General features: G+C 34.5%; 4 protein-coding genes and 1 long non-coding RNA gene across 5 annotated transcripts; 4 read left to right on the plus strand and 1 right to left on the minus strand.

Annotated features, from left to right (window-relative positions):
* The first annotated feature begins 7,966 nt into the window (after positions 1–7,966).
* Positions 7,967–9,733, plus strand: LOC125232102. Its single transcript, XR_007177706.1, has 2 exons — positions 7,967–8,277; positions 9,587–9,733. It is a non-coding gene; the product is annotated as an uncharacterized LOC125232102 (long non-coding RNA).
* Positions 9,734–10,635: 902 nt separating this feature from the next.
* On the plus strand, positions 10,636–30,317 carry LOC125231818 (methanethiol oxidase). Its single transcript, XM_048137397.1, has 12 exons — positions 10,636–10,774; positions 14,124–14,275; positions 18,435–18,620; positions 23,967–24,126; positions 24,250–24,358; positions 24,611–24,808; positions 25,546–25,643; positions 26,531–26,715; positions 27,817–27,966; positions 29,140–29,258; positions 29,640–29,785; positions 30,209–30,317. The coding sequence occupies exons 1-11, from the start codon at positions 10,765–10,767 to the stop codon at positions 29,686–29,688; spliced, it is 1,416 nt and encodes a 471-aa protein (XP_047993354.1). The 5' UTR covers positions 10,636–10,764; the 3' UTR covers positions 29,689–29,785; positions 30,209–30,317.
* Positions 30,318–35,039: 4,722 nt separating this feature from the next.
* On the plus strand, positions 35,040–36,281 carry LOC125232011. The gene has a single exon (XM_048137621.1). The coding sequence runs from the start codon at positions 35,040–35,042 to the stop codon at positions 36,279–36,281; it is 1,242 nt and encodes a 413-aa protein (XP_047993578.1).
* Positions 36,282–50,072: 13,791 nt separating this feature from the next.
* Positions 50,073–51,248, minus strand: LOC125231805. Its single transcript, XM_048137384.1, has 3 exons — positions 51,108–51,248; positions 50,824–50,902; positions 50,073–50,504 (listed from the first exon to the last, which is right to left on the minus strand). Exons 2-3 carry the CDS (start codon positions 50,827–50,829, stop codon positions 50,139–50,141), a joined length of 372 nt encoding a protein of 123 aa, XP_047993341.1. The 5' UTR covers positions 50,830–50,902; positions 51,108–51,248; the 3' UTR covers positions 50,073–50,138.
* LOC125232012 lies at positions 51,243–52,231 on the plus strand. Its single transcript, XM_048137622.1, has 3 exons — positions 51,243–51,376; positions 51,747–51,896; positions 52,021–52,231. Coding segments are annotated over exons 1-3 (363 nt in total). The 5' UTR covers positions 51,243–51,374.
* The last annotated feature ends 19,858 nt before the right edge of the window (positions 52,232–72,089 follow it).

The raw sequence follows: 72,089 nt of genomic DNA on the forward strand, positions 1-72,089 counted from the left end.
ATCTTTGCAGGAAATGTCGAAGACATGTAAATATGCCTTGATGTTAGTGTAAAGCAAATACTTTTGTGAGAAGATTGCTATTTAACATAAATACTTGTATAATACTGCACGTTTATCTATTAAAAAGCTATAGAAAACTCAGTTGTAGAATAAGAAAGTATAATATTCAGAAGCCGTTTTAAAAAAAACTATGGCTAAAACCGTGTCTACAATCTCTTCAGTTGCTTCTCTTTCTTTAATTTGTTATTACTCGTATTCACTGTGGAAGGATTAAAAATCAGCTTTTCAAAGTACGTGTTCAAATGTCCTTGTGGCAGTCTTTTCAACCAACAGTTTTGATTAAAACCGAAATAAATTACACATATGAAAGAAAAAGTGACCAAGGCCTCCAGTGCCTGAGGCACAAGATAGATACTTTAAGATAGTACAAGTTGAAATACTTATTTTCAATAGAATATAATTTGACTTGTGTTAATTAGAATCAAAGAATTTTGAAGTACTATTTCTCTATTTTACCTTTTTTTTTCAAAAAACAATGCAAAAATATAAACTGATACCGCAAGGAGACCACATTTTCTGATCTCCTCGTGACATGTCGACTTTCCCATGTCCTCGGCCGCATCGCAAATGTGACGCGGAACCATGATTTATCCTTATTTATGGGTCCCGACTTTGAACTTACAAGTTTCTGTAACTGTAGTGCCTTCACGTAAATTCGTTCGTTCGTGTAAATTGTCTCTTCTTTCTTGAACTTTGTAAAAACGATACATGAGCGAAAATTCTAAAATGTAAAGGAGCCCCCCTTTCAATTTGAGAATTTTAGTTAAATATACTAGTGTTATTAACTAGATTTATCGAAAAAAAATGTCCATTCAGAACAACTCAGTTAAAAGATATTACGTTTTTTTTTTAATCGAGGTTCCGCTCTCGACTGTTTCCTCCTTCAAAACTTAATCAATCGTAACGAAATTTGAAAATCTGAATAACAATGAAATAATCTGTGTCGGACCGTTTAGTTTTTTTGGATAATTGGTTACCAATTTTGAATACCACACCTTTTTTTGCGCCATAATCAATAAGGCCGTTTTTGGAATTTTTTGGTGGGATCTAGCGTCTATAAAAATAAGAATTTCAAAAAAATCAAAACGGTCCGACACAGATAAAAATAATGATAATCTGTGTTGAAAAAATCATTACTCTATCTTCAAAAACCAGCCGGTCTATCATGCTTCCAATTTTATCACTTATCCACGCGGATAAGACAACTGTCACTTTCACACTGACATACTTGCCAAAGCGTGACGGATGCTTTATCCACGTGGATAAGTGATAAAATTGGAAGCATGATACGCCGGCAGGGAGGAAGTAGGCGAGAGCGTTTGTATGGAGAATTGACCCCTCCTGTATCGTCTTAAGAAAGAAGCTGACGCCTTTATTTTCCGTACTTGAGCAAATAGTCACTGAAGTTGGGAGTTCAAGATTTTATTTGCTGTTATTGTAAGTATCTTAGATTTTGTAACGAAACGTAAACAATGTAAAGATTTGCTTTGAGTTTATATCCCGTAAAATGGTCAACGGCAATAGATGCTTTTAGTGTTAAAGAAAAGGTATTTCCCCCGCAATACGTTTTTTGTCCATTTTAGCTTTTAAACTATCATCTGACAGAGTATGAAATGGGAGGCGATGACTGAAATTACAATTTCTTTTTACGTATTTCGGTGGCTGCCATTCCTCAACCTACCAACAAAGTGCCAGCTGACTACCGCTGCTGCTAATTATTCATGGCCGTTAATCACTATACGAAGTATCGCGCGGAAGGCGATTGGTCATGGGAAACTATTTGTGACTCGGAGCTCGGGGTGTAAATGTGTTTACTGGTAATACCTATGTAAAATAATATATAGAGTTGTAGAGAGTAATCCCTACAGTACAATATGGTTTGTAAATATATCGCGCACTTCGAACAGCAGCGAACCCATTGCGAGGCATTTCTTCAGTACCCGCTAAAAGCACTCCTAATGTACCTCAGTATCGATCACCCTAATGGAGTTACCCGGAAAACTATAAATTCCAACCGCCCCTTTCTAAAAGGATAATCACACAGACAACTCCGAGGCAAATGGGAATTTAGCGCCCCTGAGAGGAGGCCTAATTGACAAAACATACTCGATTACAACGCCCTCTTGTGAGGACTAATCACTTCGGGAACGATTTGCCGGGTGATAAGTAATAGGTGCTAACCTGAGAGAAAATCTTTTTTATTTTTTATATCGGGTCTAATATACGATTTTTTTTTATTATATACTTACATTTACTCTCGTTTATATTCCCAAAGGGGGGTAGACAGAGTATATTATGAAACTGTTCAAGTTTAAGACCCACTTTTAGCAGTGAAGGGGTTGAAAGAAAACGAAATTGTGATATTTTATAGTAACATCGTTCATACCACAGTCCACAATCGAACCCATATATCCCACAGTCGACTTCTACGACAGCCATACACAGACTTATACTTTTAAACGAGCAATTCTTGTATATTTATTTATTTATTTATTTATTTATTTATATATACCGACGATCTCGCCGATACACAGAAATGGGCAGTTGTAAAATAAGATAAGTACTATTTATTGAAAGACATTTTTATAATTTTCACGGGACAATTTTATAATTTGATTTATAAACGTAGCCATGTTGTATCTTGGCAATCCTAGGCAATATTCATAAAATTACACAGAGCCGGATTAAGGACCGAAAGATTTCTCCAAAAATACCGAAGAAGCCGATACAACATCAACAGCTCAACGATAATAGCGTAATCTATATACGCTATTGTCAAATATTATTTCCAAAGACCCAAAATCAATTTAAAGGAAGAAACTTAAAAGAAGGGGTCCCTTATCTCAGTTTAGCAGTTGGGCTGAGACAACAGAACCAATGAGCCGGACTGGGAGGGTCGATAAGTTTGATAAAATAATATTTTAAGCCTTCTTTTGTCTTTGTAAATATTTGACATCTCTACCTTCACTTGTTTTATATTTTATTTTATAAACACTGTAGGTGTTTGTGTGCGAAATGAAAATTGGAATAATTGGATGATTTCATTACATTGATGGATGGTCCACCCACGGATTATTAGTTCGCTATATTACCATATTTTTATTAAGTAAACTTTTTTCTAGTAAGGCTCGTAAATATTCCATGTATATTTGTCAGTGACTTTTATATTAATATTTGTAAAAAAAACATTTGCAGTTGTAAATTTTATGAAAGGTTTTTTGAAATTTTAAAATATTTAACATTTCGTGAAACAATATTAATCATTGTTAGATATTGTTATGTAACATCGTGTGACATCGTAAGAGTATTCAATAATTATTTGTTTTACAAGGGAGCAAAGTTGTTGTTTAACCGCGCGTGCTAATTTTGATACCCGACCAAGCGAAAGTAGAGTCATGAGCGTTGCGAGGGTTTCAAGGTAGGCACCTAAGTTAAACAAACTTTGCCACCGAGTGAAACACAAAATTGTTCACCACACCAACATGAACAAAGTGCTGACTACAAAAACATCAAACTAAATCAAATCCAGCAATATATTCAATATTTATGTTTAAAAATTCTTATTTGTAGGTAAATTCTACCAGCCAGCTCAAGGCAACAAGTATGAAAATACTTTGCACTCTTGTTTTTTTTCCCTTTTTTTTTAGTATGAATAGGTAGACGTTTGACCACGATCACACCTGATGGTGGTAGGTGATGATGCGGTCTACGGTGGGGCACGCTTACCTATGGGATACCTATTTACTCTTGCTTTAAAGAGACCTGGATTGTACTCATGTGGAAACACAGACTCAGGCAGGGCATTCTTGGCGGTTCGCAAAATAAATGTTGAAGCGAAACGTTTAGTGCGTATTTTTGGAATACTAACCGTGAAGCGATGCCGATTGTCTGGTGGTCCTAAGGTAAAATGGGGACGGAGGAACAATGTTATACAGTTCCTCAGCGCACTCTCCGAAATGTATCCTGTAAAATACTGATAAGCTGGTAACCTTCCGACGATGCTCCAGGCTATGTAGTCGAGAATTGGTTAGCTCGTCGTCATTGATGATTCTCTTGGCCCTCCTCTCGACTGACTCGAGCGCCGCAAGCTTGTGGATAAAATGCAATTTTGCTGTCCGTTTCCGAATAAAATTGATCTTTACCAGTTGGTGTGGTGAAAAGTGTTTTATTGCGTGATCCACCAAATGACTGGCTGGTAGAGTAACATTTTGTAACAGCTTAATTATGTAAGTGTAAGAATAAAACTTACTTACATATTTTTAGAGCTTTTTGTTATCTTTTTTATTTAGTATCTTTATTAAGGTTCGTCAGGTAACTACTGTAACTAGGCAGTGATAATGAGAAGCTTCTATCGCGGACGCCGCACCCCTTCTCCACTTACGCACCTCCGAGGACAAGAAGTGCAGGAAAATGGACATTCCATTTATATTTTATTTTCTATTAGTAGTAGTAATATATTGTTACTGTACAAAAGCACAAAAAATAACACGCAGTGAGAAGTGAAATACAAAGGCGTCGTAGGTCTATTCAAAGACTGTTAAGGATTTCTTCAAGTAAAACTTATACTCAAAGGTTTACTCTTTGAACTCCTCATATAGTCTTAGAAACGTTTGTCAGGTATCTCAGGTGATAATGTCAATACCGCATTTCTTCCTAGTCCATGTGCCCTAATAATTAGCAATACGTGTACTTATCTGCATTAATTTTGTGTGACATGACGTGTATCTTCACTTCAGCTAAAACAATTTTAATTTATTTAATGTAAACGATGTACCTTTTCTGCAAATACTTCCCAAACTTCTCGATATATTATATTAAAATTCAACGACCGTATCCAAATAGAATGCCTTCTCACATCTCTAAAGAAAAGTCATTGGGGAAATTCGTGGGGAGAGACGCAACGGCGTGTTTTCAGTCGCGGCAGTGCCGTCCCCGCCCGAGCCGCGAGAGGGCGCCGCGCGCGCCAGCCGACTCTACCCGACTTGTTGCTCACCTGACATGCAGCCCGATGCGACCTGATCAGTGAACTATGTACCACCCTAATCTGTCATGAATTTTATAACCAAACCACTCTACAACCATGCGAAACTACTCATGCTTCTAAGTTTCGCGCTCATCATCCTCTTAGCAGGCATCCTTCTCAAAAACAAAACTCAACAATTACAAACCGATGATTACGTCGAGGACGATCTCCCCACAAATGCAACAGAGCCCGGGAAAACGAGGAGAAAAGAATACCTGTACCGTCTTTTGACAAATACGACCCGTTCGCTCATACAAATGGAAATAAAAGCTAGGAGACTGGAGGAAAATATGCGTAGGATTAAGGAAAAGACTGCAGATTTATTGTGGAAGAACAAGGATAAAGCGCTGTGGCATATTCTGTTTAAAAATATAAGCAGACATATTTCCATTCGACACGAGTTCCATCAGCATTCTAGTTTGCGAAGAATAATGCAAGACGCTCACACTAGCCTACACAAGGGGAAAAGAAAAGTTTTCCACCAACTAAGGCCTGATTCGTAACGGATTTGTCAAATTCAGAGTGCTTTTTCTTGTATAATTTCTAGCTTACTTTATATATACATTACACCATTCAAATTGCCAGATTCACAAAATTATTATGTTAGAATCATGTTTAAAAGCAATTCTCAACTAACTAGATAGATAAAATTAAAGTGATCGCTGAAAATAATTCGGCGACAAATTGCTGTCAAAAACTTGATTCCTGTTGACGAAACTTGCATTTAAATCATTTTCAACACTACCAGGCAACCAACATTATACCTTATCTGAAAGGCAATTTCTTTACGATTCCTATGAAACAATGATAATGTAGATGAGTCTCCAAATATCCACTTTACTAGGAATTCAGTCGATGCAGTGTCCGTTACTAAGCATTTAAAGCAAAGTAACCACTTTTCGATAAAAAATCTACAACAAAAACTGCTGAACGAAGCTGTTCGCAGATTTTATTTAATAATATGATCTTTCAACTTTATTCTGACAATAGCTGGATATCATCCACCACAGCTATGAAGCCAGCAGCCTGCTAAAGCCAACGCTCTTCAAATCGGGTAAAAAACTTAATTTAACGAAGTCTCATAGTATTCACCTATTAACCGGAATAGGATGGAGTGTCTAAGAAATTCATTCATTTAAATGACACCAACCATAAGCCACCAAAATATTTAAAAAAAGATAGTCCTTGATAGGACTAAAACTAAGAATGTGTCGAAAAACACTGTCGGATGTACGATGGAGGGCATACAACAAAACTTACAACATGAGCGAGGAGAAATGGAGAATGATGAATTTACTAATAAATAATAAATTTTAAATACATTTTAAACACATTATAGAAAAACATACTTTGATTCGGCCGGCTCTGGTACCGTTAAAACAGTTTTGAATTTGACAAATCCGTTACGAGTCAGGCCTTAATTTTAATAAACAAATATCTACCCTTATTGTCTTCGGTTACCGCGATAGTTACTCATGAAATAAAACTATGGAAACGGATTAAATCGCGTATAATGAATTTAAACCCTTATTTAATAAAGGTTGAAGAGCTATTGTGTTTTCCAGGTTTGAAACTAATTATTTTAACAAACAAACATCTACCTAATTCTATTGTAACGTTCATCTGACAGTCAAAGTAAACAATGAAAAAAAAATATTTAGGTTACAAACGTTATTTAGGTTACCTACTTAGCCTTTGCTCGCGGCTTCGCTCGCGTTAGAAAGAGACAAATAGTAGCCTATGTCACTCTCCATCCCTTCAACTATCTCCACTTAAAAAATCACGACAATTCGTCGCTCCGTTTTGCCGTGAAGGACGGACAAAGAAACAGACACACAAACTTTCCCATTTATAATATTAGTATGGATAATTTGAAATTCTGGCATTAATTTGTAGCTTCATATTCTAATTTCGTGCTACGTAAATATAAGTATCTGCCGTAAATTTATTGGGAAACTGAGCAAAATACTTAATAACTATAAATATCTACAATACTTTTACTTATAAAAAATAATCTCTCCACCTAGGCCTCTATTATTAGACCTTCAATATGTTATGAAAGAGCCCGGCCCTATAGTAAGAATATTTTATGCCTGCTAGTAACTTACTATTACGCGAATAGGCAGCTTCAGCGAAACTAAATTAGGTAGGAGCTACTGAATAGGGCAGAGTTAAGTAAGAAATAGTACCGTCGGTAAAGAAATAAGTTAAACTGTTCTATAGAATAGCAAATTTAATACACTGGAGGAACATCTCCAGCGTAACAATATGGATGTGGTAACATTATGAAGTATACTAACTGTAAATATGCAAACGCAAATACAACTTTGACAATAAAACTTACTACTTATTAAATGAAATAATTTAAGATAAGTGAGATAAAAAATTATACATCCTTACATTGATTCTGTGGACAGCCATAAAAATGAAAATAATGTCTCGAGTTTTATATTACTTACCACTTATTACAAACCATAATTTTCATAATAAATGACTAGAACTATTTTTGCTTAAATAATTATTGCGTAATGTTTAACATGCGTTAAATTCGGCTTTAAAAAGGATTCGAGCAATTTATTTCTTTTTATATATTCGAGGTTCCAATTTAGATTGAAATAGTGCTTAGACGCAACTTTGGACGTTTGATGTGTTTACGTTAATATACGAGTATACAGAATCCAAATAAGTCTTTTAATTCAATAAAATTTAATAACAAAGTTCAAAACTAAGGAGCGTCCATGAAAAACATAATATAAATGTAAAATAAGTTTTATATTATGTTGTTCAAACAACGAAATTAATAAGCTTGCACATTATATATCATTTAAAATCTTAAATTTTTGTAGTTAGGGTATAAATATTGTGCTCGAAGTTATGTTCCTTTCCTCCATTATGAGTCCAGCCATTGAAGAAACATTGAAACGTACTTTTAGGTACGTCGCGCATTAGCTCAAATACAATATGAATTGGATATATCAATGTCAAAACTTGTTTTTTTACAGACCGGTACATCAATTATTTCGAGCTAATATTTGACGTATCTCAAAGTTCGAATCGACCAGTAAATCACCTACATAATTGATGAAATTTTTTTATTTCTTTCAGAAAGGTGAAGTGAACAAGGACGCTTACGGCTTGACCCCGATTCTCCCGGACTTATTGGAAATGGGCCCGGATTGAAATTAGGTAACGAAGTACGTATTGTTTTGATAGATCTTATAAAAAAAACGTGAGTTTTAATTTCTCTGTTTTGATTTTTGTCATGGCCTTATACAAGAGTTATAGGTATTTCTGCTCAGTCTATTTGTTTTAGGAAATTTAGCAAAACCTTTCCGAGCTCATATAACCCGGCAACCTTCAAATCAAGAGTGAACAGGCATCTTCTGGGCGAGCTCACTCCATCGTAGGCCACGTCTTTGACTTTGGCTAGTCTGTGGTCAAGAGTAAGCCCATTTATAATAAAAAAAAAAAAAACTTATTAAAAATCGGTATGTCTAACGTGGCACGTCTAGTTAATACCTACCAAACGAATATCCGTTTGTATGCCAAGAAGTGATTTGGCCGAGGTTTCTACAGACTCTAACAGCGTTTTTCTACTCGTCGACTTTAATCTGTCAATTAGGACACCACAGACTAAACTATAAGTGCTGACTTTTCAGTGTTGGATAGTCTTTGACACTTAGTCAACTATAATATTTCATTACACTTCACTTTAGTTAACTGAAAAAAATTCTAAAATAGAACTTCATACAAAGTCTATACTAATTTGCTTTACCTGGTAAATTTGTCTGCATCTGAAATACATTTTTTTTATCTATCGCGTTATAGACCAATCACAGACGGTTATTACAGACAATTGGTTGCCAAGTAATTCGATGTTGATACAACGGTCAACGACGCCATTAACATTAATTTTAACTTGAATGATGATATTTTTCGTCCATTGATGATGAAGATGATGACTCATAGAAAATGCAAATCCACTCAGCAAACTTCGTGGCCTAAACATGTTACTCGACTGAAAAGCTTTGTATTATATCACGATTGTATAAAATACTATTTCACATTATCCGATGGTAGATCGAATGTATAAATACTTAGGTCAGGTCAGGCACAAAATAAATCCATAGCGCTGGCTTCATTATAACATGTTAATGTTTTTCAAGTGCAAATCCATTATATTACAAATATATTATTAACTAGCTTTTGCCCGCGACTTCGATCGCGTTAAATTCGAAAATTGCGGAATGCTCCATATAAACTTCCACCTCCCATTTTAGCGAAGTGGGGGGTTAGAAAGAGACAAAAAGTAGCCTATGTCACTCTCCATCCCTTCAACTATCTCCACTTAAAAAAACACGCCAATTGTCGCTCCGCTTTGCCGTGAAAGACGGACAAACAAACAGACACACACACTTTCCCATTTATAATATTAGTATGGATGGATTTACTTGTCTTGTAAGTATGTACGTATGTGCTAAGTTTCGCCTTCCTTTGTTTCAGGGGTGTTTATCTATAAAGAAATATATCTACGGACTTCATCAATAAAACAAAACACTGTATAAGTAAATATTTTTGTATCCATGAAGTGTCAAATAACAGTATCTAAAATGTAATACAAATAAATAAATAATAAAGAAACATTAAATATGTATTCCACTTTATTTTATACCTTGCATCCTCTATAACAGTACCCTGATTAAAAAAATAGATCATATAATTTTGACATAACTACATATTATACATTTTTATTTTATATAACTAAACGTTCGTATAAAAAGTTTTTTTTTTTATCTACTTTTTATTCTCAGTACTAGTGGTACATTTAGCATCAAAATGTATTACAATAGTTAATGTGACCGAATCATCACACCGTATATTTGGTAATGTTATTAATTATATTGTTAACTATTTCACTAATCTATATGCATATATATTGACTGCAATTATGATTTGAAATAAATGTCATATTTCACGACAATCAGCTAACAGCGGCTATATGACAATGCCATACATTACTATGTTAAATAAATTGCAAGCAAAATTTTTTACGCATAAAAATTTTCAACGAAAAAATATGATTTTTTCCAATGAACTCATTCACTCACAAGGTAAATAATTGCCTTTTAATTTATTTTTCTCAAACATGCAATGAAATATTATCTTTACGTTCCTTAAAATGGGCTGGGAAGTATCGCTTTTTGGGCGCAACAACTCGAGAGGATTGTAAAGGGATTTCATATTATTTTTCAGGCCTAGGCCTGCAAAGTAACTTTTTTTTATAAAATATTGTCCTTTAGAGCATTTTTTTTTATTTCATTGTATGTTTGAGAAAAGCACTATACATGCCTCGGCGTGAAAACGGATTCCCGGCCTCGTATCCCTATCCGTATATACCCACTTGGCCGGAAATCCTCATTTTCCCGGCCTCTGATGTAATGTACTATTTGTGAACAATCTTCATTCAAACATTAACATGCAAAGGTTGTTTGACCAGTATCAGTCCATACGCTAATAGAGCGAGTGCGAAAAGGACAGAAATATATGTGTAGTCGTTCTAGCATTTGATTGTTTACTTGCTCACTTAGAGAGAGTTTATCAACGTTGTAGGTGTTCGATTGTGTATTATCATCGAAAAGTAAACTACACTGTGACATTTTGTGAAAATACGTCCAGAGATAATGGCGTGCTGTAAGTACACTTTTAATTTTTATACAAATAATTCTAAATTCCGTCCATTACCTATGCGAGAGTTAAAGACATAATATTAAATTATATAGGTTTGAGGTTAGGTCAATTTAATGCGAATACCGGTAATAATAGAAGCTAGCATTGTTGTGTTATATATAGGTATTTAAACAAACACGTACCTACATTTTATTCGTTTGTTAAAAATATATGATTATGTTAATGTTATAGCTAACAGTATTTTGTTGGATTAGCCGATTGAGACGTAGATTCGCATCAAATTATTGTGACTAGAATACTAAATTAGTGAATTAAATACTAATGTATTCAAACACTAGAATGTTAAAGCCATTCTTCCTTTGTGGCGTAGGTAATACGTATAAGAAAAAAAATGTAGCATTTATTTTAGAGATATTTTACAATCTGGGTGTATTCAAGTCAAGAGTGAATAGGCTATTCCTGAACCAGTGAGCTGCAACTTCGGCCTTGTCATCACTTTCCATCAGGTGCGACCAGGTGCGACTTAAGTCAATCACTGGCCAGTTTACTTATAATAAAAAAAAATATCGCTATGTTTAAATCAGTTGTCCATTAATGTTAACTATGAGGAGAAGAGTGTAGCAATAATAAATACTTCCTCTTTTAATATAACAGTAATAGTTTATTTTCTTTTTGACTTGCTGTCAAGGTGTCAGTTTGCGAAAAAAAAGAAAATGGAGTATTAATTAATTAAATACCCTTGTGATGTTAATACATAATATAAGACTGATTAATAATACTAGATTATCTAAATCTGTTTTATCCAATTACTTATTTCATTGGAAAAGCAAATCATTAATGAAAATAATCTAGTTTACCTTTGTGAAATTCATAATCCTATCAAGTCTTACTTATGACATTTATATAGTCATAAGATTTGACGATTATTAATGTTTCCATGAAATCAGTTCTTATAAAAATCTGTCATATTTTGTTAGCATTATATAAGTACATATAATTAGGAATGTAACATGTCAGTTTGTGCGAGTAGTAATTATTTGCGGTCTCACAAGATTTCAAATCCACAAACAACATAAACCACATTTAATCTCAGCCCAAATAAAGAAAACTTTTTTTTTTTCATTATGATTGCTCAAAGACGAAGTTAACAATATTTTCCATGTAAGAATTTTTGTAGTGAACCTTTGAAAGTGGAGGTTTTGTAATACAGCCCGGGGGAAATGAATACAGAATACTGGCTTTGAGGGCAAAAATGAAACGTATTTTTACTTGATATTTGCGTGAAAATACAAGTAATGCTCGATTTCAGCATTCAAATCGTATTTCAATTTCTTGGTAAATTTTGAAAATGTTTATAACAGGTATTTCATTGAAGCTTTTATGAGCTTAAGGCCCACTTGCACCAATCACTTAACTCAGGGTTAGTGGGCTGTCACCTGTCAAATTCCATATAAAATGATGTGTTAACCCTCGGGTTGGTGGTGGTATCAATGCTATTCATTCTTGTTTCATTTTTAATTAGTCGTATCTGTGGTTTAAGTGTGATACATACAAGGTTTTGCAGGCGATAACAAATATTTACGTTTTAAAACTTAATATAGCTAAGCTGTCAAATACTTCTAAAGTTCTTACTGACAGAACAAACTTCAGATAAAAAGTATTTTTAAGTGATCACTGTCAGTTAACCGTCAACCAGCAGTTATAGTGTTTTTTACGATATCTAAACCTACGAGTGAAAATATTACTTATCAAGCAAAACATTATTTATTAAAACCTCATAACATTTGATTTTACGCGCAACAAAATCGCAGTACTTCATATTTTCTCCTCTCAATCTCGGGCTAGGTAAAATAAACTCAATTTTCGTCGATGATTGCATTATTTTCTCATAAAAAGAACTGTAAGTCCCAATAAATAGTGGATAGGCATCTAAACATTTATTTTCCCCGTTGCATAAACAAGGGTGAACAGTGAGGGGTGCCACAGGGGTGTCATTCCAACTACTTACCTAGATTTAGATTCTCAGTACAAAGGGAACTAATATAAGTACGTTTTCCGACTAAGTAATAATCACAACGAACCTTGAGGCCAAACTACACTGGTTTTGACACAATCGTCTAGCTCGAATCCGCACATACGACGGGAACGTATGACAGGTTCACTAATCGCGTCAGGTACCCTGCATATAAATTACTCCTTTGTCGCTGTAATTCCATCAATAGCACATTGTTTGTTTACCAAATATCCAAACGCTCCCCTAATTAACCGAAAAGGTATTTTGAGGCGTAAAATGATTGATGATTTAATTCTGGGTGTTAACAACGCATCATTTTTATTATTTAACGCGCACATGTCAACTGTAATTCAGAGTAATGTTTGTTTCAGGTTAATTTCTTTTATTTTAAATGCTCTTGCAATTTACAGTACTGTAATATTTTACTTCGATTATTTCAAATATTTTAAATCCTATTAATGATGTCTCAATTTAAGATTTACCAACTTCATCAGGCTTCTCTCGTCACCTACTTACAAAATTATAATATTATTCGTATTTTTATATCTTCAATCCCCTGATTTTTGCTCCCCTTCTTACTTCATCGCAATGATCATTTTTACTTTCAACAACGCAGCACTAAGTTAATTAAAGTGCGGCTTAAGGTGGTATACGCAAAGAATTTTTCTGTGTTAGAGAGTGATTTTGTATGAGGCCCCTGGAAAAATCGTAGTTTATATCCGTGAGGTCTCGCAGCGGGGAAAATGGACCACTTATTTGGATATTCATTTCTCAGCAAGACTTTTATTGACCAGGATAATGTTCATTTAGACCGCGATTTGCTTGTTTATTATTTTCGAGATTCTCCGATGATATCTCTATGTAGTTACCCGTGGCCAAGGTGCATGTTAAATATGAGTTGAAAAACATTAAAATGATCTGTATCTCAGTGATTATAAGCCTAGTGCAACTAAAGGGCTGATTTGTGTGCGAGACCTTGCATAGGAGTTTCATTACAATGCAGCATTTAATAGTCCGGCTAAATTAGATGTAATTTCAATAGTCCGTAATGTGGCTACCTGAAACCATGCCTGTTTGCGCGCCGTCTAAATGAATCTTAACCGTGGATCATTAAACAAACTGTTAATTCTTGACAAATTAGTCATTAACCTTAAAGTCGTAATTAACATAATATAGTCCTCCACATCGATTTCGATGACGGCGACCTCAGCAGTCAAGAGTTTTCTTGTGAGCTCTTATGTGGCTAGCCAGGCCAAACTTGCTCTTAAAAATTCGACCACACTCACGGCAGTACAGTTGACCACCCGTGTAATTAACATAATAAATGTATTTTCAAAGGCAAAGGTCCCGGTTATTCGTCGCCACTGGACGCGTTCAGGAACGGGCCGCGTGAGGAGCTCCTGTATGTCGTGTGTGTCCAGCCTGACAAGACTAAAGAGGACTACTTAGCCACCGTCGACGTTGACCCTAAGTCGCCTACGTATAGCCAGGTTTGTATTTTATTATACACGGTGTAACATTTGGGAACAGAAAGATTTTAACTACGCATTTCTGAGGGCAAAATAGAGATAAAATGTTATATGACGAATCGATGACATCAAGCAAATTTCGCCAAAAAAATTTTTTTTGTGTAATTTTTTGTTTTTTTTGGATGTATTTTCACATAAAAGGTAAATGTTATTCGTATAACTGGCACTTAAAATAAAAATTTATATTCTTTTTCTAAGATTTTTTTTATTGCGATGAGTTACTAGTTAGTTTTTGACATTTATCAACGAGGATTGTTAGATTATGTCCGATAACGGCATCAATGCCATCAAAATAGCGTTTTGTTCAGAGAAATATAAGTAATTGTTATTTCTTTTAATGCTTAAGCGACATTTAGAAAAGTTTATATGACATTTAACTCTTCTAATATGATGAGGAATACGCTGTTAAAATTATTCGATTTCCTCATGCTACACCGTGTATAGAAGGTCTATGAAGGACTATGATTGAGAATACAGCGCGTAAACCTAATAAGGGCGATAAATAAAACCAGGCATATAATTCAATATTGTTATTTATCATTAATTAGAAAATTTTTTGAGTTACTTTTAATTTTCACCTCATAATGAATTTTTGAAAAACAAAATTTCCAATAGCAATGTACTGTAAACGTGGTTGCGATGACAATCAATGACAACTGTTAACGAGCGGTTAACGCGAGTGTGTTTATTGATTACGTTGCGGGCCGAATTTTTTGTATGGATAAAAAAAAAGAGTTCAATTTTCAAGTAAAATTTATCTAATTCCATTTTTTATGTCCTATACTCACCACCACCGTTAAGAGGTTCGCTCGTATTAGGTTTACACCCTGTAGTGAGAATTTTTGTACTAGTCTAGATGATGAACCTACATGCTACATCCAAGAGTATAGTCTTTGACGCTCCATTTGCGTACGATACGAAACTGGCTTTTTCGTAGAGCCAGATGCATATCTATTCTAACGTAGCATCACACAGAGCGTCAAAGATTATACTCATCATGGCACAGGCCCTGTTCAAATTATTTTAAATAGGTACTTAATACTTTTATACAGGACAAAAGGGCTATAAACACGATACATGTTTATATTATAGCTTGGTTTCCGCAACTCGACATCATAAGTATTTATGACTGCGCCTATTTTCTGTGATATGCGGCAGGACTGTACGAATAATAGGATAAATCCACACATGAATAGTCTCATAATGAGCGTGAAGCTCAATTGTTCCATCACGAGTGATTCAGAGGACATGCATAAAACATACTCGGTACGCATTGCATCCATTTATGCTAATGTAGAATAGTATGTAGACATGTCATACGCGTGCGCCCGGCCGGGACTAAACATACGCAATGCGTCGAAAAAAAAAACATGTTTTAGGACTAGTAGGCTACGTATTTTTATCAGATTAATTGTTGCCATACATACTTGAATTATTATTCTACCTCAATGGTTCCACGCATAGCCGCTAGCGCAATAAGCTATATTTTAGTGAATATGTATTTACAAATACTAATATCGCAATGAAATTAAAATAATATTGTTATCAGGACCAAAGTTTAATTCATAATTATGTGACATGATTGTACAGTACCTGATGACATTGGGATATTGTAATGTATTTTTTGTTTACTTCTTATCGATATAATTATCATTAAGAACCACTTATAATCTACGTATATATTATGCAAAATGTATATTTAATAAGTAACCTTCGGGATGTATTGTAAATAATTTTACGAGATATAATCCGTTTCCATAGTTTTAATTCATATAATATGTGTAATTATGTATTTTCAGGTCAATTGAGGTAATTTGAGAAAATTGTTTAGATTTAGGCTGAACAAACAATTTGTAAACTATTACTTTAATTAAATTATAGACTGTATTGATACTTAACGCGTTATATTATACAGGTCATTTATTAGTATTGATTTTGTACCGCAAATTAACATGTTGTCCATATATACTTCATAATTCTATGTTTCTATGTTTATTTCAATTATTTTCCCTCCTATCGAGTATTTGATTTAGCGGGAAAATAAATAAGGCACAAAATGATTGTGGCATATTTTCGCGTACGCACGAGTAAATCTCTCAGATCATTCACTGTCAGGATTATTCTTCGTTTCTCGCCTTCGTAGATAACTAAACTTGACAGTACAATACATAAATAACCTTCGTTAGACCTTTCAAAGAAAGTTCTTCGAGCACTTGAAGACTTTTAGATTCATGTTTTTTTTCGGTTTACTGACAAACATTATAACGGATGACCAGTCTAAGTAAAAATACAGACGTAGTGCGAAAAGATTTGCCTTCGTATTGTTAAGGAAACGTACGAACGTGTCATACTATTTCAGTCAGTCTCTGTACAAGATGTAGGTGACATTGCCTGAACTAGCATGACAAAATTTGTCATGCTAGTTCAGGCAATGTATAAAAAGGTTTCCGGAAAAATACGAAGGAAACCCTTTTCACACTAGAATAGTTGATTGTGATACCTAGTGCCTGTGAAGTCGATAGTGGTAATACAAAACCCGATAAGAACACTTATAAATATTTATGTGATGGGCAAAGATATTTTTTGCTGAGCTGTGAGTGTTTGAAATTGACCAGTGTTACAGATAAAGTATGAAAATATTATATGTAAGTGCCTTAATCAGATTATTTACTAGCGCTTGTATAATTTGTGTAGGAATGTCTAATAGTTATTTGTTTATGCCGTAGCCAAGCACTTCACAACCAGATATTATTATAATTTGGTACTTGAAATGAAATAATACAAGTTTCGGTCTAAAACACCCTGTTTTCGGTCAACTATCTAGTTCACCGTTTGGCGAACGTAAAGGGACATTAGTTCAGAGCGATGTCGCACCGAGGCAATAACGTCGAGGTAATCCTGCAGGATTCCAAGCTTCAGCTGGTAGGTATTACTGTATACTTTGGTGCAATACGGGCCGGGAAGTAAATTAACAAACGGAATGTAATATATACGTCCGAGATTTGTTGTGGGGATTAAGGGGCATGTTTCGGTAATTTTGTAGTTTTATTAATGTTTCCTAGGACTTAGGGATCAGTTACTAGAGTGATGTGAATGGAAAAGAAGCGGGTTGTTTTTATGATACTACGGCTGTAGTAAAGCCGCCTGATTTGAAGCGGTCACGATAGCATATAGGTGCATACGACTCTAGTGAATTTTATCATGAGCAAACCAACTAAGATGTGTGTGAAAGAGACACGTAGCTAAAGGTTGTTTTTTTAAATCATAATTTTAAAATTGTACAAGCATGTTAGACGCACTAAAAGTCATGATTTCTAAGTCATAACCTTAGGTAAAAAAAATTCGTGAATAAGTTGTAGTTTGCCACTGTGTGTATTAATGATGTCGATTTAGCCCCAATACATATCCTAAGTTCAACCTCGGTACATAATTATTGAAATCGGTACATAAGATAAGTAGTGAAAACATATTGCAAGTACATTCAGCGCATATTGCAAGTATTATGACTGTGAGTAAAAAGTCATGGAACACGTTGTTTGCGCTCCACATTCGAACCAAGAGCGTGTCATTATGCTTAACTGGGCAGTGGAAATCACATTAACCAGATTAAAGTATAAATGGAAACTTAATTTTAACCGAACAGAACTTCATCGACTGTTTCCTTTTTTGTAGCATATCCATGTAGGCATGCATGTGTACACCAGAAAATAAAAACAGCAGAAAATATTACGAGAATGTCTAAATTGTAGCAAAACTCTTAGCTGGAAAAGAAGCCTATTCTAGATTGCACACTACCCGGCTAAAATAAAACCCTAGGATCGTTTGAACGCTTTTCCCGAGATCTTTACATGTCAATCCACTCATATATATTTTACTTTTTTTACTGGTTGGCGTTATACTTATTTTAATGTTGAAACATTCACCTAGACTCGCGCACGAGAACGAACTTGCTAGATGATCAGAAAGATTTTACTCACTAATTTCCTTAACTTAATCACATCGAGTCACTTGTAATTAGATCTCATAAAAAAAAACTAGATCCAGTCCCCCATTTCAGAATTTATACATACTTATATAGTTATATTGTATAGACAATTCTAAAAAATGCGGTATATTCCAGGTCATCCATCGCACCTACACCGGCCATGTGGGTGACGAGTTACACCACAGCGGGTGGAATGTCTGCTCCAGTTGCCATGACAACGCGAGCCTGAAGAGGAACCTGCTGATTCTGCCTGCATTGGTGTCCAGCAATGTGTATGTGGTAGATGTAGGCACTGATCCACGCAAACCGAAGCTGCATAAGGTATGCTTATTTTTTTATTACAACTGTAGCAATACTTTTTGAAGTGAAACTTCTAATGCGACTTTGGGTGAAATGCTGCACACTCAACGCGTAACATTCGGTCATCGCGTAACATTCTGTCCCAACGCGACTCGCTCATTCCATTCATTCACTTATTCACTCAGTCATTGACAGAACAGAATGCCCAGAACGGTTTTGAATGGTGGAATGGTTGGGTGGAATGTGTGTTATATATTTAATTCGAGTCCAAAATGAGTTAATGTTTGTTTTTTCAATAATTTGAGCAAACAGAAATGTAAAATGTTTAAAATAGTAAAAAGATGGACGTAACTAAACACAAAAAAGGCGTGGTCATTAGATAAAATGTTTTTGAGGTTATGTCAGAAAGTTTCACTTCTTCTGCGCGGAGGGACTCCACGTACTGTTTTTAATGTAGTCTTGCACTAAGGTCATATGGAAACGACGTTATTTTAATGCGTGTTTTATGCATTATTTAGACCTAATATAATTATGACGTATGTAAGTAACGATAAAGTTAGATTTAGGGCACCTTCAGGCCTATTTAAATGAGCCTAGAGTGTCACACTGCTGGCAAAGGCAAAGGCATCTTCCCTTTCCATGTATCCCGGTCTTGACTCGTTTCCCTACATAAAATTCCTAAATATATACCTACATAAAATTAAAGTGCCATTGGAGAACAGAGAAAGATTTCTGTAATTTATGAAGTTCAGTGTTTTCCGCAATCAGATCCCACGGCTATAATTGAAAATAATCTGTAAAACCATAAGATACGAGTATATAACAAACTGAATAATTGTAGTACCTATTTGTCTTTGTAACTTCTAGCTAGCGAGTCACTACAGAGTAATAAATCAATTTATAAAAGCTAGCGGGTGATGTCTTTATATTGTAGCAGACGTAATTTATACTACACTAGCTTTCCGTCTGTGATGAGACAAATGACTAGAAACAAAAGTTAGGAAAGATGTGGATTTGTGTCATTAACTTTCTAGTTATGTACTATTTAGTTTTTAGAAATACCACTTGAAAATTTATTGAAGATATATCATACTACATATTTATAATTTTATTAAAATAAAGTAATCGGAGTTAAATACTTGAAAGTCAGAAGAAACCAAAAAGCAAGAACACAAAACAAATAAGAACTTCATTATTTGAAGAATCAATCTTCAAATAAAGGCCTTCTTATTGATTAGATATTTTTATTAAAAAAAGGAAACATTATTAAAAACTTTCCCCGATCGAGTAATAAAAAAGTTGTCTTTTACGACAAAGTACAAACAAGATTGAGCGTATGTCCGCGACCAAAGCTATTAAATTTCGAACTTTTAACCATAAAACTGCATTTTTAAGCACTTGTGAAAATTATTTTCTCTTCAAGGCAAATATTAAAAAAATATTTTTTTATAAGTAACAAAATAAATAATAACAATGACAGTGGTTTTCGCTGCAAAGAGGATAATCGTCCATATTTTTTGATTTATTGTCATTTACTAATAATAATTACAAAAAATATACAAAGACGTTATAGAAACCGACATCTGTGATGATGAGCTAGCTAAAGGTTTTAAAAAATATTATATTTATTTTAACAACCAGGGAAACCGTCATAAAATATTATAATGATTTCCATACCAGTAAATTATACAATGGGTCACGAAAGTCCGCTCAACTCATTGACTAGTTATTAACACCTCAACGACCGAAACATATCCCATATTACTTTATCGATCACCCAACTTCATAATTGCCGAGGGCGTCACATAGTTCGGAAGTGAAATTTCGCGCAACTACGAACCTCCAGCCAATCCCGAATCTGTCCCCAACTTCTAACATTCCAACTCACGACAGACAGTTCGCGAACTCGTTATATTGGCTGTTAAACCTTGCGTTATCCTTTTCACACACTTTTCCGCCAGTTTGAACTTTGAATTTTACGATTTACATATTCGGTGGTGGTATTTTTAATATCGACGAGAAAATAGGTTGTGCAATTCGTTCAAAAGTAAGGTCTACAATTATTATACCCGAAAGGGATGGCTATTGTAGCTGCATTACTGTTGCCTTGTTGTTGCCGCCGGTGTATCTATAAAGTTTTTCTACTCCAGCACTTAAATTTGTCAATTAGATTATTGTCGACGGTATCCAAATTGACTTCATTTGAGTAACGATAAGAAACTCTATTTGTCTATAGGTTCATATGATAAATGCTGAGCAGTAATCATATGAATATAGGAGTTCTGTTAAAAAAAATTTAAAGTAAAACTTCCATATTATTTAACAGGTTTGTTTTCAATTGCAGTAAGAAATAAGTAGCTTTTTTTAAAATAATTAATATTTTGGTTCATAATTTAAATGAAGATAAAAAAATATACTGAAATGCGTTTTATATATTAGATATTGCAAAACAAAGGTAAAAAGCATAATTATATCATATAATTTTTCATTCGACATTTAAATATTCTTAAACGCAACCACATTTTTCGTAATTCAGAACCCTATTTTCTATTTATCTTGAAATTTGTAATCTTTGTCGAAACTATTTTAGTGTTTTGTAGTTTATTATCGGTCGAAGTTATTGTGAAAAATCTTAAGTTATTAATTATTATGAGTGATTCTGATGAATAATGTACTCAACTATAAAATTAAATCAAGGCTATATAAAATAAATAAATAAATAAATGGATGGTGATAAGCAATAATGTGTTAACCCACAAAAACTAAAAAAATGAGATTTTAATGCCATGTTATAGATGGATTTTTAAACTTCTATTTGCAAAAATGACCTTTTCATTTTGAAAATTTTCACTATCCCAAAAGTAAAAAAATAGGTTAACACAAATCCTTTATCGTGTGTTGCCTGTTTTGCATTAATGTGTCAAGAACCTTAACTTATTATAGTAATTGGCAGAAGACATATTTAAATTACAATAATGTGTTATGAGGGTTGACTCAACGATTTTTTTACACTTGACTCATTCTTGCAAAACGCAAAAAATGACATTTTATTCGTTGTTTTATGCTACGACCCATGTTATAAAACATAAGTCATTATTGTTAAATTATATTCGGGTCATAAATTGTTCGTTTTTGGTGTAAGTACCATGACACTATATTGTAAAATATAACTGTTCATATTAATTTATGTTTGAATAAGTTATGACTTAGTCCATTAGTATATTTTTGCACATGAATGGTAAATTCAGTACGAAATTGAACATTTTAAGTCATGAATATACATATTCGTTATTATAATTTGCAAACATTTTTTACAAGTACGTGTTTATATAAAAATCTAATATAAGCTACTATTTTTTTATAATTACTAATTACATTAAGACGTGTTAATGTATGCATAAAAATATTGTTTGATTTTTGAATACTTACTGAATCAAATGGTAGTTTATTATTTTGTTAAAGATATTTTATGTTTTGTTCTTGTACAAGTCATGAGTTATTCATAATTTAAATGACTTTTTTAAAGATGATTATTTGGTTTTTGTAACGATTTTGTTGAAGCACAGATAATTTAAATATGTGTCTAGAAATGATCATTACTCTAATAGTTAATTTATAGTATTTTATTCAACAGGCGTTTAAAGGAGGTCAAGAAATATGAGTGGCGTACTTTCCACGAGTATTTTGGAGTCAGTTAAACACCATTGCATACAATACTTTTACAACAACCACGCACTTAAGTAGTTTTCAATAATTTTTCTTTAATAATTCTCGCGAAATTCACACTGTTTCCTGTATTGCAAAGGTTTGCACTGTCAGCTCAGCTGCCCAAAGCCTTCCCGCGCACGCACGCAGTATCGTTAATGCAATGCGTTGCCATGATTACAGAACCAAACAATGCGTTTTCAGTTCTTTCGATACGCACAATCCTGTAAATGACGAATAACAGTTCGGGAGTAGAAAAATCATTAAAAGGTTTGATTAATAAATAATGTATTGATTCCTACATACCTAATAACATAAGTGAACCATGACTGATATGTTACTTAACACTTATAAAGTTAAAAATATGCATTTTACAACAACAATTTATGTGCTTTAACATGTTTATTTAAGACTCATAGATATTTTTAAACAATTAGCAAAAGTGGGTTAAGTATCATAACACAGTCTTGAAAAAGTTTGACGTCGTCGAACAATTCGCAATAAAAGAAAAGGGCGTTATTTCGTCAAATTGAAGTTTGTTTTGAAATTAAGCTACAATAATCACTACTACTGAACGTATTATAGCTGAAAAACACAACAATCTATATAAAAACAATTTTTTTTAAGAGAAACACAAAAAAATGAGAAAAAATCTTTAGACGCCATTTTCTCAAAATGGTTGGCGTGTGGGTTGACACATTATTGCTTATCAGCATCCAAATATTATTGGATATGGCGCTGTTACTGACAGTTTGTTACCTGAAAAGTCGAAGAAAGCGTAAAAGGAAATTAACCCATTTTCTTGTTCTCAGATAGGTATGTATTTGGCTGTCGTAGAAAAAGTATAGTATACAATTGTAACATTATGAAGGCTGAAAGTCTCGTAAGTACCTTACTTAGGCTTAGGCTTAGGCAGGCCTCGTGGCCTAACCGCGGTACTCAACTTTTATAGCCTTCATAAAGTTACTATTATATAATAATTATACTATTTTAATGAAATAAATAACAATACCCACAGGATGTAAATAATTAGAGATCCGTTAAAAGAAATATAGAAAAAATATGTCGCGAAATATGTGTTTTACTATAAAAGTCTAAACCGACCATACAAAGGACAAAAATTGTATGTCAAAGCAAACTCTTATTTTATCGGAACAGAATACCGAATATATACTTATGTATGTATGTATGTATAAGCTTTATTGTACATAAAGGAAACAAAAGAGACACAGTTACAGAGTCAGTAATATACAATGTAGGCGGACTTATCCCTAAACTACACTTAAATGGGTTTCCAAAAGTTTTGCTACACTATGTATAGCTATAATTATTGTATGTAAGACAAGGAATCAATTAAGGTAATGCATAAAATAATGAAATATGTATTGTATATTATAATAACATTACAACATTTATTTTATTGAAAATATCTTGCAAGCAATCGAATTGAAATAGTGCATTGTACAATGTAACATTTATTTTCTAAAACCAGCGGTACTTACTTCAAATTTGATGTTTTCGTGCAGTATTCTTTTATGACTTCACGAGCAACCGGCGACTCATTTTATTTTCCATTACGCGAAACAATGTTTGTCCAAACTGCTTAATATTCTCACCTCCCTGTCTTTATCGAGTGCTCATAGCCCTTTATCTCGTTACCAGGTAATCGACGGTTCGGAGATGAGGTCATTCAACTGCAGTTTCCCTCACACGACGCACTGCCTAGCATCTGGCGAAATCATGATCTCAACGATGGGCGATAAAGACGAAAACGGGAAAGGGGATTTCGTCCTCATCGACTCGCAGACTTTGGAAGTGACAGGTGAATGCTTGTGGACGTGCCCTTAGCCCGTTTTGACGGAGGGGAGAGATTATTCAATAGATTACGCTACACACTCCTTACGCCCTAACCTACGTACCTCTTAACATTTTGCTTTATTTTTAGGGACGTGGACAAAAGGGAAAACTGCGCAGTTCGGATATGATTTTTGGTATCAACCTTACCATGATGCTATGATATCTACGGAATGGGGTACACCTAAATACTTTAAAACGTAAGATTTATTTTTAATGACTTTTAAAGCAATAACTTGAACGTGTACCCACTGGCACCAAACCAAGATTAGGATTATGGGAAAAACTTTTTAGTCATCCGTCATTCGCGCGGTAAATTCAGTATAATATCAGTAAATTCTGGAACTAAATGAACACAATGAACTAGTTTGTATTGGGTTAATATCAACTTATCATTTTATACTTTAATTTCTTGTAATTAACTTTATCTATCACTTATTTTTGTATCAAAGGGGCTTCCACCCAGACGACGTACCCAACCCTCAGAGATACGGCTCATCCCTAAACATGTATAAGTGGTCAACCCGCGAGCTCCAACAAGTCATAGAGCTGGGCAAGGAAGGCACGGCTCCCCTCGAGGTCAGATTCCTCCATGATCCTAAAGCCGCACTGGGATTTGTCGGATGCGGAGTCGAGGCTAATGTTTTCAGGTAAAAGATTTGGAAGGATTGAGGTTGGTGGTCGATACACGTGTTTGTCTTTTTAATTTGGTATTCTTGGTCGTCTTTAGTCAGTCCACATACTATGACATAAATGAAAAATAGTTTAATGTCGCGCTTATCTCGAGTATCGCAAGTATTATGCTCTGACACCTCGCACAATCAAACTGCGATTACGATGACAACAAGCTAAATGACATTGTCGATACAAGGACATTTTTTAATTGATAAATACATAATAATAACAAAAACATTACGAATCAGAATAGAATAGAAATATTTTATATTTATTTGCATGAATACGTTACAGCAACAAAACATTCACAGCTACTTTCGCCTACAACAAATGTACACTTCGTACGTCGTATCATTATCATCTCTGTACATTCATTATGTAATAGAAATAATACCTGTTTTATTCATTCAAATTTGTAAGAACCAACCTCTTGGGCAGATACTAAGTAAAATAAATTCTGTCTTATAAAAACGAAGGATGAAACATGAAATTACTTATGCCTTGTCGTGAGCAATAAACACGAACGTAATGCGCTTTCAAATATTTCATTAACTCGTTAGTTTCAATATTTGAATCACAGCAAATAAGAACATTTGGTTACACAGTTTCAAAGCAGCAGTGACCACAGTGAAACCAGAAAAACTTTCTCAATTAGGTATCGGACGCGACAAACCACAAAAAGCCTTACACCCTTTTACTTGAATCTTTTCAGGTTCAAAAAGATCCCCGATGGAAAGTGGAGAGCTGATAAAATCATTGATGTGCCAGCAAAAAAAGTATTGCAAGATGGCGTCGAAACCGAGCTTAATGGTAACGATCCTTACTGTCGCAATTATTGGTACCTTCATTTTATTTGCTACCTTATAAAAAAATATTAAAAACAGAACTACTATCAGTTATTGATTTTTATACTAAGCGTTACTTGATAGCGGGAACGTCACGGAAAATGTATCTTATTTTTGGTTGAAGTAAGTAACTGTTTAGGGCGCTGTGCAACTGCACTAAGTATTTTCATGCAATGAATGTTATTTTCCGTCTCTCTTCTTCTTCCACGACCTGTCGTCCTCTTCCATTCTCCTCTATCTTTCGTCATCTCAACACTCACATCTTTCTTTCTTATATCCTCTTTCACACAATCCATCCATCGTTGTTTGGGTTTACCCGTCCCTCTCCATCCATCAACCATCTCCAACATTCTTTTGCCTATTTACATTCATCCCTCCTCATTACATGACCGTACCACGCCAACCTGCCACTCCTCATCTTTTCCGTTATAGGCGCAACTTTCAAACTTTCCCTAATATACCATTCCTGATCCGATCCATTCTCGTCACTCCACACGCTACATGCACTCTCCTTTCATCCTCCACCTTTGTCGCCCAGCATTCAGATCCATAAAATACAACAGGCCTCACAATCGTCTTGTAGATTTTCCCCTTAAGTTTAAGGGGCATCCGTCGATCGCATGTTGTCCCTGAGACCTGTCGCCATTTCATACATCCCGCATTTATTCTATTTTGTCTTGAATGTCATTTTCTGTATTGTATATTTGTTATCGAGTAACGTTATACTAAAACATCAAAAACTTATGGCAAAGGCTAAGAAATATAGAAAATTATCTAACTTATTAATTATCCCTCAGATTCAGCAAAACTTTTGTCGGTAACTCTGACACTTTTATTAACTTTTCCCGTCAGGATTGATGACCGACATCCTGCTGTCGTTGGATGACAAGTATTTATACTTCACGTGCTGGCTGCATGGCGATGTCCGTCAATATGACGTGTCGGATCCGGAGAACCCAAAGTTGACCGGCCAGGTCTTTTTAGGAGGACAAATTGCTAGTAGAAACTTAACTGTTGTTGAAGATAAGGAAAATAAGGTAAAACAAAATATTGAGTGTGGGAGTGGATTCATTAACTATTCTAGAGTAGGTATTAAATAAATGAAAGAATAGTGTTTTTATTGAGGTTTAAGATTTTAAGAAGGAGTAAATCAACTTTGATAAAAATAGTACATACATAGTTATGGACTTTAATTGTATAGTGTATAGGTACTAAATAAAAAAACTCACCGCCACGAGGAAATTACAAATTAATAATTTTAAATTTGTGTTGGAAAAACTAAAAAAACAGAAGGTCACATGTTTTTATTTATCTATGTACTTCAGTGATATATTCTTAAAATATCTGTGCATAAATTGAATCTATTCACTTCAAACTTCCTAAAGTTTTTACAGCCATTATTTAGATAGGTACTTATTAATTCTTACTTTATTTGTATTCCTTTTTTACTTGTATATGATGTACAATAAATTATTCTTTATACTCAATGAGAGAGCATGACTTTACAGTTTCCATAGTGCCACGTCATTCGTTGTTTTCAGCGTGGCTGCTCTCGTATTGTTTCGTAAATTACTTTGTTCTGTTTCCTCGGTTTTTCGACTGTGATTGCGCGAAACAAATAATGTGCAGGAATATAAATAAGCGAAAACAGCTTATTCCATATTATGCTGCAATTTCATTTTTTAACGAAAATAAGTTGTTACAAAGGACATTACATTTTTAAATGACAAAGGTTTTTTTATAAGAATATTGTTTTGTATTGAAAATTATCAAATCACAAGTCGAAGTTTTGTACAAAACAGTCATCGAACATTTTCCAATTATGAATTTTTAGCAAGTGACTAAAACTGTTTACTGACTATTTAAATAGCCGGTCAAACAAGTTAGTCACTAAAAACAGGCATTCCATAAGACGATGAATTTTCGGGCCTACATTTTTAATTTTTCCGCTTTTTGTAGTAACGGAAACTGTTTGACAAACTTTGTATCGTTGCCCGAGTAACCCTCGAAACAATTCAAGACAAGTCTTCTTAAGCTTTCTGCGTGCAATAATTCTGGGTGGATACATTCTTAACTCGAGCCACACGAGCTAGTTATGAGGAATTTCCTTTAATATTTATTTATTCATTTGTTTCTAGGGTCCGTACAAGCAAGTGACGGTGAAAGGCAAGACTCTGCAAGGCAGCCCGCAGATGCTTCAGCTGTCTCTCGACGGCAAGAGACTCTACGTGTCATGTTCTCTTTTTTCACCTTGGGATAAACAGTTCTATCCGAAATCAGTCGAAGAGGTAATAAACTGTTTTTTTTTCGGTTTAGTGTTTAAGTTAAACATTTTTTTTTTCTAATTACCTCATCTGCATTAGAAATACTGTTTTTTTTTTCAGTATACCTACTTAACAACGACTCAATTTAAACTACTTATTACAATACTAAGTGACACATTAAATTACCTTCTATTAAAAATAGTTTAACCTGTGCTATGTGTCTCTCGAGCTATGTTGTAACCAACCTGAATTTGGTTCACATGGGGGGCAAGAAATATACCGTTCTACCCTAGAGGTGGTAAGAGGGCGCTACTAGTCCTTGTATAGTAGGTTGAATACTCATAATTATAAGAGATAATTTCGACCTCAGTAACTGTGACCTGGGTGGCCGAGCGGAAACAGGCATCTGCCGCGGTTGCAAAGCTGTTTCGATACCAGCCTCAGGCACCAGAGGCCTTGGTCCCTTTTTCCTTCATAATTATGCGTAATTTATGTCGTTTTTAATTTATCACAGTACTCTTAATTGATTTAAATTCTTCACGAAATATCTTATAGCTTACTAATGCAAAATTGTTTCTCAATTCATACAATATAACGGGCCTCTAATTCGCCATCCGTCAGATTTAATAACACGACGACATAATAAAAGTATAGTTTAGTACGTGCTTGCTGCCAATATTATCAGTAATGTTCTTTTCATCCTGTTTCGAGGGAATGCCCTGAATTTTCTCCAAAAATACTGCCAGGACTTTATTAAATTTCGCATTACTACGGAATATGTGAGGGGCGCGTGGTATTTCCAGATATACTTAAATATATGCATACGCAGGGTTTAGTTGTTATTAGGACATTATAGGACACATAGACAGTAAGAATGGATAGGTGCACTGTCTCTGAGAATTTTAAACTGTAGGTACATACTGTGTGTTAACGTAGATAACATTCGTCCAAAGAGCCAATGACTTTTTCGCACAATGTAATAGCAATGCGACACAACAAGGAAATGACGCCAGCATCCTTGTACAGTGTACAAGACTAGACTGAGAGACCAGAGGCAGTGCCTACACTGCCTCTAGTGCCTATTTTAGATTTCAACTAGCTACTAGCATTATTATGATGCTTATTCTTAGTTTCAATAATTAAAGTTTTCTCATGTAAATAAATGTATTATTTATTAAAATATTGTGTTTGATACAGGGCGGCTGGATAGTAAAACTGGACATTGATACCGAAAACGGAGGCATGACCCTTGATCCCAACTTCCTCATCGACTTCGGAAAAGAACCCAACGGGCCGGTCTTGCCCCATGAAATGAGGTAAATAAAACTGTAGGTTCTTAGGAGAAAGAAAAAATTTAAATTTAACTATTTCTTTTCATATCAATCATAAAACTGCACAAGATTTTATTAAGATTTCATTTGGATTCAATGTCAAAATCTCGGCAATCGAATCCAAAGAAACTGAGACAATAACATATTTAAAAACTATCAAACTTTTTTAAAAACAGGCGTTCACGCTCTTCATAACGGCAAAGTGGCATTTTTCAACCCCTTTGTATCATACAGTATCAATAGATCAATACACACATAGTTATAGTAACGATATTCACTCGACTACATAACAGTCATGATATAGCAAATAACTCCCTTGATACGAACTCTCCCTTTATACAATATGAATCAATTTCCTGTTTTCAGGTATCCGGGAGGGGACTGCACTTCAGACATTTGGCTGGCTGACAGTTAATAAACTGCGCACTATATTGTGTAACTGTAACACACTGTAAACACTGTAAAAAAATATAGGTACCTTTTAAATTTTTTTAGGTTATTGTAAAACCTAGGGAAATAGTTATTTGTTATACAAGGGGGCAAAGTTGTATTTTAACGCCGAGTGTGGAATTGAAAAACGAGCAAGTGAAAGGATTCTATAGTTGAACCACGAGCGAAGCGAGTGGTTCGAAATAGAATCCTGAACTTGCGAGTTTTTTAACACACGAGTAAAATACATTTGCACCCGAGTGTAACACAAAACTTTTCCCCTCACTATAGCGAGGAAACTACAACGCAAAAAATGCGTTTATTACTGCTTCCAGTAGTTCCACAGGTGGTAAATCATCTTTATTACTGGATTCACCTACTTTTATAAATTTGAAAGCAGTTAATTTGACTTTATTCAAGGTCAAATTACTTTACCCACTAGTGGATAAAATGCGCTTTTACCCGCTGGTATTAAAGGACAAAACACGTGTTTCCGAGCTAGTGAGGGGAAAACTCTTTTACCTTGTCTTATATTCGTATAATTGTATGCTGTCTATGTGACAAATGATTTATTTTTATGATATTTACATAAACAATACAAAAATCACAACTTAATTATTGTTACTTACTTATTTCCCTGTTACTTCCTTCCTTAGACAAAAGCTTTGCCCTTTTTCAAAATGAGGTTGTACGTAATAGTAAAAAAGGATAATTAATCACAGTTTGATTTTCGTGCAACACTTTATCAACCTTAAATGTACGACTAGAATATCGGATGAGGTTAAATAATTCCCAGTTTGAGTTCACACTAAAAGTTTGAATGTAGCCAACACATTCAGCTTTCAATTACGTCCAAAATGTTGGCAACAAGGGACAGAATAGTCCGGGGGCGCGCTGGTCAAATTAACAACTTTCAATCTAATTATTGTACGAATCCAGTTAGTTCGCTTTGCTCAAAATGTTCAGTATTAACTAACGTTGGGAATTTAGGTGTTGATTGTAACTACACTATACATACTTACAATGAGCCATTTTATAGTACGGTTAAATTGTCCATGTCTTTCCTGTTTAAAAATGTGGTAAGGTGCATTAGGGTGATTTCGAAAGTCGTATAAAAACCACCATTATTTCCATCATATCAAGACTTCCTTTCGAAATTACCCGAGCATTTCTGTGATTCGGAATTACCCTAATGCACCGTACACTCGAGAGAATCATACCCCAATGTTTACGCTGCCTGAAGTGCGTTTTCACATTATCCGATCCGATAACGGATGTCGGAAGGATTTCAATAGAAAAAATACAAGATGGCGCCAGTAATGTATGGGATATCAGTCCGACATCCGATATCGGATCGGATAGTGTGAAAACGCACGAACTGTCCCCAAAGCCAGGATACATATTGTCAATAAATGAGACTAATAAGAAAACATTGCATAACGTCTGTTGTGCAAGAACCTTTTTCTAAAAATAAATGTGTCTAATAGTTTGATCCTTTTACCTACTTACATTAAAATACACTATATTTGAATTGTTTTTTAAAACAAGTTATATGAAAAGAACAACACCAAGCGTGTTATTTTCGTCGATAACTATTTATTTATACCTATGTTATACCTAATAGCAGGGGCGGCTCACTCCGCGATCCTTTCACTGCGCTACAAGTACATGCCGGCGGCCGCGAGTTCGTGGCCCATTCACTGGCGACGACCTTCGCGCGGCGCAATAGAATTCAATGTCGTCTGCACGCGTGCGGCCCGTTTGTTAATGTAGGTAAGAATTTAGAATGGCGGCGTTTTGTGAACATCAAAGGAGTGAGCCTTCTGTACTTGTACTGTTATATATTCTGTGCTAATAGGGTGGGTCACTCTTGTATGGAGAAAAAAAAGTATTATATTTTCATTGGGCGCAGTTACAAAAACTTGCAAACTGATGCAAATAAACAGTATTTCAAATTATTTTGCAATTGGAATAAATCTTCTGCCTCCGGCTCCACTTTGAAGTTTTCATATATTTTTTTGTACATTTTGTGTGGTGTGCGGAGTAATATGACGTATGTATTGTCTTCTAATTTAAAATTTTGCTATCAAGACAAACCATTATTGGCATCGTAATAACATGCTAAAGGATCAAAGAAACTAAACGAAGATAAAAACCTCAAAAAGTTTAACCCTTTTTACACCCTACTCCATATAAAATACCTACAAAAACTTCAACTGAAATCCGGAGGCAAAAAATGGCACCTTTTTGCGACTGTGGCCCTAACCACCGTCTAGACTATACCTAAATAGTCTAGTTCTTTGTGACTTACCCAGACGTCTATTCATCTTTGATAACAAAGGACCTCTTTTATAAATTTAATATGATAAAGCCTTCAGGTACATTCTCAACAATTCATACCAAATTATTCAAATAGTTCTATGCGATACAAGTACGGAAAGCCGAAAAGAGAAATAACCTATTCACATGTGTATCGTACAAACGTTTTACAGTTAAGTAGGTAGGGTTGTCATTCTCTAAGCTGCCGACATACACTCGGAATGTTCTCATTTTGGAAAATAGAAGCGTAGGTACCGAATTAATTAGTTATGAACTGAAAACATAATAATTCAATACGAGCATTAAAGTCAGATGCATGATCAGGCAATGTGTCAATATATATGTTTATTACTTAAAAATATCTAAGCATTAATGTTTTATTTCTTTTATTACTTTGATTAGGTATACTGTATTAAGTATAAATCAACAGTTCTAAAAACTTTTCTATATAAGAAACATTTACTGCTGCAAAGTTGGTTTAAAAGATTCCAAACTGCACTCCAGGGCACAGCCACCAGATAAAGTTGGTTATTTATTTTATAGAAGTGCAGTAAAAGTGATATGTGGAACCTATTCGACATACAGATATCCGTTTGTTTATCTATAGAGGATTTATTTTACTAAAGTAAAACACAATTTATTGCTAGAACCCCTAGAAAGGTAAGAAAAATCTAAACGTATATTATATTTTTCAATGCTATGTCAGCGGCACACGTGCATACAGATCGTCTGTCCGTTTTCACATTATCCGGTTCGATATCGGATGTCGGAAGGATTTCAATGGAAAAAATCCAAGATGGCGCCTGTAATGTATGGGATATCGGTCCGACATCCGTAAGCATCGGTAAGCAGTCTATGTTACCTATGGACGACTGAAACTCCTAGTCCAAAAATTCAGTAAAAGTGAAACTGATAATTATGTGAAAATTCGACATAAGTACAACGATTAGTCACCTTTAGAGGATTTATTTACCCCTAAAAAGCTAATATAACTAAACATGATATATATAGATATATAACTAAACATAATCTAAACCTAAATCATGTTAAAATATCGTCATATTCTTAGACAGATACATTCGAAAGATTGAACTAAATGAACAGTTTAAATTATGCGCTGCATTTTTAAGGTAAGGTATTAACAAAAATAAAATTTATTACCCAATTCTATCTGAATACTGAAATCTCCAATTGCGTTTAAAGCTTAAAAAAGGCTATTACGAAAGGTTTATAGTCTAAAACCCACTTCCAATCTTAACACTTGAATCGATTGGAATTGAACAAAATAGAGATTGCTTTCAAGATAATGAAAGCGGCTTAAAAAGGGTCCAGAAAATGTCCAGACGGCATTAGAAAGGTACCTACCCGTTACCTAGTACTTTGCAATCATCCTCCGTGCGTTATCCCGGCATTTTGCCACGGCTCATGGAAGCCGAGAAGAGGGTCCGCTTTGACAACTAATCCCAAGATTTGGCGTAGGCACTAGTTTTTACGAAAGCGACTGCCATCTGACCTTCCAACCCGAAGGGTAAACTAGACCTTATTGGAATTAGTCCGGTTTCCTCACGATGTTTTCCTTCACCGAAAAGCGACTGGTAAATATCAAATGCCATTTCGCACTTAAATTCCGAAAAACTCATTGGTGCGAGCTGGAGTTCGAACCCGCGACCTCCGGAACGAAAGTTGCACGTACTTGCCGCTAGGCCACCAGCGCTTCTTACCTAGTACTTTGCAATACGAATTTAAAAGTTGAATGAAGTTCCTTTCTGAAAAACACTGGACATGTAACCCTCACTGTTACATTTCGATTGTAGGTATTACTGTTGCATTCGCTTTAACAATAGGCCACATGACACGATTTAGGGCCAGTTGCACCAAACCGTCTGTCACCGTTAAAGCATTCGTTAAATTTTATAGTATGGGAAGTTCCATAGACTTCTACTGCGTGACGATGATGTGTCTGTCAAATGTGGTTGATGCAACTGGCCCTTAGTCCCAAGTTTGACGAACACTACCGTAAACAATTTATTTAGTACTAGCATTTGCCCGCGGCCTCGCTCGCTTTAAGTTCGAAAATGCGCAACGCTCCATACAAACTTCCACCCCCCAGTTTAGAGAAGTGGGGGGTTAGAAAGAGACAAAAAGTAGCTTATGTCACTCTCCATTCATTCAACTATCTCCACTTAAAAAATCACGTCAATTCGTGGCTCCGTTTTTCCGTGAAGGACGGACAAACAAACAGACACACACACTTTCGCATTTATAATATTAGTATCGATATGGATACTTGCAATAATAATAATTAATTGTTTTGTTATGCTTGGTCTAAATATGCACTAAATAAATATTGTTCATATTTCAACAATATAAATACCGAGCTCAATTTAATGTCCTACCAAACTCTACAATAATGAGTAAAATATTATTATCATTTGTGAGTTTTATGTCAGTCAAGAGATAAACTTGTTGATAACGAATCGAACACCAATGTTATCACCAGCGTTGTCAGTTTATTTCACAGAGCAAAGTGTTTTGTTGTTTCTGTTTAATATTAATGTTATTTCTGTACGAGTTAAGTGAGTCGAAATGACTAAACTAAAGTTACCTACTGTTTTTGAAAATATTAAATTTGATGAACTACAAGTGAACACAAAGCTGGCAACAGAATACATAAAACAAAAAGAAGGCTCATTCCGCGGCTTATATTTTGAGCCGGAAAAAACAATAAGTAAAGCTGATTCCTATTCGAACGTTATAGAATGTGCAGATTCATCTACATTTTTGTTACCGGATACTTCAACGTTATCAACTACAGAGTCATGGACAGTTATAACTGAGAAATTAAAAAAGTTGGCTAGTGCCATTAAAGAAAAATCTGACTTGTTCTGCCAACTTGAATGGTTGATCCGGCGTATCCCGGTTAAAAGCACACAACACAGTGTTAACTTGATACTAAAAAACTTATTTCATGCCAGTGCAGATTGGAAAGCGGCTTACATTGAAGAAGGGGTGATCACCATGGATGACAATACGCCAATGATGATACTTGGTTTCGTAGCTCAAATATTCAAAGCTTGTGATGACCCAATTATTTTGTCGACACCAGAAACTGCTGTAGTGTGTCATCTGTTTACCGAACTTTGTCGTGAAGCTGGATGGAACGTGCGATTAATACTAATAGATCAACTAAACTATTTGAAAGACAATGAGAAAAACGACAAAGTATATCCAAATCTATTCAATTCCTTATTTCCCGAAGTTACAGGCATTATTACCGAACGGTCTGACTTGGATTCTGCCGTAGACGCTTTCTTGGATGCTGAGTTTCACCCAGTGCCGCTTACACGTCTTCTCGTCCAAGAAAATGTTTTTGAAGAATTTCAGAATACCTTAGATTGGAAATGCAAATTACGTCATGATAAATCCGAACCAGATATGCAAGAATTAGTAGAAAAATGCTCAAAATCATTTAGATATGGAAATAAATTATTTTTGATTGATTATGCTGGATGTTATATTCGGCAGGGTTCAAAACAAGTTGTGTTAGTAGAAGCTTTTAGAAGTGTTAAAGAATTGCTGGCATTTATTCCTAAGTACAAACAACTATGCTTATCAATATGGGCTAGTTGCGTTTCAGAAGCTAATGAAATAGCTCTTAACGTCGATGTTCCAATTATATGGGTAAATGATTATTGTAATTTCACTGGATGCGATGAAATCAGTAAAGCAATTTACAAAAGAATTGATTCAGTGAATGTGACCGTCAAAGCTAATAGTTCCATTGTTAAAATGCTCAAAACACAGGAGCAATGGTTGAAAAAAACTTATACCGAGCGTTGTGATGCTGTGTTACAAGTAATCAAAAGTAAAGACCTCAGTTTAGGAGATAAGATTGAACCTGAATTACCGAGTTGGAAAATCAACAACTTTATCTCTATCAACAACGATACGATGATATTGGGATTTAATGTACCAGATAAAATGGTGTTATACAACACATTTGGAACTGTAGCAGTGCCGTCCCCGTGTTTTGATAACATTATCAGGGCACTTATAAATGGGAGTGCCGTTATAATTGCATCAAAACCTAAAAACGAAGAGGAAATATTCATTGAATTTGAAGCAGAGGGAATACCTGTAGCTTTTGTAGATGAAACGGAGACGAATGAATTAAAAGACATAAAGGTGCCTCTTGGTGATAGTTGGTGCTTCCAAACAAAAGTGATTTGGACAACATATGGAACAATATTTGCTAATTGACCAAAATCATGGATACACGTACATTATATAAGTATAGGTACCTTTTAAGAATTACAAGTTTAGAAATATTTTTTTGTTTATTTATTCTTCTTAGGTTTAATATCCAGGTTAAAATAACTTAAACTCCTGTAGTTGTTTGACCATGCAAGGGAGTCAATGGACTATGTACAGACATAAGAACACGCGCAATCATATCCAACTCATAATTACAAATAATTAGATAACTGATCAGTTATCTAATTATTTGTAATTATGAGTTGGATATGATTGCACGTGTTCTTATGTCTGTACATAGTCCATTGACTCCCTTGCATGGTCAAACAACTACAGGAGTTTAAGTTATTTTAACCTGGATATTAAACCTAAGAAGAATAAATAAACAAAAAAATATTTCTAAACTTGTAATTCTTAAAAGGTACGTATACTTATATAATGTACGTGTATCCATGATTTTGGTCAATTGGCAAATATTGTTCCATATGTTGTCCAAATCACTTTTGTTTGGAAGCACCAACTGTCACCAAGATATTCAAAGTTGTCCACCCCGAAAAAAGTTGATATGAAAATGAAACCGATAGAAATTTATTAAAAGCTATTTTTATAGATTCTTTAATAAATAAATTTATATAAAATATAGAAGGTTCACTTGACTTTTAAGTAATTAATAAAAAAAATATGTTTTTGTTGAGTTGAGGGGAAGCGAGTGTTCCGTTCCGCAACCAAATTTAATCGCAGATAATGTAAATATAAAAGGTTTGGGAATTTTACAATATTTTTATTATTCATTCTAAAATAACAAATGAAGAAATTACACTTTCATTTTCACATAAATGCAGACTACTATTTTTTTAAACCCATATATATATCCGTTCCGTTACTTTCAGTACAAAATACAGGAGAATTTTTAAGATTACTATACTGTTTCACAAGTTTATAGGATGCCATCACTTGTAATCTATTTAGTTTAAACGTTACTATTTCAATATAAAATAACGGAAACGTAGTTTAATAACAAATTGTATTTAATTTTTGCAAATAAAACTATTTGAAACAAGGGACAGTAACGGATCTGACTGTATGGGTAACGGATGAAAGCTAAGGTCTCGTCTACACTTGAACGTGGGTACCTAAGACCTCCAAAGCATATCGCGAGTAATGACTAAAACAACCGGAGTGTGTAATCCGTGATTGATTACCATATTTTAGATGAGTTAGTTTTAATCCCATACGTTTTTCTTTTATTTCCCGCAATCAAATGAAACTAAAACATCACATTAAAACCACGTGAATACCGCTTTATACTTCCATTCCGATACGTTTTTCTTTCCGCCTATACGAAACCAACGATCTAGTATCGGATCGGAAGTAACGGAACGCTACCTCCGGCGATATTTTACTTAATTATTTATTAAATAATCACAAATCTTGTTTTTAATTGGCTTATTTGGTTTCAATATTAGTACTTTGTTTTAGGAATCGATGTTAAAAGGTTGCATATTACGTATTTACCCGCAAATTTGGTTTCGGGAGGTGGAATGAGAAAATGTTACCCCTGAGTACGAGCTACTTTGATGCGTGTTTGGCGGCAACTGGCAAATGCAAGATGACGGTATTGAGTAGTTTTAAATTAATTTTGCCAAGCTGAATAAAATGCTACCAAATGTTAGGAACTTTCTTTTAATTTTAACAGTCATTCTGCGGTTTCGGAATGGAAAATTCCACAATTACCAGATTCCGTCTCGGCAAATTATACTTAATTTTAAATAGTACGTTTATTTATTAACATGAAATATTTTATAACATAATAGCGTATAACTCAATCTTTTCAAATTATGCCGTCATCAATATTTAGTACAATTAGTTATAGAATAAAATCCATAACAAAAACGATATTTGACGTGGGACAGCAAAAAATTGCCCATTTTTTATCACATTATAATTTTTAACAAGTACATAATTATAATAAAAATTTAAATGAATATTGTAAATTACTGTCAACTAAATTTGGGTTCGAATAAAAAATAGTCTTCATTAGTTTAGACTCTTTAAATACGCTAAATATTATATCAAAAGTATGGGACAAGCCAAAAACGGGGTGGACAACTTTGAAAAAAATGGCCCTGATATGCTATGTCAAAGTTATTAACTGCTACTTATGACACAACATATAATTTTCCGAGTTAGGGTTATTATTACCCCAGCGAGTGCTCATGCGGTAATAATAAAGGGCGGCAAACAAGAAATGCAGTTTACATTTACTACGAGTATGGTTAATGATGAAGTGTAATTTTTAATCGTTTAATTATGAATTATGCGATAATTATTTATCTATTAATGATACAATTAAATTTACTTTTGTAGACCTATATCTGCTAAAGAATACTGATGATATCAAAACCAACATGACTGCTCTGAAAGAAAATCTGTAAATAATACGCTAAACGCTTCATAATTCATCTACATCTCTCTCAAACACATTAAAACAGGCGTTATAAATTAGTTCCATCTAAAGTCCAGAAGTTTATTACAAAATTTAAAAATAAGTTCGTGTCATCATGCAAAAAATAAGAGTTATGAAACTGCCGGGAGATTTATCGCCACGCCTTATGGCGCTTCTCCGGAAGTTTAAAAAAATTGACCTAAATCCAAGTAACAACTTCATCTGGAAACTCGACTCGGATACCTATTTAACTTAAATGACCAAGTTACTACGTTAAATGAATCTAAATCTCAAGATAAGGGAAAGTAAATTATAGAGAAAGAGGGTAACGCCATTGCCCATTGTTTTATGAAAACGATCCAGTTGAATCTGTGTCAGCTCAACAGATTGCGCGTTCGCTACTGTGTTAAATAAAATACCTAAGAGTATCATAAAAAACCCGTCTCACCCTTTAAACTGCCGCAAAATTATTGCTAAAGCTACGACAGAGCCGAGGCATTAGGAAAGAAATAACTCTTTGGGAATGTTCACCAAACAGCCCATAAGACGTTTCGCTGCGTATTTCGCGTAATATCGGGCCCTCGCATTCGTCTCCCAATATGTTCTCGGGCGTAGTGTTACGAGTTTCGTAATTTGATTCTGCTGAAATATTAACTGAGAAAATTTACACGGAGTGACAAATGGGGCGGAGTGGGGAAGGATAATGGCTACATCGTGGAATCTGTGAGGAGTGCAAGAACTCGTACTTGTAATGATTACAATTCAAATCATTTCATTATATTAATTTCGTTATATTCTTAAATTAGTCTTGCTACTTACATAATTATTAAGTACCTACTTCATTTTGGCACATAAGTACCAATCACATCTATACATTTTTACGTGGAAGAGGTATGTAAATATTAGGCTCGATCGTGCAATAATAACTAATTATGATGATGTGCACTTTTCAATGCAACAAAAGTTGGCTGTATGTGTGTGGGAATTTAGTGAAAGTGTGTTTATATAAATCAATATATATAAAAACGCAGCCTTTCACTATGGAACATACATATATACATACAATCACGCCTGTATCGCATAAAGGGGTAGGCAGAGCACATGAACTACTCAAGTTTCAATGCCACTCTTGACAAAAAGGGGTTGAGAGAAAACGAAATTGTCACATTGCAGTGACAGGTCAGCCACAATTTAAGCCATGAAAGAAGAAATGGGGTGGTGAAATTCATAACCCATATATTACAGGTAATAATTGCATAATAATTCCTTCCTATCTTCGTAGTTAATGAAGGCGAAGATATGCATAGTTACTGAATGGTACATCTATTAGATAATGCCTCGATATATGGCTGCAGTGGGTCTCGGGAGGAAACCGCTGTCAATTCAACCAACGTGGCCAATGCAATACACAGGACGTTCATATTTCATCGAGGTACAGTTAAAGTGCATTAGGGTAATTCCGAATGACAGAAATGTTCGGATAATTCTGAAAGGGGTTTCTTGATATGATGGAAATAATGGTGATTTCTATGCGACTTTCGAAATTAGACGACTTTCGGAATTACCTAATGCACCTTGTAGCAAAGCTTGCAAAGGTTACTCGTACCTACACAATTGTGATAAGGTCTTATTTTATTAGAAACCATTTTTAACCCCCGACGCAAAAACGACGGGGTGTTATAAGTTTGACGTGTCTGTCTGTCTGTCTGTCCGTCTGTCTGTCTGTCTGTCTGTCTGTCTGTCTGTCTGTCTGTCTGTCTGTCTGTCCGTGTCCGTCTGTGTGTGTGTCTGTCTGTCTGTCTGTCTGTCTGTGGCATCGTAGCTCCCGAACGGATGAACCGATTTAGGTTTAGTTTTTTTTTGTCTGAAAGCTGAGTTAGTCGGGAGTGTTCTTAGCCATGTTTCATGAAAATCAGTCTACTATGTCGCAGTCGGGGGTTTTTTCAAAATTGTAATTTCACATGAACATCGCAATATCTTTTTATATACATATAATTCCCTATTTTTAACCCTCGCCCTCGACGCGAAAACGACGGGGTGTTTGACGTGTATGTCTGTCAGTTTGTCTGTCTGACTGTTTGTCTGCGTGTGTGTATGTCTGTGGTATCGCAGCTCCGGAACGGATGAACCGATTTCACAGTTTTTTTTTTATTTCAAAGCTGAATTAGTCGGGAGTCATGTTTCATGAAAATCGGTCCACGATATAGGATTATTTTTCTTTTAATTTTAATTTAGTGGTTAGGTTATGTTCATAAAGTTTCACATCTAAATTATTTGAAATACATCATAACTATTAAAATAGACATTCAGGTCTCATTTATGAGCGCTGTGGCCGTGAGCCGATTTTGCATACCAAATGACCGCCGAAATCCGAACTAATCCAAATAATAGAAGGAGATTAAACCCAAACGCACACACTCAAGTTATAACAGATTCGATGGTATACGGGAATTTAATTAACTAATCCGTATACATCAAATTGCCGTTAAATTATTTACTAACATACTTGAAATATTAAGGATATTAAGGCATTAAGTCCGCCATTTGTACAATTTTATGTCGTGCAATAAAGTCTAAATAAATAAATAAATATATACCTATTACGATCATCCTCATCCTCCTTGCGTTACCCCGGCATTTGCCACGACTCATGGGAGCCTGGGGTCCGCTTTGACAACTAATCCCAAGATTTGGCGTAGGCACTATTTTACGAAAGCGACTGCTATCTGACCTTCCAACCCGAAGGGTAACTAGGTTTATTGGAATTAGTCCGGTTTTCTCACGATATTTTCCTTCACCGAAAAGCGACTGGCAGATATCAAATGACATTTCGCACATAAGTTCAGTTAAACTCATTGGTACGAGCCGGGTTCGAACCCGCGACCTCTGGATCGAGAGTCGCACGCTCTTACCGCTAGGCCACCAGCTCTTAGATATATACCTATTACGATATTTAAGACACCTAACTAAAACTTAATAGAATTAAAGAGACCAAGCGATAGTGGAAATTCCTAGTTGTTTTACATGTGTTCAATTACAAATTAAACCTCTTATAAATCTAGAATCTGTTGCTGGGTACTATTTCATTTCTAAACGTGAACATTTGATATAGATAATATTAGGTCTGATGAGTGAGGAAGGCCACAGGTTAGGTTGAAGTAAAGGATGATCATTCCATATTCGATGTACAGTGTACTTGTACGGCTCGCGAGTTCGAAGACCAATCAAGAGCAGTTTTCTCTTAACGACGTTCGCACTTAATCACTGTTACTTTACGTTACGATCTTTAAATTCAAATGCGTTGCTGAATACTAAAATGTTTACTTAAATAAATATCTTAAATAAAATAAATACTTAGGACATTTTTATTCCTAACCATTACTATTTGAATCAATTAAACTTTCAATAAGGCTTGTGATGATGGAACTTATGTAACATAAATATAATTATAAATACTATATATACCTAGGTAATTGAATATAACAGTATAACATTTTATTGAGTATTTTTGTTTTAATCTCAACCCTATCCAGTTAACGTTGCAAAAGTAAGAACAATCAAAATTACTTATTTAGAATTTGTGTAGGCATTTAAAAGGCGGCATGTGCGAACATCAAAGTAGTGGGCCTTCTGTACTTGTACTATTATATATTCTGTGGTTTAAGTAAATGATGATCATTCCATATTCGATGTACAGTGTACTTGTACATACCAAAGTATACCTATACACCTCATCTCATCAATGTAGGTAGGTCGCATGTTGCATTTTTCACTACTACGTCTACTTATCGCCCCTTTGGAAATACAGTGGCACTTTTTGTAACGAATTAAATACATAATGCCATTATTCAATTTTTTTCAAAAGTTTAATTTTTATAAGGACAACGTTTTCATGTTGTCATTATGTAGGTACTTAGTCATGTGAAAACGACTAAAAAGCTCATTCTACAACAAAAAATGCTGTCGTTGAGAAAAATAAGACACATGCCCCAAATTAGTGTGCCAAAGAAATGTCCTATGCAGCTTGCAGCCAAATTGCTCCGCTTTGACGCAATGTGCAAGTAATAGGTGCAAGGCTGGTAGATTATTACATGACACTTGCATGATATTGCAATCTCAGTTGCATTAGCCGCCAATGCACTGCAGGAATCCTATTTGTAGGAAATTTATTTGTTAACAGTTATGATCTCAAAGCTTTACTGAAATTACTGTATCTACCTAGTTGTTCCAAACTCTTTGCAGAATTGAAATATGTAGTATAGATTTTTCCTGTCAATTTGGCATATGTTTTTTGTTTAGTTATAAATTGTCATTGATTGTGTTTGGTTTTGTAATCTCATAATATTTATTAAATATACATTTAAAAGGTAAACAGCAGTTATCATTCGTAATTAGTTCCATATACAGTCCATCTCCGTCTTTTTCATTGGATCCGGTTCGAAGGACCAATGAAAAAGACGGAGATGGACTGTATGGAACTAATTACGAATGATAACTGCTGTTTACCTTTTAAATGTATATTTAATAAATATTATGAGATTACAAAACCAAACACAATCAATGACAATTTATAACTAAACAAAAAACATATGCCAAATTGACAGGAAAAATCTATACTACATATTTCAATTCTGCAAAGAGTTTGGAACACTAGTATTTAAGTAAAATAAAAGTTATTTATTTAATCGTCTGGCATGCACAATAACATTCAGGCAGTTATATGAATGTCAGAGAATACAAATAAAATTACAATTAAAATTTAAACTAAATGTCAATATTCAGTGCGCTGCGTGCAATTTAATTAATGGAATAATAGTATTTACTGTTAAGATTGCTGCGCCCTTACAGGGTTCATATTATGTATCAAATTATGTAGTTAATTATGTTTTGCATTAAATGTTTCTGATTTCTGATGCATTATGAAAATAAACCCCACCCGTGTGGTAACAAGCTAAGAATTTCACCACACACTTTTCCTCCCATAGATGCCGTAGAAGTCGACTGTTGGATATGGGTTCAATTGTTATAAAGGCTAGCGATCTGTCACAACGATATCATAATTTCGTTTTCATTCAACGCTTTAATTGCTAAGAGTAGAACTGAAACATAAACAGAATAAGCAGATTCATGTGCAAAAGACAGTTTTTATGAATACAGGCATGAATTTATTAATTTGCCACCATTCATTATTACGCGTTTAACCGAAAAAAAATATGAATATTATCAATACCTATTATATTTCATTAAACGAAAAGTGTGGCAAAGCTACCCCTACTCATCCCACTAGTAGTTAAAAACAAATATTATGCGGGGGACTTAAGCATAATTTGAAAATGATGAGTTAAAAGCTTATCTACCCACCTTAAAAGACACCTACTTTAAAAGACAGTATTGTAGAAAATTTTATGGAGAATATACTTTTCCTAAATATCGTTATTATAGCTTTCACGGTTTTCATATCAATATAAAAAACCTGAAAATAGTGATATAAAATTGAGGGAAAAGAGGGGAAACATTGACACCTCGGCGTCTGCGTACTTTTATTTTTTTCTGTTGTGTTTGTAAGTTACCTATATACATGTCAAGTCTCATGCTTTTTGTCACACCCTATCCGACTAGCGCAAGTTAAGAACCAGGACTATGGATACATATTCACTTCAAGGTGGTTCCCTTCAAAATAACAAAAAAAATATACCATTCTTAACTAGGTATTTGTAAAACAGCGCGGCTACATCTAGAACTTTTCAAACAAAAGGTTTGTCCTTGTCAAAGGGAAGCCGGGTGTGAGGTTTGAGTGTCATTATTATTAGTAAAAATCACCACGGGTATTGGTTATTGTGCCGCCCACAAGTCATTATTACCTTTGTCTTCTCATGCGACGTTAATTCTACGAACTTCTTAGATAAAAATTAATAACTCGATAGTTCAAATACATTTCATTTAGTATACGCGATATAATCCGTTTCCATAGTTATGTATTTTATCTATTTAAGTATGTATATTATTATCGTCGCGCAGCACCCAGAGTACAAGCTTCGCTTAGTTTGGGGCTAAGTCGATCTGTGTAATGTCCCCAATATTTATTTATTTATTTTAAAACCATGAGACATATATATAACTATAATAAATTGCATGAGTAACTGTCGCGGTAACCGAAGATAATATTTTCAAGTATATTTGTCAGCATCTGTACATATAGTAAGTACCTATAGGTGGTATGGTCCTTATAGGTAGTTAGTAAGTCCCCATGAACATCATAAAACAATCAACTAATATAACTAATATAGTATTTTTCACACAAACCAATACCCTTATATTAGTTAACCTATAGACAAATAAAGTCCATTAAACTTGCAATTGCCTTAAGCAACTTTATCGAAAAAAACCAGTAGACTAGTGTGCCTGGCGAAAGTATGGACCTATAAGAATACGTTTGTAATATTTGTATAGCCTATAACGTAACGGGAATAAGTGCAAAAAATATAATTAACACGTTATTGACTCAAATAAAATGAGTATGTATAAAACCAATTCGTATTCGTTCGCTATATTAACATAAATTTTAAAATTCACCTATTTTTTTAATACAAACCGGCACGGCAATAAATCGATCGGTCCGCCGGCCGCCTCGTGTGTTCAATACCCGAACGGTGCCGAAGTCCGTGCGTCCGGCCGTCCGGCCCCGAACGCCAATTCGGCACTACACCAGGGGCGGCTCACTCCGCGATTCTATCGCCGCGCTGCAAGTACATGCTTGCGGCCGCGAGTTCGCGGCCTAATCAGGGGTGGCGCGCGTTCTCACGGAACGCACGTTCGCACGTTCTATTGTTACTTTCCGTCGCGAGTTTTTTTTAAGGTTCTTATGCGATGTCGGCTTGTGGAATGGCTAATAATGCTTAGTTAAATAGATATCATGAATAGAATAAATACCATAGGACATTTTTACACAGATCTACTATTAATAAGTACCCCGGAAAGGTTCAATAAGACTTGTGATGTTGGAACTTAAACAAAAATATATAAATACTATAGATATACCTATAAAGTACCCAAGACTTGAATATAATAGTACAACATTTTATCTGAGTATTAATTCGTTTTAATCCATAGGCAACCCTATAGCCGGTCGCCGCGCATGTGCGGCTCGTTTCTTTGTAAGAATTTTGTAGGCATTTAAAAAGGCGGCATGTCGTGAACATCAAAGCAGTGGGCCTTCTGTACTTGTACTATTATATATTCTGTGACTACACGCGCGAACGGCACTAGGCAAAACCATAGTGGAGCCCGTTGAGCAACACAGTAGGTAAGCACTTACAAAAAGTCAGCTGGCGATGTCGATACACCTTATTGGCCCAAGTTTTTCTAGAATAAGCAAACATGAAATATATACCTGAGAATTTTACACCTCACATAAAAGCGCACATTATCATGATTTCAATTAGAACTTCGCCGTTGCCTGTAATCCGGGCCTGCTTAATATTAGACCAGGGGCACTAATGAGGCGTACTTTGCCGATGAAGATTGTGTTTACTACTACTTAATGTAAATTATCCTCTTAAAGGTAATACTTTGGCATACATTTGGTGTTTTAGGTCACAGTATATGCTGCTCGTATGTGTTTTAGGTACATATACCTATATGCTACATAAGTGTTTTTATTATGTTGATTTGAAAACATGGTAGTACTGGTATTGTAATTTTCCTACGTCCTACAAATCTGCAATAGCATACTCGTAATCAATGTCACTTATTTATTATCTGCAAATTACACTTTAGTTTTTTATGGCTTATTACGTTACTTAATACTTAATACGTTTTTACTTTAATAAATTCTAAAGATTGTTTATATTTTTCGTAGACGTTTATATTTCATAGAAAATAGTTTGTTTTCGTTTTCCAAGTGCAGATATTATAATTATGTAGATATTATGTAGTTACCTTGGTTACTGTTTACGATCAGAAACTATTATAATTATAATGCCTAGATATTATGTAATATTACCTTAGCGTATTACTAAACAAAAACCTTTACGATCAAACATGAAACTAAGAAAACCAATCGTGCTTACGCCAAGACATAATGCCTAAATTTAGGTACCAGTGGAATTGATATTTTTTGTAATATTCTAAAAAAAAATTGTAAATGTAAATTAGCGTATATTAATAACTAAACTAAATCAAATTATATAGAATACACTAAGTATAAATACTTAACAAATAATCTAGAGCGCTCAGCAAAACCAGATATTTGAACTTAATATTTTTGGCTTCCTTATCAAGATACATTAAGTAACCCGCCAAAATAAATTACTTAATCACAACACTAGTAAATGGTTAAATGAATTTTTAAATCGAGCGTTTTGCAGCGCCGACAACTTTAATTAAAATCGCAGCGAGCATAAAACGGCGACGATTTCAAAATAACTCGAGGGAAAAACGTCAAATCGACTATGTTTAATCATCCTCGTGTATAATATAAACCCGATATTGAAATGTAAACTTTAGCAGCTTAAGTTTAAGGTTTTCTGGGTTGGCTGGGTGCGGATTCAGATACGATTTTGTGTAAAGTTACTGATCAAATGCTCCCATTTAGTTTTGTTTCCTTCGGCGCAGCTGCTACAGAATGCTAGTGCTTTCGTATATTAGCAGATAATAAATAACAACCGTTCCGAAGGATAGAATTCTGAACTAAGTTCGAGCTACAGTTGAAAAAGATTTAATTAATATCTTCTATTATTTTTAAACAGCGAGAACGAACTGTGAATAATAAATTTAATTTCCAAGGGACTTAAGACTTCCAAGAATTTTGAAGGCTATTTTTCTAGATTATATTAAAGATAATTAAGAACTAATAAATTAGGTACATTAAAGCAAAAGTTACTTTTAAGGTATCTAATTCCTGAGATTGGAACCGAGTCTGTAATCGTGGCAAAATAGATGGCTTTAAGTAAACCGCTCCCTCGTCCATCAGGATAACAGCGGCACAGGTCGATCTTTCCGTCATATGTATTTGCGTTTCTTTAAGGACTTATAGCGCCCTCTGGCTTACTCATATACTTGATAACTTCTGGTAGGTTTTTTAATTACTTATCGCAAATAGTGGATACCCTGTTGAGCTCGGAACTAAACTACTACCCCTATAGAAAATCTTTTAACGCACCAACAAACCCGAAAGATTACAGACAAACTACCCTTGGGATCTTATTTAGAAACAAAATCAGAATGAATACAAAATCAATTCAAACTTGATACAAGCCATCCTTATCGCGCACTATAAGCCGCCCATTAGAGTGAGGAAGTACAAGTCACCAATATGTTTTCAGTATAATTTTAATATGTATTTCGAATTCCCAGCTCCAAGCGCCATGACAATGTCCAAGCGCTATTTACTTTATGAGACGACCGTTAAAGCCGGCCATCGGGATTCACGGTCCGTAACACTTTACTGAATTGCAGCCGCATAGTAAAATAATGAGACCGAATACGTGAACGAGAGTGCCGATGAAACTGTATTGCTTAAAGGCTAATGTATATTGGACGTTTAGGCAACATCGCCGGGCCTATCGCCAACAACGTCATGGTAAGTAGCCGAATGCACAAATATTTACTATCCGTATTGCGCTTCCATATTGTTGCGACAGAGTCAGACTGTTTTCGATCGGCGTCTAGCGTCGACGACTGTCATTTTAGCTAGTCACACAGTCACAAAGAATGTTCTAGAAGCTGTAATATTGCTGTAGTAGTGTGCGGTTAATATCATCATCTATCTAAATAAATCAACTGAACATAGATAACATAATGAATAATGTGTATTAATTTGAGAAATAACCTCAGATTTAAACAAAATATCTATTTCAATTTGAGATACTATCATTATAGCTACGCAAATATTCTATGAATTGTAAATTATTTTAACGCGCCTAAGTACTGATTAAAGCTTTGAGCCGAGGTTTCTTATTTCAAAAGCTTAATCAGATTACTTTGATACAAAGATTTAAAGGATTAAGTAAATCAGATAATTACGATATGGCTATTAAATTTAACCCTTTTCATTAAAATGTGGTATGAATATACCTTAATATTAAATAGGCAGATGATTGCGCGGTTCTTGAGGGCAAAAAGGTTTAACAAGCCAATTCAAATGCACACTTACATCAGAATATCTGAATGATGTCATTCACACATAGAAAAAAATAGATGGAAGGTTTTAAGCAGGATCTAAATACCTAATCTTATGTCATCCTGTACACTCTCATGAAGCATATCATTATACTGAAGAGATAGAATAGATAATAGCTACTATTACCGAGCTTCAACCAGCACCGTGCAGGATACTGCTTTTTCTCTCCAACTTTATGAAAATTACCCGGCAACCTTCAAATCAAGAGTGAACAGGCATCTTCTGGGCGAGCTCACTCCATCGTAGGCCACGTCTTTGCCTTCGGCTAGTCTGTGGCCAAGAGTAAGCCCATTAAATGGGCTTTATAATAAATAAAAAAAAAATTGGTAAGTGGCTCTCTGTCATATTTTATTATATTCTGATGGAAAAGTGGTGCCATGACGACCATGTGGTCTACAATCCATGGTCATTTAGTCCTCGTACGTCTTGCGCCAATACAGCTACGCGCAAGCACGAGTAAAATGCAAGAGTAGTGTAATATTGGTGCACCTGGATCAAAGAACGGTGCCACCAATATAAATTATGAATCGATCGATCATTCAAATACTCATTTTGCATCCATTCAAGATGTCACGTATCCACCAATATTACACATTATAATAGGTACTAATTCGAATCGATCGATCATTAAAAAATTTTTCGTTCACTTAAGAAGTCTCATATTCAAGAAGTGAGGTAGCAGAATACTTGTAGATTGTAGGTAAATGTAACTGCAATAAATATTACACGTTCGAATACTTTTCAAAGCAATCCAAGAAATCATCATTCAAATATTAATTTCGTCTCCATTCAAGAAGTCATGTATTCAATGGAACTAGCGAGATAGGAGAATGCTTGTACTAGGTACATCTAGTTGACTCGTTTTACCTACCTATTCAAATATGTGCTAATTTTACATCAATTAAGGAAGTCATGTATTTAAGAGGGGGATATTTAGAATATTAGTAGGTAATTAACACGTATAACTATAATCGAGTTTTTGTATACATTGAGGTATGTAATCTGAAATCTCTAAATAGAAATGTCTACCCGATATGAGTAATGATTTTGATTTCGTACTGATGAGTTAGGTACTGTTCTCTTAATAAGATATTATTTTATAGTTTTATGTACCTACTCTAGGTAATTAACATTGAGGTAAAAGTTGGATATAGTTAAATGAAATTACGTGTACTTTTATAATGTTTATTAACTTAAGAACTATGTTCATATTACACAATCACATTAAATTGTACCCTTATTCGATGGTGTACCCATGTGGCGTATCTGAGGACAAACCTTCGTCTATCTTGTCAATTACTCTACGCGTTAATTCGTAAACTTGGTCTAATAACGTATTTTTCACTACATATTGGGCACACAGCTCGGCATTACATTTACATATATGTTCAAAGTTCTCATTCAATTTGTTACTGTCGTAAATTTCTATTTTGATGACTTTTGTACCTCCATTCCGATGTGGTTTTTTGATAAACGAGTAAACGGGTGTTGCCTTCCTCTTGACCCCCAAGGACAGACGTCTCACCCCTGACTCCCGTTCACTCTGACTTTGAGTTTGGGATGATGCCAAAGGAACGAAGTTGAATAGGTGTTCTGATGTATCCTGTAATTAATAATTAAGTTATTAGTTTAATGTTAACTACGAGTATTAACTTTTAATTAAATGAAAACTTGAAATAAGTTACATTAATAATAAAATATTTTATTGCACACAAAAAAAAAACATAAGTTACAGAGAAATCCGATGAAATTAACGAAGTAGGTGACTACAGGTGGACTTAGCGCTAAGCAGACACATACATTAAAAATTGTATTTACTTAATTATTATTTTATATCAATTACGTATGAGTAATGTAACCATTATAATTTGAAATTATTTTATAATAATAATACAAACACTCACTCTAAAAAAAATACTTACCGACATATTTTCCGTAGAACTAATCGCGTTGAATATATAAGAGTAAATAATATTTTCACTTATTTTCGGGGGTTTATATCTGAAATTATTGTGTTATTAGAGTTCAAAATCAAACGTTTAAAAAAAATGACATCACATTGTATTGAGATACGATTGGATTTACGATGTTAGCAATAATGCACTAAAGCAAATAAAATATACTAGCTCCGATCGCGACATTGTCTGTTTTTCTAAGATTAAAACCATAAAATGAATTTAATGAATAAAAAATATATGGTAAGTACCTTCACGTATTTGTTTTATATTATACACGGTGATCTGATTTTGCTGCGTTGTGGGATTTGCAATCGATGATTGTTTCCACCGACTAAGTGCTGAGTTGCGTTTTTCAATCACGTTGACAAATTTCATATAGGTATTGCGTTAGCTCCACGTGAATTTTCACTACTTAAGCTCCTCAGATCGATCCTCTTGATTCATTCCGCTACACAGGAAGCAAGGAAAACCCACTGTTCTCTCTACTGAAGCTACAAGGACATCATCATCATACAATGTAAGTGTGAATAAATGTATATTGTAATGTTGCTTATATAATTTTGACGACTTATCTGACCTACTGGTTAGTGACTAGCTACTAAGCCAGGGGCTTCTGGGTCGAATCTCAGTAAGGGTTTGTGTGATGAACACATATATTTGTTCCCGAGTCATGGTTGTTTTCTATGTGTTATTATGCGAGTACTCGCAACGCAAACTTACTGTAGGACTTAGTAAGAATATCCTATATTATTTATTTATTTATATTCGCAAAGTAACAAACTCGTAAAAATAATTAATCATTATTCAAATAAAACAACGTTAGAGTAATGGAGAATTATAATTATAAATGAATTATTTTAATAGCACATTATTTATTTTATTTCCAGGTCAAAACCCTCGTCCCACGCTGAAGATTTATATCTCTCATCCTCCACGGAGGAAGATTCGTCGGCACCGCCGCCGCCACCGCCGAAGGTTGACGTGATCGACAAAAAGAAAAAATCCAAGCCGCCGACATCGACGAGCTCGAGCAAGAGGTAGGTGTATACATAAATATTAGATAGTTGTGTGTTCTCAAAACCATAAAATAGCCTTTACGTAGTATTCTAACGCAGATTATAAATTAATAATATTTTAATAGTAACTTATTTTTATTTCCAGGTCAAAACGTTCGTCCCATACCGATTCGTATCTCTCATCCTCCACTGAGGAAGATTTGCCAGCACCGCCACCGCTACCACCGAAGGCTGACGCGGTCGAAAAAAGAAAAATCCAAGCCATCGACATCGTCAGCAAGCTCGAGCAAGAGGGTCAGAATAGCTCCTGTGAAGCCGCGGCACGGCACTGCAGCGGAACTATTCGGTGCCGATAGCGATGACGAGGGATTAGAAGCGAACCAACCTGCAGGGGAGGGTAAATTATTATCGTACATTTCACGACGACTTGCGAACGGTTTTGCTCGTCAGACAAATCCTGATAAAAAGGGCACCCACTTTGTTGAGGTCAAAGTGTATAAATGCGATGATATTGAAAAGGTGACACCAGTAAATCGATGGCGTCATGCTGTAGTAAATATTAAAAACCGAACCGATGATAATACTGAAGCTTGGAGACACTTGGCTAATTTTATTCACGCAACGCGAAAGGAATACCGAACATGTGCGCCGTCATTTGTTAGCAATTATTATTGATCAATTTAAGCCATCGTATATATCTCTTATTACCACACTTATTAGTGCATCTGTAATAAAATACGAGGATTATAAATAAATGACTAATAAATAACGAGCTGATATTTGTGGTATTCCTTTTACGTTCTGTGAATAATTTTAACTAAATGTTCAAACGTGTTAGAGTGAATTTATTTCTTTTTCGTACATAGAATTATTCCTTTTTGTAAAATATGGGACCAATTGCATAGATTGAACTATGCGTGGATCCAACTATCCTGAACACAACGTAAAAGTAATAGCACAGATGTGAGCCCTCATTTATTTGTTGACATCTATTAATAATGTTTTTTACCCATATTCATTTTGAATTACATTACCTATGTTATGAAATGGAATATAAGTATTATATAATACATACTTTAATTAATTATAAATGTATATCTATTGTAGTACTAATTTGGAATAAAATGATATCTATAAAGTGTGTTATTTTGTTTACAGTGGGATCACGTAACCGTCCGTTATCCAGAACTATTTTAATGAAATGTGACAAATGTCAAATTAAATTGCCTAAGAATGAATACAATGCCCATTTGAGAACTAATTTACATAAATCGAATTGCATATTGAAAACTGATTTGAATAATATTGAAATTATAGCAACAGCCTTTAAAAACAGAATAGTCACCTATCGTCTGAATGCAACACAAAATGAATACGTAACTCCTGAGACGTTTTTGTGTGATATCAAAAGTAACATTATGAAAGTTGTAGAAATGTCATTACGGGAACATAAAAGTATCAAAATAAACTATGAGCTTTTCGTTTACTTTACATTACCTCATTCAGGCAAACAACAGTTAAAGTCATTCAATACAAAATATGATGTTATTTATGAAAACACAAATATCAATGAACTGTTTGAAAATACGATTGAACATTTAAAAAATAAAGTTATAGAATTTGAGCACCGTGAATCAGGCTGGTCTTTTGTCGCAATAAGTCATTTAGAAGTTAACGTAAACAAGTATTGTCCGATGCGAGGAGGTACTTACATACCTATACCCCCAAGTGTCAAAAATACTAAAAGCTGCATTAATATTCAAAACAACGATAATTGTTGCTTTTTATGGAGTATACTGGTTGGTCTATATCCTGCAAAGAATAATGTGTGTCGAACTAAATCATACCCGCACTATTCAGATGTTTTAAATATCGATGGAATGTCATTCCCATTATCAGTCAGCGATATACAGTTATTTGAAAAAAATAACCCTGATATAAGCATTTGTATATATGGATTGGATAATAAGTATGCAGTAACAGGTCCTCTATATAGATCCAAATCAAAGAAAAATAATCATTTTAATCTATTATATATTGAAGTCGTTGGTAAAGGACATTACTGTTTAATTAAAGACCTGGTACGATTAGTTAGAAGACAAGTAACTTTACATAGAGGCCACATGCATTTCTGTGACTCATGTTTGCAATTTTTTAAAAGCGATAATAAATTTAAAACACACCATTGTTCCGAAATTGTAACAGTTTTACCTAATGAAAATACTGTCATTCAATTTAAGAACTTCGAACGTAAACAAAAAATCAATTTTATTATATACGCTGATTTTGAAAGTATGTTAATTAATTGTAATTCAGACAGTAGTAAAAATACGCAAAACCTAAAAAAGCATGTCCCGACATGTTTCGGTTATTACATATGCTGCTCGCACGATGCAAGTTTGAATAAATATGTTTCTTACAGAGGTGAAGATTGTGTAAAAGTTTTTGTTGAATGGTTAATAAACGATATTCATGAAATTCACAACATACTAATTAAAAATAATCCTATGAATCCATTAACATATAAAGAAAAGTGTAATTATGAGAATGCTACACACTGTCATATTTGTAAGCAGTTTTTATTTGGTGACAAAGTCCGTGATCACGATCACATTACATCAGAGTACAGAGGTGCAGCTCATTCACTTTGCAATTTGAAATACAGAATCTGTTCCTTTATACCAGTTGTCTTACATAATTTGACGGGGTATGATAGTCATTTATTTATAGAAGAACTTGCAAAGTACCCCGGGTCTATCAAAATAATGCCACAGTCCAAGGAAAAATATTCAAGCATAACAAAAACTATATATTCTACTAACAAATCGAGCGCCAAACCAATTGAAATAAAGTTTATCGATTCTTTTCAATTTCTTAGTTCCAGTTTATTTGAGTTAACCAAAAGTTTGAATAAAGAGGATTTTGTTAACTTGTCTAAAGAATTTACTGATACCCACCACTTTCAGTTATTAACACGTAAAGGTGTTTATCCCTATGATTACATTGATTCCTGGTTGAAATATGAAGACAATAAACTACCGACAAAAGAAATGTTTTATAATACTCTAAAATCTAAACACATCTCAGATATTGATTATAATCATGCCGAAACTGTGTGGTCAGCTTTTAATATAATGACTTTAGGGGAATATACTGATTTATACTTAAAATGTGACGTCTTGTTGTTAAGCGATGTGTTTGAACATTTTAGAAATACAAGTTTGAAGCATTATAATCTAGACCCAGCCTATTATGTATCTGCACCTAATTTAAGTTGGGATGCTATGCTTTTGTTTACAGACGGTTAAAATTACAGTTAATACACGACTTAGAAGTATATCAGATGATAGAAAGAGGGATACGTGGTGGATTAGCCCAGTGTTCTCTTCGGAATTCAAAAGCAAACAATAAATACACCCCTGATTTTGATACTTCTAGACCCACCTCATATTTGATGTATCTGGATTGTAACAATCTCTATGGTTATGCTATGAGACAAAAATTACCTGTATCAGACTTTGAGTTTTTAACTTTAGATCGGGTTAGAAATTTTGACATACTGACTATACCAGAAAACGGTGAACATGGATACATTTTAGAAGTTGACATGAGTTATCCTGATCATTTACACGATCTGCATGCCGATTTGCCTTTTGCACCTGAAAGGTTTGTTCCCCCAGGTGGGAAGTCAGAAAAGTTAATTGCAAATTTATATGACAAATACAACTATATCATTCATTTCGTACATTTGAAGGAATGTTTAAAGAACGGGTTAGTGTTACAGAAAATACATCGCATTCTACGTTTTAGACAGTCTAACTTCTTACAAAAATATATTGATCTAAATACTCGATTACGACAAGAAGCTTCTACTTCATTTGAGAAAGACTTTTTTAAACTATTAAATAATGCTATATTTGGAAAAACGATTGAAAATAAGCGAAAACATTTACATGTTCAATTAGCAATAAAATGGAAAGACAATGACAATAAAACAAACAAACACTTAGGTGCAGAAAAAATATTATTAAAACCTAATGTAAAGAATGTATCCATATTTAATGAAAACTTTGTGGCTGTTCAATTAAGTCCTGAAAAAATTTGTTTAGACCGCCCGATTTATATTGGATTTACAGTTTTAGAATTGGCAAAAACACATTTATATCAATTTCATTATAATTTCATTAAAAAAACGTACAAAGAAAACGTGAAACTCTGTTATACTGATACTGATAGCCTTCTTTATAACATTATTACTGATGACTTTTACAATGATCTAAATAAAAACATATCAAAATATGATACTAGTAATTATGACCACAATAACCCTTATGGTATACCTAAACTAAATGCTAAAGTACCTGGTTTATTTAAAGATGAATTTGGTGGTACGGTAATTACTGAATTTATTGGATTAAGAGCAAAACTGTACTGTTTAAAAAATGTAAAGAAGACAATAACGAAAGCAAAAGGTGTCACAAAACCTATAACGAATAAATTAAGAATTAAACATTTTGACAAAGTTTTGCAAACAAAAAAAGTGTATACCCATAATATGAATATGATTCGATCAATCAAACATGTTTTATATTCACAGCAAGTTGATAAAGTAGTTTTAAACTGCAACGATGATAAAAGGCAGATATTGCCTGACAATATACAAACATTACCATGGGGGCACTGTAAGACTATATTTTAAATTATATAATAATGTGATACTAAAATTTGTTTTTGTTTGTTTTTTTTTTGTACCTATCTGTAATAATCTCCAGAAATTTAATAAATTTATTTACTCTGTTAATCAATTGTTTTATTTATGTTAAGACATATCCTATAAAAAGCGTTGAGATATCATATTTTTTTCATAATAACAATGAAATTCATTAAGCATACCCAAACTCTGGAAGTAAATAATATAATCGTTGAAAATGACGTGCATAAAAATACAAGACATAGTACATTATTACCTAATACAATCCGCTGTATAATATGTGGACCTTCAAACTGTGGTAAAACTAATGTAATATTAAATTTATTATTACATGAAAATGGTCTACTCAGATACGCCACATGGGTACACCATCGAATAAGGGTACAATTTAATGTGATTGTGTAATATGAACATAGTTCTTAAGTTAATAAACATTATAAAAGTACACGTAATTTCATTTAACTATATCCAACTTTTACCTCAATGTTAATTACCTAGAGTAGGTACATAAAACTATAAAATAATATCTTATTAAGAGAACAGTACCTAACTCATCAGTACGAAATCAAAATCATTACTCATATCGGGTAGACATTTCTATTTAGAGATTTCAGATTACATACCTCAATGTATACAAAAACTCGATTATAGTTATACCGTGTTAATTACCTACTAATATTCTAAATATCCCCCTCTTAAATACATGACTTCCTTAATTGATGTAAAATTAGCACATATTTGAATAGGTAGGTAAAACGAGTCAACTAGATGTACCTAGTACAAGCATTCTCCTATCTCGCTAGTTCCATTGAATACATGACTTCTTGAATGGAGACGAAATTAATATTTGAATGATGATTTCTTGGATTGCTTTGAAAAGTATTCGAACGTGTAATATTTATTGCAGTTACATTTACGTAATCTACAAGTATTCTGCTACCTCACTTCTTGAATATGAGACTTCTTAAGTGAACGAAAAATTTTTTAATGATCGATCGATTCGAATTAGTACCTATTATAATATGTAATATTGGTGGTAGCTAGATGTACCTACTAGCATTATAATACCTCACTACTTGAATACGTGACATCTTGAATGGATGCAAAATGAGTATTTGAATGATCGATCGATTCAAATTAGTATTCTAATGTGTAATATTGGTGGCACCTGGATCTTCTTTGATCCAGGTGCACCAATATTACACTACTTGCAAGATATTTGAACGATATCTATAATGATATCAGTGTAGATTCGAATTGGCCTACAAAACATTAAATAGGGCTGTTATCCCGGATTAAGTCCTGCTAATTAAGATTAAGGAGAGTTCAGGAAATCCTGACCAAAGTGGGAGTCAGATTTTTAAAGAGTGACTCTACAGTATTACTAAAACTTTTTTAATAAAAAAAAATAAGGAAAAAATCTTTAATTGATAACTCGTGACTGGTATTTAAAAAAATATTGGAATCTTTCGCGTATTCGGGTATATCAATATTCTCACGTGCTGTTAAACAACAAACTTGCCCCCTTGTAACACAAATAACTATTACAGTAGGTACTTATGGTTCTTCTTGTTGTTGTATGTTTGTTGTATTTAATGTCGAAACTTCAAAGGGTCATAATTATATATAAGTATGTAATGTACCTACTGTACCGGACGATTCGTGTGCATTTATAGCTCGTGTCGATTCAAAACACTCCCTACATAGCAAATTCAAATAACCTAAAATTAAAATTTTTCATGAAACATGGCTAAGAACACTCCCTACTAACTCAGCTCTCAAACAAAAAAAAAATCGAAATCGATTCATCCGTTCGGGAGCTACGATGCCACATACAGACAGACAGACAAACTTATAACACCCCGTCGTTTTTGCGTCGGGGGTTATAAATAATAACCTAGACGAGTAAGCAAACATAGACGGCGAAATTGAAAACTACCCTGAAGCTGTGCAACTTCGCTATGCGACTATTATTGGCCCAGCCTCGTCCTGCCCAATGTGATTTATAAAGGACATACCCATTTTTTGGAACTTATAAATTAGAAGCAAAAACTACCTACTTACATTTTTTTAATGTCTTAAGTTAAAACCAAATTTTTCAAGATAGAACCTAGGCAGCCTCGTCCTGCCCACCGTATACAGTTTGAGCCATTGAAAACCAAATTATTTAATTAATAAAGATTTTCCTTTGTATCACAATTTAGTTAAAACTTTTAATTAAATCGTGATACAAAGGAAAATCTTTATTAATTAAATAATTTGGTCTTTATTAATTAAAGATTTTCCTTTGTATCACGATTTAGTTAAAACTTTTAACTAAATCGTGATACAAAGGAAAATCTTTATTAATTAAATAATATGGTTTTCAATGGCTCAAACTGTATACGGTGGGCAGGACGAGGCTAGGTTCTATTTTGAAAAATTTGGTTTACTAAATTAATTCGAACGATTTGTTAAGTACGACCACTTCAAGATCATAGAGTCTCGCCAAAAGGCCAACGGTTTACGGCATAATGAACGAAACACTAGTCTCTGTTTATCTTAATAATAAAATTTATTTAGCATTAGCATTTTGGCGAAACCATAATTTTATTATAATCTTGAAATAGTCGAACTTGACGCGAGGGCGAAATTAACTATTTATATTTAAAAAAACCAAAGTGACCAGTTAGAGCTATTTTGGTTACTATCGAAACAGGATGACTACAATCATTGACAGAAGATACAGATCGAAACATTAAATATCCCATAAGCGTTGGTAGCTGAAACCGAGGTGAGTTGTGACAGAGGAGAGATGTGAAACGTCCATTTTTAGAAACACTAACGCCGTGGCTTGCCTGGGCGACGGTCGCGCGATGATCGCGCGACGGCGATGCGACGCATACGAAATCAAACCTTATCGATATGGAAGTATGAGACGCGACGGCGACGGTCGCGCGACGGTCGCGCGACCGTCGCCCACGCAAGACACGGCGTAACTATTAGCAAGATCACGACTGCGCAGGTTTTTTAGCTTTCACTAATACCTAAGCATGATGCGAATACATATTTTTAGGGTTCCGTAGTCAACTAGGAACCCTTATAGTTTCGCCATGTCTGTACGTCTGTCCGTCCGTCCGTCCGTCCGTCCGTCCGTCCGTCCGCGGATAATCTCAGTAACCGTTAGCACTAGAAAGCTGAAATTTGGTACCAATATGTATATCAATCACGCCAACAAAGTGCAAAAATAAAAAATGGAAAAAAATGTTTTATTAGGGTACCCCCCCTACATGTAAAGTGGGGGCTGATATATTTTTTCATTCCATCCCCAACGTGTGATATATTGTTGGATAGGTATTTAAAAATGAATAAGGGCTTACTAAGATCGTTTTTTGATATTATTAATATTTTCGGAAATAATCACTCCTAAAGGAAAAAAAAGTGCGTCCCCCCCCTCTAACTTTTGAACCATATGTTGAAAAAATATGAAAAAAATCACAACAGTAGAACTTTATAAGGATTTTCTAGGAAAATTAGTTTGAACTTGATAGGTTCAGTAGTTTTTGAGAAAAATACGGAAAACTACGGAACCCTACACTGAGCGTGGCCCGACACGCTCTTGGCCGGTTTTTAAATATGTTATAGGTATTAAATTATAACCCATTTGAAGTGCCAAGATCATGCTAGATGTATATGTTTACTGCCCCAGTATTTTAATCCTACAAAAAATTCATTGGTAAACGGCTAATGCACCTGCATTACCTTGTAACCGCCAAAGAGAATTCTTGAGGGAGCGTTTTAACTAACATACCCTTTACCATGAGATAACGATAATGACATTTGTACGATTTTATAAAAAAAAATACGTTGAAGATCTGATTTTCACAAATCATCATTCATCATGTACTGGAAATCGTGACAATTTAAAAAAATATTTTTATTACTTTCAGTTCAGATTTTTTCACTTGTAGGTATGCACGTGCGCGTGACGTAGTGGACATTAAAATTTCCAATACTTAGTGATGGTGAGCTCACCCCTCAACCCCGACCCCAAAAATATCAGGATAATATAAGTACGTAATCGTTCGGTCTCCATTTAAAAAAAAAAAAACATATTTAACCATTTTATAGAGAAAGTGAACAGCTGCAGAAATGGTTACTAGAACCTAGAACCAAAATAATTATACTATCGAGTAACGCATTACAAAAGTTGAAAAACTTATGGTAGGGGCTCAGAGCTATAGAAAAGCTGGTAAAATGTAGTAAAACCTTTAGGATGTGTTTCTAGTTGCGTCATTTGTTTTCTAAGTGCTGTGTGTTCCTCAGGGGACCAATCTACTGGTTAAATTGCTGTAACACCATGTAAGTGTGTGTGTGATACATTTGCCACTTGATGGTACGGTTGTAGATATTTGTATATTTAATCGAGGGTGTATTTACTCGTATATGTTGGTAATTTTGAAAGGTATTTATTTCTCTTCTCTCTTCTTCTTCTTCAATTATGCTCAGTGTTCTCCACTTTGCCCGGTAATCGGCATCCTGAGGTGTGAGATTGTTCTGTTCCATGTCAGCTGTCACGGTTTAATTCCTGCGTAGAATAAATTATTAGAAAAGACTTTAAATTTCTGATTATTCTTACCCATATTATCAAACTATATTCAGACCTATACATTAATGGGTCATTTTGCTGATAAGTATTCAATTACCTTTTGCGTTCTACTAGTGCGTGTAGGTAGTGAAGATGCTGCTTTCGCTTGAATCGGGAGCCAAATACTGTACTCCCATATAAGAGGCAGAGTACATAAAACTGCTGAAGTTTCAGTATCACTCTTAGCAATAGAGGGATTGATAGTACGAGTACTTACTTATTCCGTTGGCTCAGTGCCCTAAAATGAGACTTGGCCTCCGATACAAGACAGCGCCACTTATCTTAGTCCTGCGCTACCTCTCGCCAATTCTTGACTTGGAGTTCGCACAGATCCGCCTCAACCATGTCGCTCCAGCGATACCTGAGGCGTCCGGCAGAAAGAGACTAAAGCATACAGACTCCAACCAAGAGAGTTGTTTGGGCCATCTTGAGAGGATGGATGAGGATCGAACTGTGAAAAGATCATACCTGGGTCGCCAAGCAGGAGGACCACCTGCCGGTTGGTAGGTAAACGAAATTGTGATATCGCAGTGACAGGTTGCCAGCCTCTCTCCTACTCTGTATCCACTGTCGACTTCTACGAAACTCACTGGAGAAAAAGGGGGTGATGAAATTGTAAACCCTTCACCAAACGGATAAAAAACATCTTGTTTGATTTAAATCCCATTCAAAACTACATGCGTAAACTTGGAAACCCCACTATTTCTAATTAACCCACTCTTGCTCGGGGTAAATAATTAATCAAACGGTACGACTAAAGCTGAAACTTGATCTGTTATACATAAAAGCGAATTATTAATGGTCATATTGTTAAGAGCAATGTGATTGCGTGTAGAGTAATGGCGCAAGTGACTGCGATTTCTTATCTATATAGGATCTTGTTCAAACAAGGGTTTCATGTGTTCAGTTAAGACAAAGACCCGTGCGAAATCGTCTATTTGTACAAACGTAGACCTCACTTTCCTCTTTGTATATTAAAATGATTGGAAATATTATGATACTTTCGAAATGTTTAGGATGTAATGTAAATTGTACGTGATAAAATCCGCGTCCATTCTTATTTCATGAGTATTATCGCATTTATCGCGCTAAAATCAGACAATAACTAGTTAATATAATAAATAGTTTGATATAATATTGTTAGATTCATATTGCCCTTGGTAAGGCTCTACGCTCGAATTTTAGTTAGGTACTAATGATTATACGTCTAAAATCCATATTCGTAATAATTATGTATGAAAACAGTTTATTGCTTCTTATGTTTACATTAATCAATAAATTATAAAAAAGTCAACACACTATTGTGTACTATTATAGCTTTGATTAATATAAATCGAACTAGGTATTTATAATATATAAATTTTCCACACTGCCAATATTCATAGAGGAAAATAAGGACGACATTTGTGTGAAGACTCCGCCGTCCCCTCTCCTCTTAACTAGGAGAGCAAATGTAATCGCAGGGTCAGCGGGTAAGGGTATAAGCGGGTACTTTGATGTTCTGGCAAGAATAATAGCAATGTATAGGGTACTTGTATTACTTGTGCTTCCGAAAATTAATTTCAAATGTCTTGTGTTTCAGAGCACGATTGTATGGAAAGGAATTTAGGGTAGTTGCACCATTAGTAGTAGTAGTAGTAAACACTTTATTGTACAGAACAAATTACATGTACAGAGAATAATTATAACGGTTATGTACAAAGGCGAGCTTATCCCTTTAAGGGATCACTTAAAGATTTGATGACCATACCATTCTCCATTATTAGATGACCGACAGCCAGAAGATGACCGATGGGTCTAAAAATGTAAATAATTAATTCACAAATCATTTTACGCACCCGGGAGTATTTTTCTTAAACGCATCAACTTATCGCCGAAGCTAAAATTTTAATTCCCAGAAAAATGAACCATGCACACGTCCATGAGCGGTCAGCGGTCGTCGAGTTTGAGCTTCACGCTAAAATCGCATTTTGTATGGATTTCTTATTAAGGAGAGGCCTTCAAAATTAAAGCTTTTTAATTCGTAAAAAATCGAATATTACATTTATTGACGCAGTTTACTTCTTTATATATTCTTGACTAATGTCTCTATTGTTTACATTATTAAGAATTACGTTTTTTTACTTATTTTATGAGATATTTGATGGTCAATTAATGGTTCCAATATTGTACGTTCGTGCCAAAAGATGAACGACGGTCAACGTTTGGACAAAGGCTCGTTTTTTCAAATGGTATTATAAATTCGAATAAAATAGATAGATGTACTATTTTTACATAAAATTTATTGCTTGTTGGTCGTTGATCTTTTTAACAAAAGATGAACAGAGCTTTATTTATATAATAAGGATTTATTTAAGTTTAAATTTGTATGAAAACGGGATTGTTCAACTAAAGAATCTGTATCCCAAAACGTGAACTAGGAAATGTTTCTGGTTCATCTTTTAGGTTGCGTTCTTTTAGGATTCCAGTAATGAATTTCGCATCAAATTAGTTCGTTAAATTCATTAATGTTGTGTCCAGAACATGAACCAAATATATGAATTCGTTCAAGTTTTAGGTAGTGGTTGCGAAAATGAACGCTTTCATTTTGAAAATATGTCTATCTTTTTTAATTAACTATTGTTGTGTTTAAATATTGTAAGACCATTTTATATTAATACAAATGCATTTACAATAGGCGCAAAGTTAAAATGCTACTTTTGTCCCCGCCTGTTCATCTATTGGAATTACATCGTTCATATACTGAAAGAAAGAAAGAAAGAAAGAAAAAGACATTTATTCAGTACAGCACACATACACAGGACAAAATGGTGAAATTAAAAAAGAAAGAAACAGATAGTAAAAACAAATACACAAAAACATTCGAAGAAAAATTATATACACACAAAACAGAAAATTACACTATTGGGCACATTGTTGTGGCTTTATCCTGGTTCATCTATTGGGGTCAAATCGTTCAGAGATAGGGCACGTTGTTCAACTACTGGGAATTTGACCCCATTTTAGATATAATTATTTTTATAAAATTACTGAATCATAACACGAGTCTCGAAAATAGCTTATTCTAAAGTCAATTAAATGCAGTATCACACAAAAAAAAATTGTTGAAAATGAGTTACATCATATAGAAAAAAATTGTCAAAGTTAGGAAATACGCTTAACTGTTCATCTTTCGGTGATTTTACCCTACTTATTGAACCTCTTTAATAAGCCACTATGGAGCAGAATGTACTACGAAAGGCCATGGAATATTTGAAGAGAGAAAACATCAATCTATAAAATATTAAATTAAATAAATGTGATAACTGCAACCATACGACAAATAAATAACGGTTTAATTTTGTTAATGTAGCAAAACTCTGTGTAATATCTTTTTACAAAGGATGTTTTATATTTTTTTATAAATTTGAAATGCGAGAATACAATAATGGATGATGGAAACTGAAATGGGGAAACAGGATCGCTCAAAGGCTAAAAATAACAGGTATTTTAAATAAACTAAAAACAAAGTCATTGACGTCTAACGAGTTACTGTGCAATTCTACAATTTACACATTTATGTTTTATGTTTATTTATATAACTACTATATTAATTTATTAACGAATACCTAAATATTCTAGTCTTTTTACAACAATTTGGGATGTCTTCCGCGATTTCGTTGGGAAAAAAGGTAAAAATAATGTTAATTAATCGCGTTCGACCTGTGTGTGACTTTAAATCTTTTCAACAATGGGATGTCTACGATTTCTTAAAGGGCCAATCAAGCCTTTATGCCAAATTGCTGACTATTATCTAAAAGTGCATCCAAACATCTAAAGATATGGCCAATGTTAGTGATCGTATCCCACAGTCGTCTTCTACCACGACCAAGGAAGGAGAGGGCGTGTTTAAATTCTTAATCCGTCACCACACATATCTTTATATGGCTTAATGATCAGATAATGGTAAGCAATATAATCAATATTACGAACTGATTCTTCCAAGTACATAACATTGGTTTGCCATCAATGCCATCATACAAAACACAGGAAGAACCAAACTACAAAACTTGTCATGCTGAACATAATGGTAGTCGTTGCATGCGACGCACGTTGCACAAAATACGTGTTCGCATTTTTGCAACATCAGCCTTTGATTGGACTTTATGGCTTGCTCTGGTGAACAAAAGCCTTTTCCAGCCATTTTGGTTTGCAGCTTTGTGAAATTACGACGCATCATATTTCTAGAGAAGTCGAAAAATAAAATAGTACTTAATAGAAAATTTACAAAACAGCAAATTACATCCAGGCAAAACCTTAGAGCGTTTTCACGTTACCCGGACCGATATTTTACATACTAAAGCCCATACTTGATTACTCGTAGGTGTGGAATGTGTATTCGTTGCGCCACTTAAATAACACAAATGAATGTTATTTTGATGCCAATGTTCGTTAGAATTGATTTATTCGTTAGATTTTGTTAGGGTTCGTTAGATTATCTGATCTGATAGTCTTTCTATCAAACGATCCGTTTACCATTCTTACATCGCTGTAGTAGTAACAGTGCAACTGTACCTAATCGCATGCGAGAAGAACCCTCGAAATGCGTTTCAATGCGTGTTCACAAACGATTAATAAAACCAGCTTATTCCACCGAATAAAAGCGTCCTGAATTAAATAGTTTCGCCAGTTCGCTTGCCGGCCTTGTAAACGCTCGCAGACATATGCCACAGGATAATTTGTCTCAGTGAATTCGGGGCTTTACCCAGCAATTAAATTAACCGTCGCGGCCCTGCTGATGAAATGGGCTCATTTTACTTCTGTTTGTACTAAGAATGTAATTACACTTTCCAAGCTTATTACGACAAGCAAAATTAACACGACGTCAAATCCGGAATTAAAGCAAGCGCAATATTAAATCTTTACCGAAATATTTTTGACGCATATAGCGAGCCACAAAGCGAAAAGCTAACAAGTCCCTTGATTAACTTCCTGGTGAATGCAAATATAGGTCACTTATTTCGTCATTCTCGTATCTGAATCAGTCTAAGTGCCTTATAAATCACTCTAGTCTAAAGGAGATAAAGTCCTTTATTGAATATATTGTGATAGAAACATATGAGTTAGTTTAACCTCTACAGTTTGGTAGGCCGATGCCTCTAGGGTGTTGTTGGTAAAACTGCATGTATGGCAGTAATGAGGTTAAACCCTGGTCCTGATCATAAATTTCCATAAAATGTGCGAAAGGGTGCAAGTAGGCCCAAGTGCGTAGGCAATGGGAACCGATAATGATGATGATGTGCTGATCGAGTTACCTTAATTCGTGCGATCTCTGCGTACCTAATCGGAGACTGTTCTTCTATTTTGCTATGAGGTGAAGTTTGAATTTGACTGACCAATAAAAATCTAAATAAGCAAAAAATTAAAGGCCTTGTTGTATAAATAGATACTTATCTAGACCTATGCTTGGTTTATTTATGTTTTAGTTCATGTCCACTGAGCAGTAAGTAAATAAAATTTTGAATAGCTTAATATTTCACATATTTTCCAATCGAATTAATACTCAATGAGACGGATAATATTGTATCTACCTGTATATCAGGACAATTGAATTATTCAATAAATTTGGCATTATTTCCATTTCGAAGAAAACAAGAGAGTTCTCAAGGAAATAAGAGGATTCTTATTTCTTATGAACGAAGGAATCTGAGATTAAAATTCCTACCCTTTATTTTGGAGAGGAAGTCAATAGAGTGAAATGAAAGCCAGAAATCAAAGGAAGCCTATTTACACAAGCCTCTGAAATCTAAGAAATGTATTCAGGGAATTCCTGATCAAATTTTTTAATACCGCTCAACATTGTAGTCACGTTCGTTGACACAAAACTGTCTGGGAAATTTTATAAGAAATATTAACTTAGCTTTCACGTTTAGTTCAAATGACTGAAGATTATAAAAAACTAAGTACTATTAGTCACTATCGTATCTTACACTGCAGCTGAAAGGGAAACACAGTAACTTTATAAGTATGCAACCCGAGATACCGCTATGTCCTTTCATTGACAGCATGTTTTTTTTGTAGAACAGTAAAATTAAAGCGTAGAATGTTACATACAATATTTTATTACTATTTTCAATCAAACTAACGCGTGAAAAGGCAAACGAACCCTCTGAAACACATTTACATATTTATCACGAAATAAACAAGTACTTCGGCCTCAGTTGAATCTTAAGCAGTAACTATGGGTCCATCCCCAGATATCCGAGCTGAAACGGGGTGAATTATTCAAGTGGCATACCCTAAGCGAAGGGGTTGATCATCCCCCGAGTGGCTCAGGAAGTGTGCCTCAATCCGTAGGCTGTGTAAGAGAAAAAACTAGTAGCTGCCATTTACGCTACATATTATGGAATTTAACATGTAACACTTAATCCTTGACAGCTATCGGCTTTAGTTGAAAACGGTATAACCGTGTTTACTGCAAAACTTGTGTTATTTCTGCAAAAGTAAAATAAAAGTATGTCATGTGTAATTTCGAATAAAACCTAAATTCGCACTGCACGATTTTCGCCTAAGTAAAGTTTAGTCGAAATTATGATTTTAAAGCACCTATTTATCAGTTATTTACCCAATATTTTCAATTCGTTCGTTTGTTGTTGGAGACCTATTTGCACAATGACGATATAAATATTTAAGTTTATTTTGGTTTTTTAATTATGAAAAAATTTTATGAACGTTATTTATAAATGCTTCTTTACCTTTGATTGATATTTTTAGTTACGCCTTACGAAACCTTCGAACTTTGCGATGACGTTAACTTACCTCTAAATATGATATAGGTAGATCTCTTTAACCGAAATAGTACATTACATCAGAGGCCGGGAAAATGAGGATTTCCGGCCAAGTGGGTATATATATCCCGGATAGGGATACGAGGCCGGGAATCCGTTTTCACGCCGAGGCATGTATAGTGCTTTTCTCAAACATACAATGAAATAAATAAAAAATGCTCTAAAGGACAATATTTTATAAAAAAAAGTTACTTTGCAGGCCTAGGCCTAAAAAATAATATGAAATCCCTTTACAGTCCTCTCGAGTTGTTGCGCCCAAAAAGCGATACTTCCCAGCCCATTTTAAGGAACGTAAAGACAATATTTCATTGCATGTTTGAGAAAATTATTTTTAAATGTTTTGACAGTATCTTAAAGTTTGCATGCATTCACCGTCCAAGACTCAAGCCAGCATATTTCCAACTAATGGACGCCTGTTACTGGCTCCTTAGTGGCAGCAAACGGAAGCCTTGTCAGATAATGTTACATTTGATTGAAATTGCAAAATTGCACCCATTAGGAAACCGTACCGCTTGCTTTGATATTTCAGCGAGATTGCCTTTCCATCGTGATTGCCTATTGTTCATTTAAAAGGATTTATGGGGAAGATAAAAGTTCTTATCATTACCTTTAGGAACTACCCTTAGTTGACGGGTGGCGTGGGTGTCGCATTGTTCTGCTTAATTTGATATGTTGCTACTGAATATGTATGCTTAGGAAGAGTAAATTACGATCTAGAAAGCGGAAGTAACAATAGTTAAAAACACTTGGGTCGTATCGTATCAGCACCAAATTTTCGTAGTTCTAATATCTTAGTTCTTATATTCTTTTTTGAGGTATCTCGTAAAAAATAGAATAGTACAATAAAAAAATAGTACAATATTCTCAGAAGATATCGCTGTTTAATTATTGATAACCAATTCCGCAATAGTGATAACGTAATCGTAATATACAATGTTGTTGTAAAACTTTTTAATTGGTCTCAGAAGATCACATTTTGTGGTAACTTGTAGATACATTATTTTGTCTGGACCCGGCACAGAACGGGTTCCTTTGGGTAGGTATACTACTTTTTAAATTATGTAGTATTTTTTAGGGTTCCGTAGTCAACTAGGAACCCTTATAGTTTCGCCATGTCTGTCTGTCCGTCCGTCCGTCCGTCCGTCCGCGGATAATCTCAGTAACCGTTAGCACTAGAAAGCTGAAATTTGGTACCAATATGTACATCAATCACGCCAACAAAGTGCAAAAATAAAAAATGGAAAAAAATGTTTTATTAGGGTACCCCCCCTACATGTAAAGTGGGGGCTGATATTTTTTTAAATTCCAACCCCAACGTGTGATATATTGTTGGATAGGTATTGAAAAATGAATAAGGGTTTACTAAGATCGTTTTTTGATGATATTAATATTTTCGGAAATAATCGCTCCTAAAGGAAAAAAAGTGCGTCCCTCTAACTTTTGAACCATATGTTTAAAAAATATGAAAAAAATCACAAAAGTAGAACTTTATAAAGACTTTCTAGGAAAATTGTTTTGAACTTGATGGGTTTAGTATTTTTTGAGAAAAATACGAAAAACTACGGAACCCTACACTGAGCGTGGCCCGACACGCTCTTGGCCGGTTTTTTAATGTTATAATTGTATGTGACTTTATTATTATTTTACAAATTATATTGTTTCAAATATATTTTTTTCCTTATTTTTATGTTTAATTGTTTGTCTTATTCTATAAGATGTTCAACTATGTTGTGCTCAAATAATCGATCAGATTCCTATCTGTAAATCCAAATGAAAAGCAACCAGTAAACCCCCATCAATTAGAGGAAATGCTGATTCATTGCCGTCGCAGATAACGGGGTAAATCTGCCGATATTCGCACGGCCTCGCATAACACGTCAACGCACTCTAATAGGGCAAAAATAAAAATAAAGTTATCTCAAACCCTAAATGCGAGGCTAAGCGTTTTAACCCTCCCCCGTCCCTAATGCATGGCCGTCCATTTTTTAGAGACGCGGTCGATGCGGCCCAAACATCCGTAAATCCCTATAATGGTGGTTACCCCTTGTAGGGGAATGTGGCTTTACTTACTGCGCAGTGCCACTACATAAAAATAATTCATAGCCTTTTTACTGCCCAATGTTTTGGGTTTTTGGAATCACAGTCGAGGGCGACACTTGATAAATGTGTTTCCAATAAATTACTCACTTATATTCTTTTTAATACTTGACGATCGTTTTAAGAAGTAATTCTGACATCACAGTAAAAATCAAAACTGGGGCACTTACCTAATTTATAAGAGGAAAGATATATTAAGTAAGTATCTAAGGCATCAAGCAATAAGTACCGTAAAAATAATTATACAAATGATCCTTTTAAAATATTTTCCCTTTTCTCAAATTTAGTAAGTACCTACCTATAATCTATATTACAAACAATTCCAGGTACATTAATAATTTAATACGTAGTCATTTATCCCTGAAGTAATATTTGTTTACGTAATCTGAACAACTTATTTACAGGTATTATCAATGTAATATACAGCCATAGCCTGTAAATGATTTTAATTACTTATATCGCTTTTACAAAACTGTGACGTGATCAGCAAATCTTTGTGGAAGGGCCAACTTGCAAACTTTTGAATCACATATTACATTTGGGTAATTGCCAATCTTTCCCTTTAACAAAAAAACTTTTTATATGAATGGAAGAAAGTGAGGATTTAGGCTCACGTCCGTTTTATCTTGACGAGGGTTACTTATTTACATTTGAATCGAGAATTTTGTGTGTGTTTACTTCAGCGAATAAAGTCTTCATTCTTAATACGAATGTTAAATGCATTTCTTACATACAATTACATAACTAGGTAGCTATAGTCATCATTAATAATAAGGAGCAAACAAATCAACTCCTGAATGACTTTTTTCCAAATACAGATCATATCAACAGTAACTGATATCAAGTTAATTTATTCATAAACAACATATAAAATAATACAATAAACACTTACATTACAACATTACAAACCTTATAATAAAAAACCGGCCAAGAGCGTGTCGGGCCACGCTCAGTGTAGGGATCCGTAGTTTCTCGTATTTTTCTCAAAAACTACTGAACCTATCAAATTCAAAACAATTTTCCTAGAAAGTTATATTTTTTAAACAAATGGTTCAAAAGTTAGAGGGGGGGGGGGACAATTTTTTTCCTTTAAGAGCGATTATTTCAGAAAATATTAATATTATCAAAAAACAATGTTTGTAAACCCCTAATAATTTTTAAATATCTATCTAACAATATATCACACGTTGGGGTCGGAATGAAAAAAAAAATCAGTCCCCACTTTACATGTAGAGAAGGTACCATAACTAAACCTTTTTTTCTACTTTTTATTTTACCACTTTGTCGGCGTGATTGATATACATATTGGTACCAAATTTCAGCTTTCTAGTGCTAACGGTCACTGAGATTATCCGCGGACGGACAGACATGGCGAAACTATAATTTGGCCCAGGTCTTGCTCGTTGGGTAAGGTGCCCAGAAGGCTGGCCGCGTTGCCCCGCTGGATAACTGATATAATATAAGAGTAACTGAATGTTCTTAATCCTATTTAAAAAAAAAACATCCCAGTACGCGCGACTTCGTTCTAGAGGTCGGGGGTTCGAAGTTCGAACCCCGGCTCGCACCAATGAGTTTTTCGAAATTTTAGGGCGAAATGTTATTTGATATTTGCCAGCCGCTTTTCGGTGAAGGAAAACATCGTGAGGAAACCGAACTAATTCCAATAAGGTCTAGTTTACCCTTCGGCTCAAATGTCGACCGTACCGTTGTCGGCAATTGCACAGGCAAAACCCTCGAAGGTCAGATGGCTTACTCTCCCAGCGCTTTCGTAACGCAAGAGAGCATATAGCTAGCTCTTGGGGACCACGTACCCGACTGCTCCTGGGGAGTTCTGTTACCCGAAGGAGGGTAGCTGTGACAGAAATCTCTACCTTAACTGCAGGCCAGCGTTAGTGCTGTGTTGTGATAGAAAAAAATGCCCAAGCAAGCAAATGTATTAGAAAACTATGTAA

The sequence above is a fragment of the Leguminivora glycinivorella genome, chromosome 12 (genome assembly GCF_023078275.1).
Source record: "Leguminivora glycinivorella isolate SPB_JAAS2020 chromosome 12, LegGlyc_1.1, whole genome shotgun sequence".
Classification (NCBI taxonomy): domain Eukaryota; kingdom Metazoa; phylum Arthropoda; class Insecta; order Lepidoptera; family Tortricidae; genus Leguminivora; species Leguminivora glycinivorella.

Coding starts and splice junctions, on each gene's coding strand:
- LOC125231818 (XM_048137397.1), top strand. Junction 24,127..24,249: donor GCAGACTTTGGAAGTGACAG/GTGAATGCTTGT, acceptor CTTTATTTTTAG/GGACGTGGACAAAAGGGAAA. Junction 25,644..26,530: donor CGTCGAAACCGAGCTTAATG/GTAACGATCCTT, acceptor TTTTCCCGTCAG/GATTGATGACCGACATCCTG.
- LOC125232012 (XM_048137622.1), top strand. Junction 51,897..52,020: donor TCGACGAGCTCGAGCAAGAG/GTAGGTGTATAC, acceptor TTTTATTTCCAG/GTCAAAACGTTCGTCCCATA.
- LOC125232011 (XM_048137621.1), top strand. CDS start 35,040: ATGGATGACAATACGCCAATGATGATACTTGGTTTCGTAGCTCAAATA.